This window comes from Globicephala melas, chromosome 1 (assembly GCF_963455315.2).
Source record: "Globicephala melas chromosome 1, mGloMel1.2, whole genome shotgun sequence".
NCBI lineage: Eukaryota > Metazoa > Chordata > Mammalia > Artiodactyla > Delphinidae > Globicephala > Globicephala melas.
The window spans coordinates 112,172,692-112,228,284 of NC_083314.1; the positions used below are offsets into that span (position 1 = coordinate 112,172,692).

The 55,593-nt window shown below is 37.9% G+C and overlaps 1 protein-coding gene across 1 annotated transcript; it reads right to left on the reverse strand.

The window, feature by feature from the left end:
- Positions 1–4,996: 4,996 nt before the first annotated feature.
- Positions 4,997–41,761, reverse strand: CLCA1 (chloride channel accessory 1). Its single transcript, XM_030866124.2, has 14 exons — positions 41,490–41,761; positions 36,864–37,004; positions 36,547–36,694; positions 34,057–34,162; positions 29,884–30,061; positions 19,363–19,581; positions 18,575–18,802; positions 15,135–15,309; positions 13,208–13,314; positions 10,761–10,976; positions 9,939–10,200; positions 8,711–8,881; positions 6,231–6,470; positions 4,997–5,385 (listed from the first exon to the last, which is right to left on the reverse strand). The coding sequence occupies exons 1-14, from the start codon at positions 41,649–41,651 to the stop codon at positions 4,997–4,999; spliced, it is 2,742 nt and encodes a 913-aa protein (XP_030721984.1). The 5' UTR covers positions 41,652–41,761.
- Positions 41,762–55,593: the final 13,832 nt, after the last annotated feature.

Consider the following 55,593-nt stretch of genomic DNA (forward strand, 5'->3'; position numbering starts at 1 on the left):
CATTGAGAGGGGTCTAAGAATTTTAAATTTGAATCTGGCCTTTCAAGTCATAATGAAAGTGTATTTGTCAAGATAGGAGATAAACACATTTAATAGATTGTTAGCCTGATTTATATTTGCATATTTAGAGACTTGGTATGTTGATCTCCATTTATACCTTTGCCTTAGTCTTCTCAAATACTGGGGGGGGGGCTCTGGATGTAAATATGTAAAGCACTTAGTGCCTGACATTTAGTAAAAATCCAGTAAATGGTGGCTATTATCATTATCAGATAATATAGCAAATAATGATGTTAATAATGTAGCACCATTCTCTCCTTGGAAAGGCCCTACTCACCTGTGCCTGCCCTTACAACTCTTCTTCACCACCCAGTAGGTGGGGTGATAGTGGTAGTGTTAGTATTCTGCTTTCCAACCCCTAGATACTAATGCCTTGCTCGAAATAGACTGATTGCCTAGATCTTTAAAGTGCTGCCTCAGGTCCCACAGCCATGCCCTGTGAGTAGGATTAGCTGAGGCCCAGTGCCTACCTGAATCATGCATGAGCTTGTTATGCCCTCTGCAGTTTGAATTGTGCTGTCCATTCTGCAGCTCCTCATATGCTTTTTGTCTTTTTTCCTAATGAATTTGGAATTACTTTGAAATTTAGGAAAATATTTATCTCTGTGATAGTTAAAATAGGCTAAGAAGAACCACCTAAGATTTCCCTTTTTGCACTGGATGCCGGGAACCAGGTAAAATAGATTTTTCTCAATTACTATAACTATGCATTGCTTAGGCTTTCTAATTCAATGAATTTCCTGTCCTCATTATTTAGTTCTTACCTGGATTGTCATCTTTGTTTCTGTGACATTTTATTATAAGCCTCCTTGAACACTGTTTTGTTGATTAATCTTCTCTTTCTTTGTTTTAATGAATCATTCTAACAAACACGCTTTGGAAAGCACGTTATTTGGAAATATTTTGGCATTTCTTCAAAAGTCTAAAATGTAGAATTGTTTCGGGGCAGGTGGAATCCATTGAGGTCATATGTCAGGTAGTTTTTTTTAGGCATAATTTTTAAAAACATAGTGCTTATATTCTCTCTCTCTCTCTCTCTCTCATTCTTTTGCTGGTATTGATATCAACAGGCTATCAATGAGTGAATGAAAAGAATTAGATCCCTAGAATCACCCCAGAGTGCATCTGGCAGTAGATTTTGCCCAACATGTAATATGTAGTAGTATTTGGAGAAACAGAGATTTGATTAAGGTCATTTTGTTTCTTTCCTTTTGCTTGGTTTTCCCTCTTTATTTTGTACTTATTGCCAGACATCATGAAAGTGGAAGCATCACTTCCTCTGGCAGACACTACATGTGAATTAGCTACAAAACCATGGATTCTTAAAATAAATGCTTCCCCTAAAATAGTGCCTACATACTGTGTATGTTAATTGTCTACTTGCTTGTTTACATGCTGACCAGCTATAAAATTCTTGAGAGCAAAAACCGTACCTGGCTTGCTTACCCATTTTATACTTGTCATCTAACGGAGTGCTTAGGATACAACGTGGGTACTTTAAAATATATGTTGAATGGATAAATGACAGTCTCAAGCACACAGACAATATGCTTAATGCAAAGCTAGGGATTTTCAGAGAAGGTGTGATGAGAAGATAATTCAATGAGGGAGTTGAAGGGGTTGTCAAGGGAGGACTTGAAGTGACACACCAAGACATTTAGGGGCTGAATAGAGAAGGAGATTATGGACTAGGTAAAAAGAGGCAATCAAATGATGAGAGGTCATCATAAAATTATAAAGCCAGTTCCATGGGGTAGTAAGTAAACAACTCAGAGGATGTGTGACTAGAATAAGATATGAGATTTTAAGATTTCATAGGTAGAGCTGTTCTAGGCATTACTATGTCTAGATTGTGTCCTTGGAAGTATTAGGTCAAACCATATGGAATTGCCAATATTCTCCCATTTTTTATTTATGATCTAGTCCAGTAGTTTGCTAACATTTAATGGAGATAGGGTGAAGATCAAGGAATTTTGAAGCTAATATATTGATTGACTCATTCATATAGACTCTGATACCAGGCAGAGTGATTTTAGGAGGTAAGGGGGAAAGAGTGTTGTAACTCAACAGTGAAGACAAAGGATGAAGGATGGCATAGATCAATGACGAAGGATGGAGGCTTAAAAAATGATACAATAGGAGTAATGGCCTAGTTTGGAAGTTGCAAAGGGGAGCTTGGAGAATACTTCTCTCAATCAACCCCTGGTACTTGGGTATTGGGAGAAGGAGCATCCTCTTGTAGAGAAAAGGGAGTCCTCCAATAAGAGTTCAGGCTCAGTTAAGTAAAGGAGGCAGAGAAGACATTCACAGAGGAAGCAGGATAAAGCTGTGGTTCCAGAGGAGAAAGTCTAGGAAGGACACAGGCCTTTATTTGAAAATCCTAAGAGAACAATGCCTAGAATATATTCATCACATTTACCCACCTACTTAATTCACTGATCAGAAACTAAAAACAAAACAAAACAAAAAAACTAAGATCATTATAGGGTAATGATGGCATAAAGCAAGATTTTGGTTTATTTTTATCACGTATGACAATCCAGATCCATTTTGCAACAAGCTGCTTTATAATCCAGAACACATAAGAATGTTTTCCTCACTGTTCTCTATTTTGTCTTACCTACATGCTGACATTTACCTCTTTTCCTTGAAGTATCATCATACATTCCTGTGCAGTTCCCCACTGTATCCCAAGGTGCATCCCATTAAATTCACCCAAATGGGAAATTACAGTCTCAACGAGTGACTTCTTAGAAATTTTCCAGGCTAAACTGATGGCAATCATATTCTGTGGGGCTGAATTGGGGGCCTCAGACTCATTTGTCCACATGGGGCAGGTGCATGGCCCTCTAGTCAAGCATATGTCCTAGTTTCATTTTGTAACTTTAAGAGAAAGACTACAAGCTGATCCTCTGTCCATTTGGTTGACAAAGCACCTGGTTGTGTCCTCAATAAACAATACTGAATTTTAGGACGTCACTGTCTTCCTTGCCTCAGAACTCTCTGCTGTTCTATTATAACAAACATACATAAGAAAAACTAGTCTTTCTTAGACTAAAGGACATACAATCCATTCATTTCAAATTTTGTCTTTGGAGCAAACTCAAGATCTATTTGCTAGTTTTGTATTGTTTGGGCCCCTGTATAATAGTCTTTCCTGAACAATGCCAGAGTGTATTGTAACACCACAGTGAAGTGTGATTACAGTGAAAGATGTGATCAGTGCTATATTAAACTTGTTGTGATTATTATATGGGTGTTCCTGAGGCTACTGTCCTTAACACCACAGTACCCTAATTTATTGAGGATCTGTAGATGAAACTTCACATGGGTCTCAACTAGAAAAAGCCATGCTCCTCCTGACCCTATGGTTTGTTTTTCACTTTAGACTCTGTAAATCTTTTTTTTTTTCGGTACACGGGCCTCTCACTGTTGTGGCCTCTCCTGTTGTGGAGCACAGGCTCCGGACATGCAGGCTCAGCGGCCATGGCTCACGGGCCCAGGCGCTCCGCGGCATGTGGGGTCTTCCTGGACCAGGGCACGAACCCGTGTCCCCTGCATCGGCAGGCGGACTCTCAACCACTGCGCCACCAGGGAAGCCCAAGACTCTGTAAATCTTTGATGTGTGACCTGCCGATAGCAATTGAGCAGGACATTATATTTGGCCTTGGATATGCTGAAGCTTCCTCTAGTTTTTATTATATATTTACTTCATTTCTTTATTTTCTTAGTTTTTAAACATGTTTATTGTATGTATCTCTAAGATGCCTCAGATCCTATTTTGAAATCTTTGAATCTTCCTTTAAGGAAAATCTGTAAATAAAGAAATAAATTTGGAGTCTATGTAGAAACAGTCTTCTAGATATTTTGTATTCAATCAGAGAGTCACCCGCACTTTAAACTAATTGTGCTAATGAACTGAGAACTTGAAACAACTTTCACAAGAGTACTTGGCCATGGAGGCACTGGAATGTGTGATTAGTCCTTGATGGGAACTGCCGTACTGCTAAGTCTATTTGTCCTTTTTCCTTTTTCTTCTCCTTCCCCTTTCATCTATCATGACCATAGCCTCTTCCACCTTTATTTAGTCCTTCATGTAGTCTTCAAAACCTCCCTCCTCCTGATACTTCTCAAGCATAGCACTGATTTATCCTCAAATGTTCTTTACGCCTATAAGAAAAAGGCCAAATCTTGCTCATCTTTTTGTACTCAGGGTCTAGCATAAGCCTGGAATATAGTAGTCATCTAATGAACATTTACTGAATGAACCGAATTGCATTACATAAAGTAATGCATATAAGGCATTAGTAGAGCACTTGGCACAAAGTACAAAATAAATGTTTATTTCTCAATCACTTTCCTTCACACCTGGCCTGAACCTACTTTCCTACTTCATGTCCCACCACTGTGGCTTTAGGGATCATCAACTCTTGTAATTGCATGCATATTACATACATTTCTATGCCTATGGAGCCCTTACCATGCTGTTATTTCTTTCTACAATGCAATCTCTTTCTTAAATGCATCATCCTTGCCCAAATCTAGTGAAAAGAAAACATAATTCTGGTGATGTTGGTCCAAATCTCCTCTATAACAAGCCATGCCTTTTATATTTAAATAGTTTGACCTGGTTGGGCCTTTCTGGCATCTTTCACATAGAATTACATGTTCTTTTATAACTGACAAAGCTCCTTAAATCAAACTAAAACATACTTCCATTTATTGATGCAAGCACCCCTACTTTCTACTACTCAAAATCATTAATAAATGAGCAATAATTAAACTTTTGGATTTGACTAAGTAGTTTTTATACATATGTATCTGGTTGTTTAGCATTTTATTTCATTAAATTGCCTCATACAAGAAGTCTAAAATACATTTTATAAATTTTTATGATCAAAAAAAAGATGGATGATTTGTTTATTTGGGGGAAAACTCAGCCCAAGGCTACTGATAGCTGTAATTCCCCTAGCCACTTCCACATAATTTTTAAAATGTGAATGCCAGGAATGGTGCTGTTGGTATTAATATCAGGACAAGGAAGAGAAGGACTAGGTGTCTCTGGAGGAGTCTCTGGGGGAATAAACAAAGATACTTGTGCAATGTTAGAGATTTCTGACTTCAAGTTGACCTTATCAACAGCCTGTACAGCAATGAAGAGATCTGTGCCATTTGTAAAAGTGATGTTTTCTGGTTTAAACACAAAGACTTCCTCTGAGTTGGCCTCCTTTGGGCTGAGGTGAGTGGTGTTCACTTGAAGTGAATCATTGAACTTGTCTCTGAGATCAAGAATATTTGTGCTTATTCCAATGATGTACTTGTGAGCTTAAAAAAGAAAGAAAGAGAGAAAAAGGATGTGACTTGTAATTCTCAAGTCTTAAAGAAGTTTTTAAAAATCTGTTAGAAACAATATCACCATCCCATAAAATACCAATAAATAAATGTAATTGATGGTCCATATTTATAAGCATTAGTATCTTCTTTTACATTCTTATTTTTATATCCCGACAGAGTGATAAATGTAAAACTGGATCAGGCTTGACTTAAATAAAGACTAGGTCAGTATTTCTGGCCATAGCACCTGACTGAGAGAGGAGGTTAATTACCACTTATTATTTTATTATTTGTGCTTCTCAAACTTGACCGTACATACACATCATCCAGGGATCTTAAAATGCAGATTCTGTTTCAGTAGGTCTGGGGTGGGGCCTAAGGTTCCACATTTCTAACAAGCATTCATCTGATGCCCATGCTGCAGTCCACAGACCATACTTTGAGAGGAAAACTCTGGTAGAATCTGAGATTTCTTCCAAAGGACAGCTCTGCTCCATAGATATCTATGATCTTTTCCCCATTCTCTCCAGGGGTCATTACTAAAAATGAGGTTTATTAAAGCAGCAAGCAAGATTGGCAAGATTGCCAAGCAAACGGCTTGCCAAGATTTCAGAAAAAAACTGAGGATTGCCTGTTCCTGGTTGAAACATCTTACACCCCTTTTGGCCAGTTTTTCAGATTCTAAACTTCTCATGTTTAAAAAACTTAAGCTTTCATTTCAGAGGATGTTCAAGATCCCTCCACATGCATCACCACATGCCTGCCTGCCTCACGCCCTCTGCCTCTCTGCTTGGCTGCTAAACTCTTTTACAGGGCCCACACCACACTCTGCTTACCTCTTCCGTGATCATAATCATCCCCAGGAGCCGTCCAAGTCAGATTAATGAGACTGTCCCCTTGGATTTTTGCCTTCAGGTCAGTGATTTTACAAGGCGGGAAGAGATCAGGTATGGGAGCCTTTGGAACATCGGAGGCCACAAATGAACCTCCCGAGGACGTTCTGCTGAAACACACTTGCTTGCCTTGAAGATCATCCTTATTAATTTCAGGTCTTGGTGGATTCCATTTTACTTGACCTGCATTAAAAAATTCCTCAGTGCAAGGTAAACACCACCATGAAATGGCTATACTTCCCTCTGTTTTTTATTGTATTACCCTCTTTCTACCCTTTCCTTCTTTCCTCCCACACACAAAACTTACTTTAACCATTTGTTGTAAAGCTCCCAAATCAGGTTGCATCAGATGGAAAAAAAGCAAAGAGAGAATCACAGTTCTTTGTCTCACATATATTTATTTCCTGGATATTTAGTGGAATAGCTTTCATAATTTATTTTTTGTAAACATACTTGTCCTGGAATTGTTTCTTTTCCCAACTTTTTGCTATCCTACTCTTAACCTGACACAAGGTCAGTTTAAATACTACCTCTGCTTTAAACCTTCTCAGACTTCCTTAAGCAATCTCTTCCACCTGGGTAATACTAGGGGTTTCATTGTCTTTCCTATTTATTTCTTAATCAATTATCTGGGCCTTCAAGAATTGCCTTGATTAATAATTCTGTGCATTTTTCTCTTTTTTCTCCATGTTTGTGTTTTGTCTTTCTTATTAGATTGTAGTTTCTCACAAAATGTTTTATGTTAGGGGTTCTAAAATTGTGTGCTTTTGAAAGACTTGATTTTCTCAATGAATGCATGGAAATCTAATTCATGTAGCAATCCCAATTTGCTTCACATTCTTGTTGAAAGGTTGTATAAACATCATCCTGAAATTCTAAAAATACCCTGGCCTGCTCAATCAGTGGGATTCTCAGACTTTCTTTTCAATAAAAATATTCTGGAATACCTTAACATGGCATTACTCCGGTTTTACTTTCTCATAAACTCTTCTTCTTTAGCCCTTATAATCTTTTGTCTGTAAAGACAGATTGATCTTTATACCCATTAATCTGGTCTTGGGCAAAGATGAAATGAATACTTTAGCAGGTTTAAGATTAATTCAATTCACCAGTAGAGAATGTCTTTCTTGGTATCAAGGCTCATCAAGGTATACGGGGAAGAGCATAGCTTCCCAGTGCCAAGTCAGGTGCTATCACTTTTAGTAATGTGGACCAATAACCTCTCTAGCCTCTGTTTCTCCATCTGTAAAATGGGATAATTAGGAGAATGAGCTATATTAATGTAAGTGTTAACACTGAGCATAATGCTAGATATAGCAACTATACCCGTCTTCTCCTGACTTCTCTCCCTGACTCAACAAAAAGGGCAAATGAGAATAAAATAAGCTGAAATATGTAAAAGAGCTTTGGAAGCAATGGTGTCTTTTAAAGCATTTTTTCCTATTATCACTTTTGCGTGAGGACACACCACATGTCTCAGAATCCTCCCTTTACTGATCACACACTCAAGTAAAGAGGACAGTGTGAAGCTTCTTAGAAGAGCTTTTCTTACTACACACCAGCACTAGGACAAGACCTGTCCAGGACAGAATGCAGATTGATGGAAAACAAGTCCTGAAATCTATCAGGACTCAGTCTTGGACCTGATTCCAGCTCTAGTCCAGGACAAGTGTTCGTAACTAAGATTGGTGTGGGACTGTCTGTTCCTTGGAGCGTAATTTTTCCACTTGCTTACATGTGGGCTCAGTATGCTATCTGTTATTAGGTTCGTCTACTGTTCTCCCTAGTCTGAGCAGAAGAGAGGAGGAAAAGGAGACAGTGGGCTTTTGGTGATACTGATGCAGATAACAAGCCCCAAATTGTTATTTTTTGATTCTGTGGAAATGCCTGTATCAGTAGAAAGAGCTTTATTATGAAATGTGTTAAGATTTATTTAAAATAATAACAAACATTTATTGAACACTTCTTATTTACCAGCAATAGCTTATTAGATGTATTTTCTTGTTTATTCCTCATAACCATCCCATGAGGTAGTTACCATTATTACCTATTTTACAAGTGAGGCAAATGAAGCACAAGAGATGACCAGGGTGGTCAAAATCTACGTTCAGTCTAGTGGTTTTCAACTGGGGGCTATGTTATTACCTAGAGGACAGTGAATGATGTCTGGAGACATTTTTAATTGTCATGACTGTGGGGGCCGCTTCTGGTATCTAGTGAATAGAGGCCGGAAATGCTGCTAAACATCCTACAATGCACAGGACTGCCCTTCACAACAAAGAATTATGTGGCCAAAATGTCAATAGTTACCAAGGTTGAGAAACCCTGATTTAAGTTTGTACCATTCTCTCCACAGGTTTAGTGGTTTTCAATTGATTCCAAGCCTTTTACTCAAGCCAAGGATGTTATTATAGATGACTTACCATTCTCGATCCAGCCAGGTATGTACATGGCTCTAGTTTGCTGGGGTATCCCCTTCTGAGTGGCTGTATCGACACCTCCCAGAGCCCACACTTTTACACTGTATCTACCATTTGTATCGTAAGCTGTAAAATACCTTGAATAGACACCATCATCCTTAGTAGCATCGGCACCTTGACAGGGAAATGAAGGAATTAATGAATATCCTAAAGGTAACTGGGCATTTGTATATTTCCAACTCATACGTGGATTAAATTTTTTTAAAGCAAAGATAATCCAGTGTTATCTCCAAGAGAGTTTAGGATTTGACTATGTTAAGAATGAGGTATACTTCTTTTCCGTGTGTGTGTGTGTGTGTGTGTGTGTGTAATTTCATACGTGTACATCTTGTCTTCCTGAATTGTTGTCTTTTTTTTGAACTCAGAGATCAATCATGTGCCTCTGTTACAACCAACATAGCACAAGGTAACTACTCAGTACGTATCTGTTGAACTGAATTCAATTACTATATGTTACTGGTGAGAAAAAAAAGTTATATGATTTTTTTTTTAATTTATGGCTTTTCACTAGGGTAGATTTAGGTGGGAAATTCATTTACAGAATTTGTTTTAATAAGGTTACTTGTTTCACAGTAGTCAAGTTCCTTCTAAAAATAAATGTAGAATTTTCTTTTTCTCTCCCTGTTTGACTTCTTAAATATAAAAATAATAGGTAGAATTTTCCCTTTGGGTGCAGGATAATATAGAATCTACATAGATATGGGGGTCACATATAACTATACTTTAATCCAACTCTGCTGCTTTTTAAATGTGAAAGCCTGTTTCCTCATCTGTAATGTAGGGATAATATCTCCAAAGTGTGTGGTGAAGATTAAAAAATGAAGATCTATCTATCTACCTATCTATCCATCTGTCTAATCTTCACACAAACTCCTAACACAAAATATCTATTAATTTTCCTTCTTCACTTTTTGGGGGGTGTGGAATACCCACTGACAACTCCCTAGAGTCTGAGACTTCGGGGCTTTACAAAAGCTAAAGGTAGTCCCTTCCTCATGTTTTCCAACAATTTGAAATATAGGAATTGTGGGGTGGCAGAAATCTCCCCCAGCCAGAATCACAGTGCTGGACTTCCTGCTTCTAACTGTCCTCACCACAACATGCCCTCCTGCTGTTCCCTGGTTGCTTCTTGGAAAAGAAAGATATGTTCTTCAAGTTCTTGGGTGGTTACCTGCTCCGTTGTCCAATAATTCCAAAGTAACTGTTTTTCCATCCACTGATTCTATCAGGGCTGTGACCTTGGCCCTGAGAATTGGCAAGCTTCCTTGGTGAATCTTTGCATAAACTACCATAGGGCTAGGGAATTTGCCTGTGTCTTTGTTCATTTTAGAGGTCACTGTAACTGGAGGCAAGGTACCACTTGATGCACGGGAGGTGACAGTCAAAGTCAGGGTTTGTGAGCTTGCTTGTAGGCTGTATTTCCAAATGCCGACCTAGCCAAAAAAAATGGAGACATTTCCACTTAATAGCTTTAAGTGACACAGACCTGACTTCAATGCCACCTATAGGAAGAGCCCATCTAATACAAGTACATTACAAGTATATCTAAGAAGATTTTTGATACTCTCTCAGCCAAGGGAAACTTTGGTATATTTGGACTAAGTACATGGTTCTATTGCCAAGAAAATCCTAGTTGGGAAAAATGAGGTCTGAAAGTTGTGTCCTTATTATAGCCTTGGTTTCTCAAGAGCAGGATCAAATCGACAGATTCCTGAGGTAGAGGAAATAGTTTTCATGATGCCAAAGCTCTAGCTGCTGTGTAATTTGAAGGTTCTCCTTTTAGCACCTGGAGAAAATATCACCAACTTCCTTTTTCTTGACTTGCTGTCATACTGAGTGATTTCCACCGGATGGAGATTTTTCCTTGTTTTCTCTTTCATTCAATACTGGCTCTTTTTTAAGAAACCACCCTCATTTAAAAAGCTACAATTATTCTGTAAAAATTTTATATTATCTTATCAAATTGTGAGAAGGAAAAATGATGAGTCCATACCTTGGCAATGCCTGGGATTTGGAGGTAGGCCATTTTGATGTATGTGTCCACCGAAAAGCCATCTTGCTTCTTTCCACTGGGATCCCAGAGAAGGATTTGGGGAATGTCAGTTGTCCAGGTGATGAGAAACAAAGTGTCTTTCCCCACAGTACTGTCCACAATCACCGTGCCATTCAACCACTGACTGTTCTGGAGGGTTAATCCCTTGCTCTCAAGCTGTTAAGAAAAACAGCTCTTTACTTTCTGGAGAATACAGCTCCCATCACATAGTCTCTTCCATTCTGTCTCCAACTCTCAGTTATCCCATTAAAAAGCCTTCAGTGATGCCTGAGTCCTTGGTTTGATATTTAGGACCTATTATGATCCAATTCTAAATTACTTTTCCAGCCTTAGCTTCCATAATGTTGATTCCTACACCCAAACCAGACCACTTCCCCATATGATCCTCATGAATCCCTGACTCTCTGACTATCATACTCTCTGCTTTTCCTGGAAGTCTGTACATTCATGTCCATTTGTCTAAGCCTTACCTACCCTTCAAAATTCAATTCAAAAGTCACTTTCTCCATGAAGCTTTCTCTGATGTCCATCTCACTTACTGTGGAGAATAATCTCTCCCTCCCTTGATCTCCCATAGACTCTTATTTCTATCAATCCTTTGATCTCCTCACATTGTGTTTTGCTTTATACCTACTGGTGTACACAGCTCATCTCACTACTAGACTATAAACCCTTAAGGAGACTAACTAGGACTTATTTTCCCCACATATGGATTGTTTGAATTGCAATTAACTAATTTGTGGGCCAATTATTACTGCAGTCCTTGTGAAGATAAATGAAATAAATCAATGGCCAAGGCTGATGCGTTGTCTGAAGTAGAATGAAGGAGCTGTGGAGCAGGGGTTGAGGTGGGGTAGGGCTAACCAGACTTTGTAGAAATGTGATTTTTGAGGATTATCTCCTAGATAATTATTTATGGTCCTTAAATTGATATCCATTAGAAGATAGGGTGGCCTGGTAATGGAGCCAGACTTTCTAGTTTTGTATGTAGATTATGATCTGGGATATGAAGAAAGCTAGGGGCCCTTAGATATGATTCTTATGGCAGGTGGGTAAATGAGTCCTACTCATGTCTCTATCTTTCTCCCTTTTTGGTTTCTTAAATATAAAAATAATGGGCAGAAACTGCCTGGCTGTAAACTTGCCCTTTCATCACTTTAATTATTTTTCTAAGACACATTCCTCCCACATCCAAACCGGGCTCTTGGGTTTAATATTCTAAATCTGAACTAGGATAACCCAAATGAGTATAATTGCTGTCTTCTTTGACTGAATAAATGCTACATCGATAGACTAGAAAGGCTATTATTTTGAAATCTGTCATTATTTGGCTTTTTAAATTTTTTTTATTGGAGTATAGTTGATTTACAATGTTGTGTTAGTTTCAGGTGTACAGCAAAGTGAATCAGTTATACATATACATATATCCACTCTTTTTTAGATTCTCTTCCCATATAGGCCATTAAAGAGTACTGAGTAGAGTTCCCTGTGCTATATATTAGGTCATTATTTGGCTTTTATTAGGTCATTATTTGGCTTTTAGGTCATTATTAGGTCATTAATTAGGTCAATAATTAGGTCATTATTTGGCTTTTATTCCTTTAATTTTATTCACAATAAAAGTTACAACTCACACAAGTGTGGTGCTGATTGTTCACTCTCTCTAGTTTAAAGATTCATGTGAATAACTTCTACAACTATTAGAGAAGAGCATTTAAAAATATATTTGTCCTTTTTTTATTGTCCCAAGACTTTTGAAAGAAAATTTGGTTTTCTTGAAATTTTAGAAGCAGAAGGGCCCGTAGAAGTTTTCTGGTTCATCTCTGGCTGAGAAGCTGAAGCTCAGAGAAGTAAAGTTCTTTGCCCATGGTCACAGTTAATGGCAGACCCATGAACAGGATCCAGGTGTCTGGACTGACAACATGGGCTTTTCACAGTACAAATCACTTTCCATTCATTATATGAAAATCTTGGCAAATATCAGGGATTTGAGGTAATGGAAAAATAGACCAAGTAATCCCTGCACATTTGTCCCAGAAAATTTATACTGAGATGATCTACTCTGAAGAAAATTCTGAGCCAATTATATTGCTATGGGTGCTTGTTAACAGATGTTAAAAAAGAATTCCTGGACCCACTATATTTTATGTTGATGGTTTCTAAGAGGAAGTCACTTAGTATTGTTTCCAAACAAGAAACACTAATTGCCTTGTTTAAATGAATAGTGTTGTATTTTAGGAATAATGTCTAATATCAGGCTGAAACGTCTATTTTAATTTTAATTCATTACTAGAAGAATGTAGAACTTAAAACTTTTAACCATTAAACTCCCCATCTTGGCTATGGTTATTTATAAACATGAAAAACCAAGGAGGAAGAACTCTGACCTGGATGGAACGCTGGGAGACAGCTCCGTTTCCTGATGAAAGGGCCCCAAAAGCATCCATGAGGCCATTGTTCTGAACCTGATCTGAAGCATATGTCTGTAAACCTCCTAAAATGCAATCACATTATCAGAAGTTATTTTCTAGAAAGCAAGTATTTGCAACATTTTAGATATTGTTAAGATAACAAAATACATACTATATACTGTGTTATTAAAGTACTAATAGATTAATGTTAAATAGGTGTCCAGATTAACTCAGAAGCTGATACTAACTTTTTAATCCTATTAAATAATAGCTTCAGCAACATAGTCATTTGGCCACTTCAGCTCTCTGCAAAGCAGTCAAGAATCTCCGACAGACCAAAACTAGTAATATAAATCTGGTGTTTTAAAGGTCATGCACTTTCATATGAGTCATTAAGCCTTACTGCAAGTGTACTGATTTATTCTTATTTTAGACATAATCTTAGCAAGCTTGACTTTCAAGTTTTCTCCTAAATCAGAAAAGATGTATATGTTACAACAGTAAGAAATAACAACTGACAGGGGACAGTTATAGAAAAGTATTATGTATAGTAAACAGGAGATGATATACCAGACCATGTAGTCTTGAGCTATTTAGAATAGATGTAACTGAGATAGTTGATGAGAAAGCACTTTAAAACTGTTAATGACATCCAAAATCTAAGAGTATTTTGGTCATCCTACTGGTACTTCACCCAGATCCCCTTTTCTAGGCTACTGCATCTCTCCCCAGCTGCTCTAAGTGTTAGATTAATGGCATATAGCTGCCTCCTATTCAAGAAAATGTCTTTACCTAATGGGGCCACCCTAGCTAAAGACATAACATGCCCCCTTACCCCTGCTCTGCCCTGACAGTCTATAACCACTGACTGATGGACACAGTGGTACAAAAGGTCAGCCTTCTCTTTCAATATTGTACCAAATCTGTGATGCAATTCCAGATCCAGAGACCCCTGTGGCACCAGGCTTCAGCTAGCCTCTAATTTCACATCTGTGCTTAGCTTCTTCCCCTGCCTGATCTTACTCCCTACTCTCCCTTTCTCCTGAGGGCTCTCCCTCTATAAATCACATGCACTTAAATCCTTTTCTCAGGCTCTGCTTCTAGGAAACTCAGCCTAAGACAGGTAGTATTAGGAGCAAAGAGTCCTGTCACTTTATCTGGCTTAGATGGCAACTGAGCATAATAATTGATATCCATAATGCTGGCTCTAAGTTAAAAAAATTTAAAAAAATATTAAAACCTACTCTGCTGAAGAAGCCAGGTTCAGATGGGATATATTTTAACTGTATGTGTATGGAAGGTAGAAGCACAATATATGAATGTTTTACAAAGAAACTGCATTATATTCTATATTTTCAGAGTGACCTTCTGTTTGGTTCAGCAGGCCCTTTGCCCTTCCCCTGCTATTTCTTGTTCAAGCCCCAATTCAGATGTCACCTTCCTGTACACTCCTTCTTCCCCAGATAAAGTCTAGGCTCCCTTCTTTGTACTCATTGTACCCTCTATTACTAATAGAGCACTTGTATCATAGTATTATATAGTTAGTGGCTTGTCGTCTGTGTCCCCTGGTCTCTTGGCCAGCTGCCAACTGGAAGTGAGTGGTTCCTGGCTAACTGATTAGATTCTTTCCAGTCCTTATAAAGTGTCTGGGAAGAGAGTCCCAAGTTCTCCCTAGAGTGCTGTGCTGGTCCCATGTTCTCCAGACTGCCCTAATCCTAGAACCAAGGCTTTAAAATAAATGAGTGGCGTCAGTTCTAAAAGTCATTTGGGGTAAGAGCAGCTAGTTAGTCGATAAGATAACCCCATCTGTCCCTATCCCACCCTTCCCCTACTCCCCAGAGCACTGGAGCTCACAGTCCAGTGGAAGAGAAAATACAGTAGGACTTAGCAAGTCATCCTTCACCTGTCATTTTAGACAGCTCCTCTAGTTCCCGTGCTGCAGACGGCCCTAGGGCAACTGTATGGATGATGACTCCACTTCGCTTCACTTCATTAAAGCATGAGCTTATAGTGCTGTCCTCCCCATCGGTCAGTAACACAATTTCAGATCCATCTGTTGGGTATTTCTTCCTAATCACCTAAGGACATAATTCAGGCATGAGTTGTCATACTCAGGGTAGCCAAAGTGTTTGGGAAAACTGCAGTTAAAGGGAATGAGAAGAGAAATTCCAGAGGGGATAAACAAAAGTGTCTAGGAATGGTCAAATATCTCTCTGTCTTGCAATGATACAAGACCATGGAACTTGACAATGGTCTTTTCTCTTGGTTAGCCTGTTGCAGAGAAGACTCAATAAGGTGGGATGCAGGGCAGTTCCAGGGATGGACAGCACTAAGCAGAAAAGAAGGTTTTTCTAGTTTCTTTCACATGATCTCTCCTTGACAGGCTTTCAGAGGTTCCCAGATGCCTTCAGAAATTACCCTCATTTAATGGGGATAATACTGAGGACTAATATATTACTATAATAATATTAGACTCGGGGCAGATTTTAGCTTGTATGATATTCACCAGTCTTACCATAAGCTGTTTATGGCTGGCCTTGGTTCTGATTGGTCAGTCCCCAGGTCACATGAGTTATTAAACATTTTAATATCCCCTCTGATTAAAGCAAAACATTTTGTTCCTATTAATCCCCAGTTCCTAGTTGTCCTATGACACGTATGTCTCAACTGTTCCTGGGAGACACAGGTTATAGCTTTTTACGTGGTATAGAGAGCATATGCCTTATGCCAATGTTGGATAAGATTATGATAGAAGGAAAATTAGATAAAATAATAATGTTTATGAAGAGGAAGGCAAGAGTTCACTATTCCCTTAAAAAGAGTGGAAGGGAGACCCAGAAGTAGAGGAAACAAGTAATCAAACCTAAGTAACTCCTCTCTCTGGACCAGACTCTCAGGAAGGGAAGGCTCTCTTAAGTAGGTTGAAAGGGAAGATGAGATCAGAGGAGACTTCCACCCCACTTCTTTTAAGAGGGGGCTGCCCCACAAGGGAAGAGAGCAGAACTGTGATTGCTGCCGTGTGAAGAATTCTGGAGCCCAGGAGCCTGTCAGCTGTGGCTGTAGCCTCAGTCTGACCAAGCTGCAGGGCCTGAGAGGCCAGAGAAAGAGCTGAATTTGGATTCCCTTGTCCCATTCCCCATCACTGCTATGTGTCATGGAAAACATGCAGAAGTCTCCATGTGTCCATAGGGGAAATGGATGGCAGCTGACTTGAGAGTTGGCAGGCAAGAAGACAGTTTATCTTGCCATAGAGGCTGAGGGGTGTACAGCCTCCCAAGGGCTGGATGCAGGACATGGGGGTGCTCAGGGATCTGCTCCAACAGTGAGAGCCAGAGTGTGGTGAGTCAGCTGGGGAAGACCAATGGGCCGTGATCAAGCTAAGAAAACAAGCAAAGCCCAGTGGCCACAGCTCAACTGATACCACTGACAGACCTGACCAGGGTCCTGCCCCAGGGACTAGTGGGGAAATTGAGACAGTGCAGGATCCAAGGCCCTTTACCTCGTCACCCTGAAGCCACACACAATCTCCTCCCACCCCATACCCGGGCTCTGCTGGGCATGAGGAGCATCTAATTTCCAATTGTGTTCCTCACATACTCTCTCACACCATCGGAGTGGAAAATACAGAACCAGAAGTTCCCTCTTCACCACCAGGCCATCTGGCATTAGTCATTTCCCCTCAGGTTTTGTATAGCAGGAGTTTAGTACAACATGTCAGTTTCCCTCCCTTACTTGCTCCTTTAATCAAAGCATGGGTGAGTGGCAGAAGCAAGAGAACCCAAGTGCACACAGGCGTCTGGAGAAGGGTTTTGCAGCTGGCTGCGTACACAATAAAAACCACTTTTAGGGAACTGACCTTCAGAGTGGAATAAAAGGGCCAGAGGGACAGACTGCGTAAGCGAATGGTTGAGTCCGCTGTCAACATGAAACAGTGTGAGCTGAAAACTAAATGTTCCTGCTGCTGCTTGGAAATCGGGAACAGCCCCATTGATGTGTTATGCCCCAAGCAGACAGAGGGCAGAGTTTCCCAAGACACTGCCTAGATTCTGAGACCTTAGACCAGCCAGCTTCCTTCAGCCTCTTATTCTTTATTTCATGGACCTAAATAGCCTCTAAATAAATATAGAATATTCTATTCTATATTTGGAGCGTTTAAGCATCAGGCGTAATCAAATAACTCAATTTAATTTTTTTTTATTGAGAACCTCCTATAGAAAAGATATTGTGCCAGCAGCCTGGGAAGTTAAAAGATAATTCCTATCTCTGAAGAAGTTTTGTTTGAGCAAAGAACATGACAGGAAATAAGACAGAAGAGTCAAAAGTCATAAGAGATGTTTAAGAAAAAATAGAAAAATGTTCATAGGATTCAGAAGGAGAAACTCTATACAGTTGAAACGATCAGGAAAGATGTCAAGAAGTAGTAGTGTCTATGATGATGTGTGAAGAGTGAGTGTGATTTGAGGTACAAAGGAGGGAGGAGAAATTACTCTAGATGGGGAGCTGGCCCGGCAAAGGTGTGGAAGCTGACTGGCAAGGGCAGGGGATCTAATTTGCTTAAACATAGAATACCTGGGAGAGACTCCTGAGTACTTGAGCCTGGAAAGGTAGGTAGGGGCTATATTATAAAAGAACTTAAATATTAGTTAGAGAAATTTTACTTAGTTTTGTTGAAAATGGGGAGAGATTGATGTCCAAGTAGAGGGATGACATGATTGGATGATCAGATGGGATCTTTGGATACACCCCCAATACAATTAGAGTTACAGTTCCTAAGCCCTCCTATTTCAATAAATAAACCTCTTTTATTTCCCAAAAAGGAGGTCCTATATACCCAGAAGTTTGGAATGTTAATCTACCTCTATATTTAACCATAACTCAGAGTTCACTTTTTTCTTCATAGAAGATAACCTCTTAGATCCCTGTGTACCTTTCTTCATAGCAGTCATTAGTGTATGATTATACACTTATTTATGTGACTGTGTAGTTAATGAACCTCCCCCCACTAAGATTATAAGCTCCACGACAACAGGTGTGGTATGTTTGGCCCTCGTGGTATTCTTAATGCATATCACAGTGCCCGACATGTAGAAGTAACACCACCAATCTTTCAAATACATGCAGAAAAGCATGAATGCACAGATGCAGAAAAACACAAAAGCATGAATGAATTAGTTAACAATAGCTTTGGGGGCCTATGTTGTTGCATCATTTGAACCATTGCTCTGCAATTGGTTGTCTAATTCAACTAGACACTAGACATGCATGGAAACACTGGAAAGGGGAATTTCTTAGGAGACATAAATTGTAAACATTGGCAAACTATGATAGGGCAACTTGTCTCACAGTAAATGCTGATTGAATCCCAGAGCAGATGGACGTTCCTCCTGATGCCACTGTGGGTAAGCTTCTGGCAAGTGTGTCTCTTTCAGTGGCACTGTTTATCTGTACAAGTTCACTTTTTACATAGGCAGCACTGTCAAATGTCACCATCCCAACCCAGGACTCCTGCTCAACCGTCTGCAGAAGGAAAAGTTTGCCTGCTTGATTCAGTCGTTTAAGGCGGTCACCAGTCTGAATGGAGAAACAGAAGAAAAGCAGTCAGTTTGGGTTTAGATGGGCAGACTAAAAACAGAACAGGCTAGAGGGAATTTGGAAATGGCTGCCTCAATGTAGAGTAAATGACAGTAAGCTTACTCAAGGCATATCCTTCTATGGAGGAACATTTCTCCTTTATATTTAGTAGTATCTTTGGATAGGATTATTTTGTATAAATAGCCCTAAAAGATAAAGCCGGATTTGGCTTTAGTTTAATCATTAGTTCAATACTCTAGTAATAGTTCTATAAACATACATACAGTCCGTGAAACATAAAAAATGTTAATTCTATATAATTCATCAGATCTTTGCTCACAAATTGAAAGCTAATTTAATTTGGCAAATGAGACATTTGATGCTGAATTTTTGTTGAATAAAGTTGAGGTGGTGGGCAATTCTGATGGAAATGTTATTCCTGTAACTCTTCTGACCCTTGGGGTTGTGTTTATTCCCAGCCAGCTCCAAGTTGTGGTCCAGATCATATCATATACAAATTTGAGACTACCATCCAGAAGACCAAGACTCAATCAACGTACCGTCATGCTTCCAGACTTATCAAGGACTAAACACACAATTCTTTGTCTGATCTGCAACAATGAGAAGGTGGGCTTCGGTGGCTGTGTTGTCATAGGAGTGGTTTTCTTAAAGTCCTCCGAACCTTGGATCACTTCCCATGTGCTTCGGAGATTGCATTTTTTGTTTTGCTCGTTTGGGGCTTCTTTATTGTGGTTTTTTTCTGTACAGAATTCAACCACCTGAAATTGTCAATAAAATGATATAGATAACAGTAAACTACTTGTTAAAATATTTAATAATTTGATTAAAATATTTTAAATGCAGATTTACATTTATGTGCCCTCCTCCCCAGACTGCCTTGTAACCCCATAACCTTGGCTCAATCCCACAGTCACTGCAGAGCACTGCTGGGGAAAATCATAGAGATAATTCAGAGTTTCTATCTCAAAACAAGTCTTTGACCTCAGTGGACTTTTAGTGCTCCTCAGCAATCATCTATTTACCTGCTGTTGGCTTCCCTCCTACTTCTCAAATTTGCCATTTCAAGCAATTGCCACTATCTTTAAGCCACCTACATCTCAACATTTCTCTCCTGGTACCATTTTCTCTCTCCATCCTTTTACTTCCTGCTCACTTCCTTACTTCCCACTGACTTACAAACACCTTGCGTTCTAACTTTCAACACCCAACATTCCAGCTCTCTCCAAAATCCACTTGGATGTCCCATAGGATCCTTAAACTTCAGGTTTTCGTAATTGAACTCATCACCTTTCCTCTGACTCTGCTCCTCCCCATCACCAAGTATTTCCTAACTTGGTGTCACCACTATCTATTCAGTCACCTAAATAGGAAACTGAGAGTTTTCCTACCTTCTTCCCTCTATGAAATAAGAAGATCAATACAATTCTCTCTCTCTCTCCAGTTCATCATCTTTTCTCCTTTACCAATGGAATCTCCATCATTCAAGCCCTCATCGTCCCTCCCTCAGACTATCTGACCTTTCCATCTTGCTCCCTCTTTAATTGGTCCACTCCACAGCTGCCAGGTACATATTCCTTCTTATTCCTGTACTTAAGGTCCTTCTGTGGCTCATCATTATTCACACACTACAATCCAGACTACTTCACATAGCTAATAGCAATCTCCATGATTTGGATTTTCACTTCACTCACGATCTTTGCTCTGGCCACGCATTCCAAGTCTCTAATTTCCCCCACTGTAGCCTATAAGTGCTCAAACTTGCCAGACTGTTTTATATCTCTGTGTCTTTGCTCATGATTCCCACTTTGTCAAGGAGTTCTTCCTCTGTCTTCTGCATTGTGAACTCTACCTTCATGTTTCAGCCAAAAGGTTATTTTCAAAATGTTCTCCCATTTCATACCCTTCCCCTAAAGAATTTCCACTCAACCTTGTGGGCTCACAGTACCCTATAAGAAATTTCAATAAGGCTCCTTTAACATTGTAGTGCACTTATTGGGATGAAAATCCATCTATGACAGAACCCTGTCTCATTAAATTTGCTTCCTCAAAACTTAGCCCTATGTCTGATACACAAAAAAAGCTCAATATGTTTGTTGTTTTTTTAGTAACCTTTACCAATCTGTATGTCAGTGTTTTTTAAATCTAGAAAATGGCAGTAGTTGTTATGCAAGAATTATATGAGAACGTATGCAATAAGGATAATACTAACTAAATGATAGTGTCTTCCCCTTTTTTAAGTTTATATCCCTAGCATTTGGGAGATTTAAAAAAGAGGCACAGTATACAAAGAAGGTATAACCTAGTTTCTCCGCTCAGTGATTTTACAGTATTATCATTCAATTAAAAATCCTAAATATCTGGGAGTCAAGTAATTCAGAAAGTAATCATTAGCTGTAAAACAGTTATTTTTCTCTTTATTTGCATTTTTCAGATTGTTTTGGTAGTGTTTCCATATTATCATTATAGCTACTTTTTAGGAAGGGAACCTGGAAAACTTTTGTGTAAACCCCGAGCAGAGGCTCCCAAACCTGACTGTGCATCAAATTTAACTGTGGTTAATTTAAAACAATCTCAGAGAGACCTTCAAGATGGCGGAGGATTAAGACGTGGAGATCACCTTCCTCCCCACAAATACATCAGAAATACATCTACATGTGGAACAACTCCTACAGAACACCTACTGAACGCTGGCAGAAGACAGACTTCCCAAAAGGCAAGAAACTCCTCACGTACCTGGGTAGGGCAAAACAAACAAACAAACAAACAAAAAACCCAGAGATAACAGAATAGGGACAGGACCTACACCTCTGGGAGGGAGCTGTGAAGGAGGAAAATTTTCCACACACCAGGAAGCCCCTAGTGAGCAGAGACTGCGGGTGGCGGAGGGGGAAGCTTCAGTGCTACGGAGGAGAGTGCAGCAACAGGGGTGAGGAGGGCAAAGCACAGAGGATCGGTGCCAACCAGCACTCACCAGCCCGAGAGGCTTGTCTGGTCACCCGCCAGGGCAGGTGAGGGCTGGAAGCTGAGGCTCCAGCTTCAGCTAACCAGGAGGGAATCCAGGAAAAACTTTGGACCTGCCTAAGAGGCAAGAGACCATTGTTTCAGGGTGTGCAAGGAGAGGGGATTCAGAGCACCACCTAAACGAGCTCCAGAGACGGGCTCAAGCCACGGCTATCAGCGCGGACCCCAGAGACAGACATGAAATGCTAAGGCTGCTGCTACAGACATCAAGAAGCCTGTGTGCAAGCACAGGTCACTATCCACACCTCCCCTCCCGGGAGGCTGTGCAGCCTACCACTGCCAGGGTCCTATGATCCAGGGACAACTTCCCCAGGAGAACACATGGCGTGCCTCAGGCTGTTGCAACATCATGCTGGCCTCTGCCGCAGCAGTCTTGCGCTGCATTCCGTACCCGTCCCCCCTACCCACCCGCCCCGCCTGAGTGAGCCAGAGCCCCCTAATCAGCCACTACTTTAACCCTCTCCTGTCCGGGTGAAGAACAGATGTCCTCAGCGACCTACACACAGAGGCAGGGCCAAAACCAAAGCTGAACCCCAGGAGCTCTGCAAACAAAGAAGAGAAAGGGAAAATTATCCCAGCAGCCTCAGGAGCAGCGGATTAAATCTCCACAATCAACTTGATGTACCCTGCATCTCTGGAGTAACTGAATAAACAACAAATCATTCCAAAATTGAGGCAGTGGACTTTGGGAGCAACTGTAGACTTGGGGTTTGCTTCTGCATCTAATTTGTTTCTGGTTTTATGTTTATCTTAGTTTAGTATTTATAGTTTATTATCATTGGTAGGTTTGTTTGATTGCTCTCTTCCTTTTTTTTAATATATATAGATATTTTCTTTTTCTCTTTTGCTGAGTGTGTATGTTTATGCTTCTTTCTGTGATTTTGTCTGTATAGCTTTGCTTTTACCATTTGTTCTAGGGTTCTCTCTGTCTATTTTTTGTTTGTTTGTTTTTGTATAGTTTTTAGCACTTGTTGTCATTGATGGATTTGTTTTTTGGTTTGGTGGCTCTCTTCTTTCATTCTTTTTTTACATTTTTTAATTTCTTTATTTTTCATAATTTTTTATTTTAATAACTTTATTTTACTTATTTCTCTTTTTTTCTCCCTTTTCTTCTGAGCCATGTGGCTCACAGGGGCTTGGTGCTCTGGCTGGGTGTCAGGCATGTGTCTGTGAGGTGGCAGAGCCGAATTCAGAACATTTGTCCACCAGAGACCTCCTGGCTCCATGTAACATCAAACTGCAAAAGCACTCCCAGAGATCTCCATCTCAATGCTAAGACCCAGCTCCACTCAACGACCAGCAAACTACAGTGCTGGACACCCTATGCCAAACAACTAGCAAGACAGGAACACACCCCCACCCATTAGCAGACAGGCTGCCTAAAATTATAATAAGGTCACAGACACCCCAAAACACACCACAGGATGTGGTCCGACCCACCAGCAAGACAAGATCCAGCCTTATCCACCAGAACACAGGCACTAGTCCCCTCCACCAGGAAGCGTATACAGCCCACTGAACCAACCTTAGCCACTGGGGGGCAAACACCAAAAACACCAGGAACTACGAACCTACAGACTGAAGAACGGAGAACCCAAACACAGTAAGTTAAGCAAAATGAGAAGACAAAAAAACACACAGCAGATGAAGGAGCAAGGTAAAAATTCACAAGACCAAACAAATGAAGAGGAAATAGGCAGTCTGCCTGAAAAGAATTCAGAGTAATGATAGTAAAGATGATCCAAAATCTTGGAAACAGAATGGAGAAAATACAAGAAACATTTAACAAGGACCTAGAAGAACTAAACAGCAAACAAACAATGATGAACAACACAATAAATGAAATTAAAAATTCTCTAGAAGGAATCAATAGCAGAATAACTGAGACAGAGGAACAGATAAGTGACCTGGAAGATAAAATAGAATAAAGAAAGAACAGAGCAGAAAAAAGAAAAAAGAATGAAAAGAACTGAGGACAGTCTGAGAGACCTCTGGCACAACATTAAACACACCAACATTCAAATTATAGGGGTCCCAGAAGAGGAAGAGGAAAAGAAAGGGACTGAGAAAATATTTGAAGAGATTATAGTTGAAAACTTCCCTAATATGGGAAAGGAAATAGTCAATCAAGTCCAGGAAATGCAGAAATTCCATACAGGATAAATCCAAGGAGAAACACACCAAGACACATATTAATCAAACTACAAAAAATTAAATACAAAGAAAACATATCAAAAGTAGCAAGGGAAAAACAACGAATAACATACAAGGGAATCCCCATAAGGTTAACAGCTGATCTTTACCAGAAACTTCAAGCCAGAAAGGAGTGGCAGGACCTATTTAAAGTGATGAAATGGAAAATCCTACAACCAAGATTACTCTATCCAGCAAGGATCTCATTCAGATTTGATGGAGAAATTTAATCTTTACAGACAAGCAAAAGGTAAGAGAATTCAGCACCACCAAATGAGCATTACAACAAATGCTAAAGGAACTTCTCTAGGCAGGAAACACAAGAGAAGAAAAAGACCCACAAAAACAATTAAGAAAATGGTAATAGGAACACACATATCAATAATTACCTTGAATGTAAATGGATTAAATAGTCCAACCAAAAGACATAGACTGGCTGAATGGATACAAAAACAAGACCTGCATATATGCTGTCTACAAGAGACCCACTTCAGACCTAGGTCCACATACAGACTGAAACTGAGGGGATGGAAAAAGATATTCCATGCAAATGGAAATCAAAAGAAAGCTGGAATAGCAATTCTCACATCAGACAACACAGACCTTAAAATAAAGACTATCACAAGAGACAAAGAAAGACACTACATAATGATCAAGGGATCAATCCAAGGAGAAGATATAACAATTGTAAATATTTATGCACCCAACATAGGAACACCTCAATACATAAGGCAAATGCTAACAGCCATAAAAGGGAAATTGACAGTAACAAAATCATGGTAGGGGACTTTAATACCCCACTTTCGCCAATGGACAGATCATCCAAAATGAAAATAAATAAGGAAACACAATCTTTAAATGATACATTAAACAAGGTGGACCTAATTGATATTTATAGGATATACCATCCAAAAACAACAGAATACACTTTCTTCTCTTGTGCTTATGGAATATTCTCTAGGGTAGATCATACCTTGGGTCACAAATTAAGCCTTGGCAAATTTAAGAATATTAAAATTGTATCAAGTATCTTTTCCAACCACAACACTATAAGACTAGATATCGATTGCAGGAAAAAAATCTGTAAAAAATGCAAACACATGGAGGCTAAACAATACACTACTAAATAACCAAGAGATCACTGAGGAAATCAAACAGGAAATCAAAAAATACCTAGAAACAAGGGATAATGAAAACACGACAACCCAAAACCTGTGGGACGCAGCAAAAGCAGTTCTAAGAGGGAAGTTTATAGCAGTACACTCGTACGTCAAGAAACAAGAACCATCTCAAATAAACAACCTAACCTTACACCTAAAGCAATTAGAGAAAGAAGAACAAAAGAAACCCCAAGTTAGCAGAAGGAAAGAAATCATAAAGATCATGTCAGAAATAAATGAAAAAGAAATGAAGTAAACGATAGCAAAGATCAGTAAAACTATAAGCTGGTTCTTCGAGAAGATAAACAAAATTGATTAACCATTAGCTAGACTCATCAAGAAAAAAAGGCAGAAGACTCAAATTAATAGAATTAGAAGTGAAAAAGGAAAAGTAACAACTGACACTGCAGAAATACGAAGGATCATGAGAGATTACTACAAGCAAATATATGCCAATAAAATGGACAACCTGTAAGAAATGGACAAATTATTAGAAAAACACAACCTTCTGAGACTGAACCAGGAAGAAACAGAAATATAAACAGTCCAATCACAAGCACTGAAATTGAAACTGTGATTAAAATCTTCCAACAAACAAAAGCCCAGGAACAGATGGCTTCACAGGCAAATTCTATCAAACATTTAGAGAAGAGCTAACACCTATCCTTCTCAAACTCTTCTAAAATATAGCAGAGGGAGGAACACTCCCAAACTCATTCTACGAGGCCACCATCACCCTGATACCAAAACCAGACAATGATGTCACAAAAGAAGAGAACTACAGGCCAATATCACCGATGAACATAGGTGCAAAAATCCTCAACAAAATACTAGCAAACAGAATCCAACAGCACATTAAAAGGATCATACACCATGATCAAGTGGGGTTTATCCCAGGAATGCAGGGATTCCTCAATATATGCAAATCAATCAATGTGATAAACCATATTAAAAAATTGAAGGAGAAAAACCATGTGTTCATCTCAATAGATGCAGAAAAAGCTTTCGACAAAATTCAACACCCATTTATGGTAAAAACCCTCCAGAAAGTAGGCATAGAGGGAATTTACCTCAACATAATAAAGGCCATATATGATAAACCCACAGCCAATATCGTTCTCAATGGTGAAAATCTGAAACAATTTCCTCAGGAAAGATCAGGAACAAGACAAGGGTGTCCACTCTCACCACTATTATTCAACATAATTTTGGAAGTTTTAGCCCCGGCAATGAGAGAAGAAAAAGAAATAAAAGGAATCCAAATCAGAAAAGAAGAAGTAAAGCTCTCACTGTTTGCAGATGACATGATACTATACATAGAGAATCCTAAAGATGCTACCAGAAAACTACTAGTGCTAATCAATGAATTTGGTAAAGTAGCAGGATACAAAACTAATGCACAGAAATCTCTTGCATTTCTATACACTAATGATGAAAAATCTGAAAGAGAAATTAACAAAACAGTCCCATTTACCATTGCAACAAAAAGAATAAAATACCTAGGAATAAACCTTCCTAAGGAAACAAAAGACCTGTATGCAGAAAACTATAAGACACTGATGAAAGAAATTAAAATGATACAAACAGCTGGAGAGATATACCATGTTCTTGGATTGGAAGAATCAACATTGTGAAAGTGACTCTACTACCCAAAGCAATCTACAGATTCAGTGCAATCCCTATCAAATTACCAATGACATTTTTCACAGAATTAGAACAAAAAATTTTACAATTTGTATGGAAACACAAAAGACCTCGAATAGCCAAAGCAATCTTGAGAACGAAAAATGGACCTGGAGGAATCAGGCTCCCGGACTTCAGACTATACTACAAAGCTACAGTAATCATGATACTATGGTACTGGCACAAAAACAGAAATATAGCTCAATGGAACAGGATAGAAAGCCCAGAGATAAACCCACACACACATGGTCACCTTATTTTTGACAAAGGAGGCAAGAAGATACAATGGAGAAAAGACAGCCTCTTCAATAAGTGGTGCTGGGAAAACTGGACAGGTACATGTAAAAGAATGAAATTAGAACACTCCCTAAGACCATACACAAAAATAAACTCAAAATGGATTAAAGACCTCAATATAAGGCCAGACACTATCAAACTCTTAGAGGAAAACATAGGCAGAACACTCTATGATATAAATCACAGCAAGATCCTTTTTGACCCACCTCCTAGAGAAATGGAAATAAAAACAAAAATAAACAAATGGGACCTAATGAAACTTCAACGTTTTTGCACAGCAAAGGAAACCATAAATAAGACGAATAGACAACCCTCAGAATGGGAGAAAATATTTGCAAATGAAGCAGCTGACAAAGGATTAATCTCCAAAATTTACAAGCAGCTCATGCAGCTCAAAATCAAAAAACGAAACAATCCAATCCAAAACTGGGCAGAAGACCTAAATAAACATTTCTCCAAAGAAGATATACAGATTTCCAACAAACACATGAAAGAACGCTCAACATCACTAATTATTAGAGAAATGCAAATCAAAACTACAATGAGGTTATCACGTCACACCAGTCAGAATGGCCATCATCAAAAAGTCTACAAATAATAAATGCTGGAGAGGGTGTGGAGAAAAGGGAACCTCTTGCACTGTTGGTGGGAATGTAAATTGATACAGCCACTATGAAGAACAGTATGGAGGTTCCTTAAAAATCTAAAAAATGAACTACCATACGACCCAGCAATCCCACTACTGGGCATATACCCTGAGAAAACTGTAATTCAAAAAGAGTCATGTACCACAATGTTCACTGAAGCTCTATTTACAATAGCCGGGTCATGGAAGCAACCTAAGTGTCCATCGACAGATGAATGGATAAAGAACATGTGGCACATATATACAATGGAATATTACTCAGCCATAAAAAGAACCGAAATTGAGTTATTTGTAGTGAGGTGGATGGACCTAGAGTCTATCATACAGAGTGAGGTAAGTCAGAAAGAGAAAAACAAATACTGTATGCTAACGCATATATATGGAATAAAAAAAAAAATGTTCTGAAGAACCTAGGGGCAGGACAGGAATAAAGATGCAGGTGTAGAGAATGGACTTGAGGACATGGGGAGGGGAAAGGGTCAGTTGGGACGAAGTGGGAGAGTGGCATGGACATATATATACTATCAAATCTAAAATAGATAGCTATGGGAAGCAGCCGCATAGCATAGCGAGATCAGCTTGGTGCTTTGTGACCACCTAGAGGGATGGGATAGGGAGGGTGGGAGGGAGATGTAAGAGGGCGGAGATATGGGGTTATATGTATATGTATAGTTGACTCACTTTTCACTTTGTTATAAAGCAGAAACTAACACACCACCGTAAAGCAGTTATACTCCAATAAAGATGTTAAAAAATAAATCTGGTCCCCCTGTTGGAAGTTTCTGAATTATCTTGGAAATAGACTGCAAAGCCAGACTGAAGGTTGGCCCTAGTGAACCATGATGTATCATATTTTTTAAACTTATGCTATATTGTTATAGACAGACTCTTGCAAGTTACTTCACTCTTACTCCGAAAGGAAAACATAATTTTATGAAAGAGACTGGAAGATAAGAGGTGCTCCCCACTAAAATAATTTAACTGATGCATTTATCTTAGTTTGTGCAAATTTGCTGATATATATGTTTGACATTAATAAAGGTAATTTGTCAAGTTTATTTTATAACCAGTTGGTCATTTAAAAAATCATTGAGAAATGCAGTCTCCAACTTACAATGGTTCAACTTATGATTTTTTGACTTTATTGTGGTGCAAAAGCAATACACATTCAATAGAAACCATACCTCGAATTTTGAATTTTGATCTTTTCCTGGGCTAGTGGTATGCAGTGTGATACTCTGGTGATGCTGGCTATCGGCAACGAGCCGAACATAGCTTCTAGTCAACCACAGGATCATGAGGGTAAATAACCAATATACTCACAACCATTCTGTTTTCCACTTCTGTACAGTATTTAATAAATTACATGACATATTCAACATTTTATTATACAGTAGACTCTGTGTTAGATGATTTTGCCCAGCTAAAAACTAATGTAAGTGTTCTGAGCACGTGTAAGGCAGGCTAGGCTAAGCTATGATGTTCCGTAGGTGAGGTATAGTAAATGAATTTTCAACTTGAGATATTTTCAACTTACAATGGGCTGGAGGAAGATCTGTATTTTAAAACTACTTAAAGCTATTAAAACTATGTACAAATTCCTTAAAGGCACCAACACTCTCATAAAGATAGAAAATTTTAGTTAACAACCAAAAGCAAATATGCAGGCCGAAAAGAGATCTCTGAAAGTTAAATTAAAGGCTACTGATCATGTTCTTATTACTAATAAAAAGAAGTGCCTGTTCCCCCTGGATAAATTTCTTGTTTAACTAATTCTTGTGCTTGTCTGCCTTTAAGGATATTTGAAGTAGTTCTAAGCCCTTAAACTAAAAGCTAGTGGGAGGGAGATGATGGAGGAGCAAAAAATGGACCTAAGGAAGGGGTCTGAGGAAGATAGGACTTTATCCCTGATTTTGTTCTCCTGGCTTGTCCCACAGAGATCAGCTGCTCACTGATGACTTCCTAACATTTGACCTTTTCTTGCAGCATCTGGGATAAAAACCTCACTAAATTCATAAGTGTCAAGAAAAAAAGAAAAACAAAAGGAGCAAGGCACTTACAGAACGAATACTTTGTGAATACATTATGGAAGCCTTCTCAGTCTGAAATTCATTAGGTATGAACTCACATCCTTTTTCGTACAGTCCTGTTACTCTGTCGGATTTGCATGATTGGGTGACACAGCTTCCTCCTTGACACTTCTGTAGTACATTTTTACCAGTAATAGTTGACGGACATCTGAAAATATATTAAGGTTAGATGTTTAGGTGTAGGTGATATAATTTAGAAGTGTTGGACTCTGTGGTCAGGTTCTACAGATGGCTTTGTCTACGATTTCCTTTCATAATTCAAGAAATAAATACATCCCCTTAAATAGCAAAATTATTAAATTCTCATTAGAGTAATTTCTGTTTGCCAGAAAGTATCTGAGGGGTTCCCAAGATGATATCAGAATGTGTTTCTATGCAGCAGAAAACTAAGCTTACAGCTATTGTTAACAATTAATAAAGACCAAAGTCCTAAGGCACTTCCTAATCTAGTCCCTCATCCCTGGAAAATCAGGAGCCCTCTTTTGTTTACCTTAAAAATTTTGCTGAAATTTTTTGTTTGTTTTTATGTAACTAGTTTACATCATACAGTTTTTGCATAGTTCTTGTGTGTTCATAGGTATATTAGATTTTTCTTTACACACTTATGACTTTTGTCACTATTATAAATGGAGTACTTTTCACCCACATCTTATTTTATGAGTATATAAATAATATATGAACACTATAGGAAATTTTGAAAATAGCAAAAAAGTATAAAGAAGAAAAAAAAATCATGTCCCACTGTCAGAGATAAACTACTGCTAGCATATTGAAGCATTTCCTTCTCTATGTATAAGCATAACATTCTACGTATAGCTTTGCTTCTTGATCTTAAAAAACTTAGTATTTTAGTACATTTAAATTGTGTTGTTATAATTCACATTATTCTTTCAAAATGTGATTTTAATAATTTCATATTTTGATACTACAACATGAATTTAGCCTAATTTACTTCATTTTGTTTCCCCCCAAAAATTTTTCAGTGCTAAAAGTAAAACTTCCATGAATAAATAAAATGTCACATAAAATTTTGACTCTGTTTCCAAGTTTGCTGCATGACTGACTCCCAGAATAAATGCTCAGACCCAGAAGTTTGAACATTTTAAAGCCTGTTGATAGAGCTCATTCTATCATTTCCTTTAAAATGGATTGTTAAACATGAAATTACTGGAGCAAGAAATAGAAAAAATTTTAGAGATTTGATATGTGTCACCAAATTGCTTTCCAGAAAAGTTATGCTGGTTTATTCCTCTAATAACCATCTATGGGAGCACTCATCCCACTGACAGTCACTTACTAGGCAATAAACGATTCTCATCTTTGTCAAATTTGCACCTCTTTGATTACTAGTAAGTCTGAACAGTTTTACATTTTTACTGGCCATTTTTATTTCTTCCTTTGTAAATTATTCTTCTCCTGCGTCTATTTTTCTATTAGGTGTTATTGTTTTCCTACTGGTTTTCAAAAGTTCTTTATGTGTTATAATACTAAGTTTTTAAAAGCCTGTTTTTTTAAATTTTTGCAAATATATTTTTCTGTTTCTTATTTTTTAATTTAGTTTATGTTTGACTTATATGCAACAAAATTTTTAATTTATATGTAGCCAAATTTATTATTCTTTTAGTTATGTCTTTTTCCAATTCTTGAATGTATAGAAAGACCTTCACCATAGAGAAGTTTGATATGTATTAATGTTCTTCTAGTTTTCATTATGGTTTTATTTTTTATATTTAATGAGTCTATCCAATTGAAAGAGAGTCTGTTAATTTTTTCCCCCCACGTAGTTAAAAATTGTCCTGACATCTTAAGAAATATTGTCTTTCCTTGTAGATTTATAATTCTAGCTGTATTAATTAGTAAATTATTGTGTAAGTGTCTGTCAGTTCACATTGTTTTAATTAACTTAGCTTTATTGTATATTTAAAATTCAATGAGAAAAATTTCCTTTATACCTATTCTTTTTCAAAAATGTTCTCGGGTACTATCTACTGAATAAACTCTGGGACTTTAAAATGAGGTAAAAATAGAAGTACTTTTGATTAGAGTTTTATAAAACCTATATATTAATTGGGGTTGGATTTACATATTCCATGAATTGAAAATCTCTCATTTAATCTTGATTTTCTTTTAAATTCTTTAGAAGGATTTTATGCTATGGTTTTCTTCAAATATAACTTTCACATTTCTTAGAGTTTTCTTCAAATATCTCTGGTTACCTTATTGACTTCCCTTATCAATTTTAATTTCTATTTTTTCCCTGAGGCTTTCTAAGTAGACCACATATCGTCTGCCTAGAAGCAATTTTCTCTCTCCCTTTCTAGTAGCCCCCCCTCTTTTAACCTCCCCAACATGTTATTGCATTGGCTACAACTTTCTAAACAAGATTAGATAACTGCTAACAGTGCCCACTCTTATCTCATTCCTGGGAATGTCTAATGATTCCCTATTAAATATGAGGTAGGCAGTTGGCTTTCAATTGATGTTCTGCATCATATTAAGGAAGCCTTCTACTGTAGGCAGTACTGTCATTTTTGTAATTGTTTCCAGGCCTTAAGAGTAATTTAAAAAAATTGGTAGATAAGCAATAAATGCTATTTGTATGTTATAATAAGATTTATTGTTAAGAGGACATGGTAATCATGTCAGTTTTGCAAATGTTATCTGTGGAAGGATGAACATGCTGTATATGTGGATATTTCTGGAATATCCCTAGGAAGGAATAGGTACTAGTCAGCTTTTCTCTCAAGGGGATATACAGTGTCTGTCTGGAAGCTTAGCAAGAAGTGGGAAAGGCAGATGTCAGGGCTGAATGGCATCCGTGGGCTGCGATTTGAGAGGTCCATCCAACATATGATCACCTCAGGGGAGTGGCCATGGGGAGTGGTCTCTGAGGTGCGGAGGGAACAAGCCAATCAGATAGACTGTGTACGGCTCTGGGAGGCACTTAGTGTCTTTTTATACCTAAAGTGACATAAGAGTGAGGGAAAATGTCATGGTAGTCGACCAAGCTGACAGAGTTTGAATGTAATAAAGAAAGGGGAAAATGGAGAGCAGTAATGCTCCTGTGGGAGAAAGGGGAAGCCAAGGCTGAGCTCTGAGCCCAGTGCAGCTTCCCTTGGAAACTGTGCTGAATAAAGACAGTAACCAAACCAAAGCTGAGTGCGTCTCCTTAAACAGCCATCAGGGGAGTCGAACTGGAAGCAAGAGTGAAGAGGCGTGTTGTGCCAGCTCTAGTCTTTAAAAAGAGGTGGTTGTTTTTAACTGAGGCATAAATGTGCAAGCTTATCAAATTCCTTTTCAGAATCTGTTGGAATAATCATTTAATTTTCTTCTTTTACTTGATATACTATATTAATTACTTACCTAATATCATAGCATTTTCAGACTTCTGGAAGACATCCTTCTTGACCTTAGTGTGTTTGTTATTCCCTTAATTATGCCAGGTGTAACTTACTATCCTTTTATTTAAAACCTTTTTAGAAAGCTGTATCTACAGAATTCTTTTTCATGCCATCTGTCAGGTTTTAGTATCTGAATTATGCTAGCTCTCTAAAATAAATTGGGAAGTTCCCTTTTACATTTGTACTAAAGCAGTTTGTTCCCTGAAACTTTTGATTGCAAGAACTCACCTGTAAAATCACAGCAGCAGAGGTACTTTCTAAGTGTTCAGTTTGCTTCCTATTGACACCATACAAGGTTTTATTCAAATTGGGAGAAGTTTTCTGTTTTGTTTTAATACTTGGACTGTCTTCCAGCTAAATTCCACAGTCTCTCACAGGCCCATTCAAACTGACATAGTTCACACAGATAGTATTCTACCCTCAAGGCACTGAAGCTTTGTTCATGTCACTGATTGTGATACAGGAAGATGGAGATACTGAACATAACCTGTGGATTTCTTCTAGTTGTACACACACACACAAAGAGGCAAATGATTTGTAGCTGCAGAGTAGAGAATTCAACTAATTAAGACACTTGTAAAGTGAACAAAAGTAGTAGTTTTATGGGAATCTGAAAAAGACGGCACTAAGAGTGAGAGATAGAAAATAAGACAAAAGACTGACATTTTTAAAGTAATCAATTCAAGACAAAATTGTTTGCAATTTAAAATAGTTTGTGAAAAGTTAATCAAAATATACATACATTACTGGTTTTTTTCTTTTATTGGATAAGTAGAATTTCTGGTCATTATCGTACTCGTTAAATACTCCCCATCGTAGATGAGCCCATTCATGGACAAATACCCTTCCTGTGAAAAAGTATTTTAAACACCTGATTACAATAAGAATGGTAAAATTACCCTCTTAAACTAAGAGAAAGTAATTCTTCTGAATGCTATTATGCTTTGCTATGTTTTTTTTTTTTGATTAAAGTTTCGATTTCCTTAGAAGGAACAATCTGATACGACAATTGCACATTTCTGTAAAATATGACTGTTTATTTTGGATTATCAAGTGTCAATTAGGCACCTAGTAAGTGCAAGGCAGCTATTCATACAATGATAAAACAATTGCCCTGTCCTCACATAGCTCATGGTCTAGCAGATGACACACATCATTTTAGATAACTATAATCCTTAGGGGTGCAAGTGTAATGATGGAGGTCAGCACAGGCTGACCTATAGGGCAGCCAGGGCAGCACCCCCAATAGGTCCTTCTCCCTAATGACTCATATGTGGACAAACCTCAAGCCCGGCCTACTCCACATCTGCCTTTTTCTTCTTTGACCTATTCTCATCTTTCCAGTCTCATTGCCAGTTACTTCTGAACTACTGCAACACTCACTCAACTGGCCTCCATGTCCCCAGTCTTCAATGACTCGGCTATGGTGCTCAGGGTTAAGTCCAACTTTTCAATATGCCTACAAGGTCCCTGATGATTCAGGCCCTATTCCTCTCTGCAGCCATATTTCTTGCTCTTCTCCACCCACTTCCAAAACTCCATAATGACAATGGATTCTTGAACTCCTTTTACTTTCTAGCCGCGTCATGCTCTTGCTCGTCTCTGGTCGTTTTTACATATTTTTCCTTGGTTTGGAATACTCTCTCCCTATCTCTGACTGAATAACTCCTACTCTTCTTTCAAAATTAGGCTTATATCCACCTAGAAGCCTTCTCTGACATCCTCAAACTGGTCCAGGTACCCCTTCTTATCACTTTCATTATATTCCATTATGGCATTTATCATGTTATATTGTCATTGCTTCTTACTTGCCAGTCTCTCACTACAGACTCTTGTCTCCATGAGAACAGGTACCATGACTTCTTCACTGACATGTCTGGGCACATACTGTCTAGAACTTAATAGATACTTAGTATTTGTTAAATTTGGATGAATGTTAGTGACTTATGTACAGCTCAGTTTTTCTGGAATGTAAATTCCCAGGTAGGCTGAATTTGGAAGGTTAAGTGAGGAGGTGCATGTTAAGTAACCCTAGTATCTCACATTAAGGATTTTAGATTGTTCTCAGTGCTAGGGAACAACTGATGGCCTCTTAAAGGGAAGGGAAGATTGTGAAGTAGCAGGCGTGGAGTCACAGTACAGAAAGGAGAGAGTATAAAGGAATGACATTGTATATGGTGACCTTGATGGCTGGAGTGGGCCCAGGAGCGGGTTGGAGCAGCTAAGCAAATCAGTTCAACACATATTTATTGAGCTATACATTGGCAATTTTCTGTTCATGTTATGGGGGTGTTGTAAAAGAACAACAAAGAGGTGTGTTTGTTGGACACTTCTTTCTGAGAAGGTCTGTAAAAGTGCTCTAGGGTATTTGGGAGTGGGGCATGCAGGCACCAAGTGCTATTTTGTTTGCTTGTTTGTTTTCTCTGCCTTGCCTATTTAAATGAAGAAAATCAAATTTGTTCTAATCTTTTCAAAATGGTAAAGAAACCTAGTACAAGTTATTAGTTAACCTAATTAGTTAATACTAATCACACTTGATTATACTTGGAAAGTACATATTATATATACTCCATTGCTGGTTTCTTTTAATCTTTTCTCCAAAGATTGCTCTATTTGGTTCATATGGGAATGCTAAATGATATTTTGTGAAGGAAAATTTGGTTTTTTCTTTAGTCACATATTTTTGAGAGCTGAACAGCAAGGATATTCTGTCTGATACTCAAAGTGAGGTCCAAGGTCAGGCAGTATCAGCATCACCTGGGAGCTTGTTAAAATGCAGATTCTTGGGTCCTACCCCACACCTACTGAATCAGAATCATTTTAACAATCCGTTTATAGAATGAACGCACATTGAAGTCTGAAAACGTTATGCATGTCTGCCATCTGGTAGCCACTACCTGAATTGCAGGCAGGAGGTTTAATTTGTTCAGGTGTCTCCCCACAGAGCTATAGAAACCCAACATTGCATATTAAACTATTTTAGAGTTATTATCTGATACTAATATGAAAATTAAAAATATTATATTTACACACATATATATGCAGAATATGAAGAAAATAAATTTCTAACTGAGAAATGAACTATTTGGAATCTGTTTTACATGAAAGAAACATACTATAATAGTCTATTTTATGTTCTTACTCAGAAAGATAATGCTATTGTTGATCCATTTGCAACGTAAAATTATTAAGTTATGAGAAATATAACAGAATATTTCATCTCTACCCATACCTTGTGGTCCATATTGAAGCAACTTTTTTCCTGCTAGGAACCCAGGAGTCAGATAAATTTTATTACCCTTTTCTCCACAGCCTCCCATATGCTCAGTATAGGGTCCATCGTTACCTGTTGGATTAGGTTCAGCAACCAGAACATCAGCCTGAAATTTAAGAAAAAGTTTCGTCATTACAAAATTTCAGCAAATGAATTGACCTTACTTCACACCAGCATGTTCTGAAACAATTTTATTCGATTCTAGAATATTTTGAAGAAAAAAATCTGAGTCACAAAAGAAAACCAAATTTGAAAAAAGAACTTGATATTCTCACATTTTTGTAGGTCTCAAGTTTGGGTTTCACATATTCAGGTTTTGTGTTCCAATTTTGAGGAATCAAAATGGCAACATTTTTGAAATAGAATCTTTTTTCTGTAGCTTCAAACAGATATGGAGATGCCTCGGTCACCATATCCTGGTCGGGGGAGGGGGGAACAGAAACAAGAGCATTTAATGACAGAAAAAAAGATGAAATTACCAATTATTCAAATTTACATCTGTATCTCACATTTCCAAAAACTAGCTATTTATCAAGCTTGGAAGAGGAGATTATTTTGTTAATAATAATAGCTAGCCTTTTTTGAGATTTTTTACCACATGCTCTGTGTCACAGTGTAATGGTTGACAGTGAAGACTCCAGAAGCAGACACTAATCCCAGCTGCACCACTTATGGTGGGACATCAGAAATTTCCTTGAAGGAGTTCCCTGGCAGTCCAGTGGTTAGGACTTGGCGCTTTCACAGCTGGGGCCTGGGTTCAATCCCTGGTTGGGAAACTAGAATCCCACAAGCCTCATGGCGTGGCCAAAAAAAAAAGAAAGAAAAGAAATTTCCTTCAGCCCTCCTGAGCCTCAGTTTCCCCATTTATAAAATGGAAAATATTACAGTGACCAGCTCATAAGGTTGTTGTGAGGATCAAATGAAGTCAAGAAAGCATTTGGAACCATGTCTACTTAGCACAAGTGCTTATCAAATATTAGCTCTTAGTTTCATTTTATATGATCCTTTGAGGATCAGTGAACCTTTAAGGGAGAAACTGAGAACTAGAGAGTATTATAGTCTCAATATCTCACACCAAGTAGTAGTGGAGAGAAACTCAAATTAAAATGAATACAACTTCAACACCTGCTGACTCCTGTAATAATTTGGGGGCTAACTAAATGTTATGATAGTATCTGTTTTTAGTATAGCACTAAGTGTTAGATATAAGGAAGTGGCATAAGTATATAATCTCTTTTCAAATTATGCCTAAATTTATTTCTCTAAAACAAAAGAGCTGTAGCATTAAATTATAAATGCCTCTGCAGATTCCCTGAGATGCATCAGGATAAGATAGTATTGATAGAAAGGGTATTACAAGATATTTATTATAGAAAGGGAAATTGAGTCTATTAGGGCTGAAAATCACTGAGAAACACAAAAGTGAGTGTAGACAGAGGGAAGAAGAGGACTGACGACTGAGCTCCAGGAGCCCCAGTATTCAGAAGTGGGAAGAGGAAGAGCCAGCAAAGGAAACTGAGAAGGAGCAGCTGGTGCACGGGAAGGAAATCAGAAGGCATAGGGTGAGAGTGTTTCAGGAAGGAGAGAGTGATCATCCGAGTTGAATGCTGCTGAGCAGTCAAGGAAGATGAGGACTCAGAACTGAGCAATGAATTTGGCAACCTGAGTAAACCATTTTGTGCAATGGCGACAACAGCTCCATATGAGTGAATTCAAGAGGGTGGGAGGTGAGGAGGCAGAGGCAGTGAAAACAGACAGCGGGTCAAGAAGTTTTCCTACAAATTAAAAGGGAATTGAGAAATGCAGCAGTAGATGAAGGAAGACTGCAGGGCAAGGGAGTTTGTTTGCTTTTTTAATGGGAACTATTATATGTGTATGCTAATGGAAAAAAAAAAACCGATAATGCAAGAGAAAAAAGGGATCATTGCTGGAGGAAAGTCCTTGCTGGAATAGACCAGAGTGACTAGGCTCCAATGTCTAGGAGGTTGGCCTTAGGAGCAGAAACAGTTCATCACTGTATGGGGAAATAGTACTTGGGTACTGATGCAGGGGTGAATCCTGCTCTGTTACTTGCTAATGGGTTAAACTTGCGGAATTTATTTTGTCTCCCTGAGCTTCAGTTTCCAACCTTTCACATGGTGATAATAATGGTTGCCTTGCTAGTTTTATAAAAGCTCTCCAAATGATTTGCATCTCCTTCCAAAAAAAGCCAGATTTTAAACAATTGCTAGGAGAATTTAACATTTTATAATTTTTTAAAATAAAAATACTGAGCCAATATCACCAGAAAGCTGAAAAGTAGGTATAAAACTTCCTATGTTAGAGTATTATATTACAATTTGACTTGTGAAATGTAAATTTTCAGTGTCTCCTAGGAAGACGACTAAGCAGCATGAAATGTCTTCTATGTTTTAACAGAAACATTAATAATGAATCTTTGCTTTGGCATCTGTTCCATATTTTGAGAAAGTGACCTCATATCCAAAAAGACACTTAATCTTTTGAGGTTTGAAGAATGTTGAGGATGAAGTTTATAGGATGGGCTGGTAATTCCTTAAGGATAGGGATAGTATATTGTTCACCACTGGATTCCTGGTACCTGACATAATGTAAATGCTCTGTAAATATTTGTTGGACTAAGGAACAAATGAATGAGTGAAGAGGTTATAATGAGGGGCAAACTCTCCAGGAGCACCAAGACCAAAGATGCCTGGGCTCCCATACATTGAGGAGGCCCCAAACGGCTCCTGTTGTTTATCTTTCTTGTGTGGTGTGTGTGTGTGTGTGTGAGAGAGAGAGAGAGAGAGCGCTTCTCCCTGATTCTCACTCCCTCATCTTATGACCTGTGCTCCCACTGCTTATGCAATACTGATGAGAGTGTAGTCTCCCTGGATGGAACTGCTGCAGCGCCACCTGCCGGTATTGCAGGTGGAGAGACGCTCGGACTGCCCTGCTGAAGCAAGTACAATATTTAAGAGCTTACTTAGAGGCTTCTGCTCACACAGGGACACCCGGGGGAGAGTCTCCCCAGAAAGCAGAGACTGAGGGATGACCAGGAAAGTGGCAAAACCCACAGTGAGGTCCCTCGACTGCAGGTCTGGAACATCAAATAGGAACTCACTTTTATTAACTACTCATTTAGGGACTCTGAGCACACTATTGCCCTTAAAAGTGCTCCTGTGACAAAGAAACGTGGAAACCAACCTCTCTCATACCCAACTCACTTAGGGCTCATAACAAAAAACCAATTTAATAATTGTAAGGAGAAGTATATTTCTCAGGAGGAACCCCCCAAAGAGAGTGAGGTGAAAGTCCTTTTGCTTTTGCTCTAAAGCACCATACAAATACAAATTACCACTGTCCTTAGAGATGCTAATGTGCTCCTTCCCACATGTCCCTGAGCACCACTGACTGTCCAGCCGGAGACAGAAACATACTGGTCACATTTTCCTCCAACACTTTCCTGGTCTCTTGCTCCAAGTGGCTATTTCATTTTTTTCTGATGCTGTTCCTAAGTTTAGAAGCAATCAAAGACTCACCCAAGTTTTCTGATTGTTAAGAAATTTCAGAAGGCATGAATTTCCCTTTCACTGATGGCAGTAATATCTGATGGTCTTCTGGTTTAAGCAGGTGAACTTCCTCTCCCCCTCAACTGCTGTACTTCTCCAGCCCCAAACTCCTCTTCGTGGTAGAGATGGTTCTCTCCCCAAACTCCATCTTTCTGGGTTTGCTCCTGTTCAGAGCAAGGAACCTTTCAAGGAGACCCTTGGGGCCCTTGCCCTATTAACTTCTGAGCTCACACTCAGGAACTTTGCCCAGAAACAAGTCTCAGTCCCTTTGGCTTGGTGAGGAATGATGAGCTCTTTCTATCTAGGATTAAAAGTAGACCTGGGGACTGATGATTTGCCTACCATTTATTGAGCTCTTACTGTGTACCAGGCACTCTGCATGCATTTTTAAAGTTTTTCTAAGTTTTTTTTTTAAAGTTTTTCTAAGTTTTTGAGATAATTTTAGACTTAACAGATAACATGCAAAAAATGTACAGAGTTCCCATATACATTTCACCTAGCTTCCCTTTTATGCATGCATTGTTAATCCTCACAAAGCCCTGTGAGAAAGATACTTATTATTATCCCCATTTTATAGACCAGTACTTCTGTTCATTATGCAGCACCACCTCTGTGTGTGCTACAGCCGCTTTCCAGGGTGGTCTTTTATAAGACATTTCCCTCATATTCTTTGCTGTTTGCTGTTGTACAAAACCTCTCTAATCCCTCTATCTTAAAACAGTTAGGTGCCTCTGCCTGGACAGGAAGAGTCCTCTTCCCTAATTTTTCCTTCCCCTACAGAAAAAGCAACAAGTGAAGTGAGGCTGCTCAGCAGCCCCAAGAGGACACTTTGCATTGGGGCTGGGAAAATGCAGGGTTTCCTCACACTGTAAGGGTCGGGCTTGTTCTTAAGTTAGCGATTTGCATCTTGGACTCCTATATTAGAATTGCAGAGAAGCAGGTTACAATTAGGAGGATAAAAGGAGACTCTGATATGAGCCAGTGGTAAAATCAGGCAAAGGAACTGCCCTCTGCGCATCTCACAATATCTGCCAAATGTAGTTGGCTCTGCCTTGGTTGCAGAACTAAATAATTTTCAATGAAATCATTTATTAAGTGCCAACAATATATCAAGCTCTGAATTATGTGCATTGCATTTATTATCTCATCTCTCGGAAGAATCATAATGGTTGTGTTATTATTTCCATTTTATAGTTGAAGAAATGAAGACACAGGTATAAAAAAAAACTTGCCAGTGTCACGCAGCTGGAATTAGAGAACTCACGTTTCCTCTATCACAATATTATGCTTAATTTTTCAAAAAAGCATGGATAATTACCATTTACGACTTACCTTTATTTGTTGAATGAGTGTTTCATCTTCTGGCACATTAGGGTCAACTGCAATGACAATGCCTTCATAGCCATTATTATTCAGCTGAATGAGTGAATCACTCAGGGCCCCTTCCAGAAGGTGAAGGACCAAGATGAAAACCGAATTCTTAAATGACCCCATTGCTGTACATCTGCCTTTGGGTTCTCTCTTTGGAAAATGTTAGTTATGGAGGCATCTTTCTTTACCCCTATATATATGGATATGTAAACGCACAGTTTTCCAAGTTATCAGAGGTGGTTTATCACAGGACTTTAACCCCTTGACCCCAAATTGTTTCACAATTGGATTTGTCACCACTAGGAGGAATGCTAACTATAGCTATCATTATGATAACTATAATTTCATCTCAAATTTTGTGTACTTTTAAATATTTTATTTTGAAAGGAATATTAGCCTTGCCTTCACCTTTGCCATTTCCTGGGAACAAGGGTGGGGAGCCACGTCTGGTTGCCTGGAAGGACTCACAGCTGACAAGCAGCTTTGCCATTGAAAGATGTTTACTTCTTACAAATGTTTGTCCAGCCAGGGACACTGACCCACCCAAATCCACCCTCTAACCCCTGCCTGCCCAGTGGAGGCCTGACTGTTCTGCGTATTCAGTACGCATTCATTAAGTATAAACTGTATATCCAGTTATCCCTCATGGTGGTCTTTATTTTTATCGTCTTCGATCTTTCTGTAACCTCAGCACCTCTCGTTACTCCCTTAGACAATCTACTTGCACCAAAACATTAGCAAGCCACATTAGATATTATTGAATATTCTATAATGAAAAGATAAAATTTATATCTCACTGTGCAAGGGAAACTCCCTCAAGTTTCCTCATCAAACCTCTATTTCACTATTCCGTAGCTTCTACTGCCCAGTAAAATTCAAATTAACATTCAATTATTTTACTGAAATTAAATGTCTCTCAGAACATGAATAGTGGACTGCCAGCTACTGCATAGATTATTTTAAGTTTGCCAAATCTCAGTTGAAAACTCAAATTGGTCTACCAATTCAAATTGGTCCTATATTCAAATTAGTTGAAATATCCCTTCATCTCATAACGTCATTTGATCTTCACACAGTGATAAGCATCAATTTCATCTTGTCTGTCTTTGACACTCACTCATAAAAATTAAATTGGTACTTGTTGCTAATAATTAGTACTTATTGCTTAAGTATGTAATCTTTTTTTTTTTTTTTTGCGGTACGTGGGCCTCTCACTGTTGTGGTCTCTTCCGCCGCGGAGCACAGGCTCCGGACGCGCAGGCTCAGCGGCCATGGCTCACGGGCCCAGCCGTTCCGCGGCACGTGGGATCCTCCCGGACCGGGGCACGAACCCGTGTCCCCTGCATCGGCAGGCGGACCCTCAACCACTGCGCCACCAGGGAAGCCCAAGTATGTAATCTTTAATCAATCAAAAGTGAAGCATTGGAATAGAGTGGAAGTACTCAATGATAAAATAGTTGTCCAGATAATCTAAATATACTTTTATATAAAAATAATTTATTCAATTCTTATTGAATAAATGTATGCATTTATTATACATATGTCATAAAATATTTTACATTTTAAAATATCTCATACCCCGCCCCCCACTATACGTGTATCTCCTGGGTTCCCTAGAAAAGAGAGTCTAAGACAAGCTTATGTGAAAATGATTTGCAAGCTTAATCCCAGAACAGTGAGAGTGAGAAAAAGGGGAAATGATTCAGGGAAGCCTGGGAAACAGTGAAAGGTGCTTACTAAGCTGGCTCTGGAATAGTAAACAGACCCAGCAGGCCACCCTGCAGGTGCACCTGCCCTGCTTTCTGGGATGTCTCCTAATGGGCTATAGGAGGAAGGAAAAGTGTTTGGCCCCTTCTCATCTCCTACAGGTGATCACCCTTCTGGCTGTGTCACCCAGCCCATTCAGCAGCTGCTTGGAAAGAAAATCCTATGCCCTGTGGTGTATAAAGAGCCAAAGATTCCAGGTGGTGCCTGTTGACCTCTGGTAGTAGAACCACTTGGGCCTACAAGGAGTAGGTAGTGACTGAGGAGGAGTAAGTGCCCATTGGGTCAGGCGGACAGGTGGGGCCAAACAACCCTAAGGAGCTTCAATAAGATGAGTCCAATACAATTTACTTCTTGAACTGCTCAGATCCACTCACGTCCTTTCATTCTATCTAGCTCCAATATTATAAGTTAAGGCTGGAATTGGGGGCAGGGGCACAAGCTGTCTCACTTTTTCCCTGAGAGAGGGTACAAGCCCTCTCATAGAATCATTCATAGAATCTCCTTCGAAGTGCTGGCCAATTGCAATCTCCTAAAATACCCAAAGCGACAGAGTTATTGAAATAAATCACAGTGCCTGCTGCTATAGCTGGTCTCAAGGCCATTATAGATATGTATTATCTCCTTCCTTCATCACCAATTTCCCTCATTTTTAGCCAGCATTTTGACTGATCTGTGTTTGTTTGGTTTTTTTCCTGTTGGTATAACCCAGCCTTTCCTTACTGAGGGGTCTGAGCCTTTAGTTGCCTTGCCCTTGCCGGGCTGTGGCTGGTGCAGGTGCCTATGACAGGGGTCACCGGTATGACAGATCCAGATTAGGTGCCTCCTCATATTTTGTGTGGCCTTCCCTGCTGGCTGGGCCTTGGCTGCTCCCTCAATGGAGAGTCCTTGCTGCTGCCTCGGTTGCCTCATCTCCTAACACCACTGGCTCTTTGCTTCCCCAGGGAGAGGGCGGAGTTTAGCATGGCCTCCACTGGACAGGGTGTGGTGGCAGCCCCACTCTCTCTGGTGCCCAAGTTCAGCCTAAACAGATTCACAGAGGCTTTGGCTCACATAAAGCATCACCCCATGGCACCTGGGATCGGACTTTGTCAGAGGCAGTGCAGATGGGCCAAATGACACAAACCAGAGGTGCAGGGAGTTAGCACCCTGAGAGACAAACTTTCACCAAAGTTTATATTTCCAAATCCCAGAAGTCTTTGTTGTATACCCTTCTAGTCAAAAACCTCCGAATGGTAATTGCGATACTGACCTCCAACGCCACGCTGATTAATTTTACCTGTTTGTGTACTTTATATAAACAGAAATATAAGTATGCCCTCTTGTGTTTGGCTACTTTCACGTAACATTTTCTGCGTGAAATTCAGCCATGTTGTGTGTAGCAGTAATATGTTCTTTTTCCATTGTATTTCTTTGTAAAAATATACCACAATTTACTTACTGCTTTTGATGAACATTTGGATTATTTCCTGTTTGGGGCTATTTTAAATAACACTGCCATAGACATAAGCATTGACTTCAGTTGGGTACATACCAAGAGTGGAATTGCTGGGTCACAGGGTATATGTATGTCTAGCCATTGTCGATCGGCCAAATACTTTTCAAAATTGTTGTATTGATCCACATTTCTACCAGTACAGGGTACTGCTGCTCTTTACAATTTTGTCCACTCTGCGTGGGGTATAATCATATAGTACTGTGATTTTAATTTGCATTTTCCCTGATAACCAATTTTGTTATACACCTTTTCATATAATTACTGGTCATTTGGATATCCTCTGTTATGAAGTGCCTTTCCAAGTCTTTTTGCCCAATTTTTAATCAGGTTAGTATTTTCCTTGTTGATCTAGAGGAATTCTTTATATGTTCTGGGTATTGAGTTCTTTATTGGATGTATGTATTGCAAATATCTTTTCCCAGTAGGTGGCTTGCCTTAATGGGTCTCTTGGATGAACAGAGGTTCTTAACTTTAATGGAATTCAATTTAATTTTTCATTTTATGGGTATTGTTTTTGGGGTCATATTTAAGACAACTTCCCCAAGTTCATGAAGATGTTATACAATATTCTATTCTAGAGCTTTATTGTCTTATCTTTCACAATTAGGTTTGTGATGTATCTCAAATTATTTTTGTGTGTATAGTGTGAGGTAAAATTCAAGATTTTTGTTTTGTTTTCCTCTCTGGATAGCAATACATGCAGATCATTTATTGAAAGGACCATCATTCCCCCCCACTGAATTGCAGTTGTGCTTTTGTTGTGAATGAGTTGACTGCAAGTGTGCAGGTCTGTTTCTGGACTCTATTCTGTTCTATTGGTCTATATGACAAGGCTTACCTCAATACCATATTGTCTTAGTTACTACTGGTTTGTAAGTCTTGATATCTGGTAATATAAACACTCCATATTTGTTTTTCTTATTTCAAGATTATTTTGGCTATTTTTGGTCCTTTGCATTTAAATATAAAATTTAGGATCATCTTGGAAATTCTACCAGAAAAAAACTCCTGGATTTGACTGGATCACATTAAATTTATATGCTCATTGTAATACATTAGCTAAATGACACACCCATCAGTGCCATGACAGTTCTGAGGTCAACCATAAAAGGCCAAAAAGTGGGCGGTGGCGCAGTTCCTGGAAATCTCTACCCCTTCTCCAAAATAGTTGGAATAATCCTCCACTCATTAGCCTATGCAATTACCCAGCCCGTAAAAACTAACCACCTCATACTTCGGGGCCTCTCGCCTTCTGAGATGGCCCACACTCTGTCGGTAGAGTGTATTTATTTCTCCCAAGGTCATTCTTGCCTTTTTGAGATGGACTGCATTCTATGGAATGTGTATCTCTCTAAGTAAGTCCACTTCTTACCTAAAAAAAAAAAAAAAATTATACATCAGTTTGGAAAGAATTGACTTGTTTATAATATTGAGTCTTTCAATCCATGGACCTGGCATATCTCTTCATTTTAAGTTTATTTACTTGATCTCAACCATGTTTTATAATTTTAAGGGTAAAAGTCTTTTGCACCTTTCATTAAATTTATTTCCGTGGTTTTTAAAAGTTTGGGGGGTGCTATTATAAATGGTATTTTTATAAAATTTCATTTTCTGATTGTTTATTGCTGGTATATAGAAATATATTAGATTTTTTTGTACTGACCTTTCATCCATGGAGCTTGCTAAATTCATTATTTCAGGTAGTTTGTAGATTCTTTTGGATTTTGTGTTTATAATTATGTCATCTGTGAATAATAACATGTTTACTTCTTCCTTTCCAATCTTATATCTTTTATTTTGTTTCCTTCTCTTATTACACTAGCTAGGACCCCCCAGTACAACGTTGAATACAGGTGGAAAGAATGGGTATCTTTTTTCTTGTTCCCAATCCCAAGTGAAAAAGCATCCTATATTTGGCCATTAAGTATGATATTATCTAGAGATATTTTGTAGATATCTTTATCAGACTAAGAAAGTCTCCTTGTATTCCTAGTTTGCTAAGAGTTTTCTTTTTAAAAATCATAAATAGGTTTTAAATTTTATCAAGTGCTTTTTATGCATCTATTGAGATTACCATGTGATTTTTTTCTTTATTCTGTTAATATGGGAAATTACACTGGTTGAGTTTTCAATGTTAAATCCCTCTTACATTCCTAGAATAAATTCTTGAATTTATTTATTTATGGGCTATATAAAAAGAAGTGTGTTGCTTAATTTCCAGACACTTGGGGAGTCTCTAGTTAATCTATTATAGATTTCTAGTTTAATTCCACTAGAGTCAGAAAGAATACCCTAAGATTTAAATCATTTGAAATTGGTTGAGTCTTATTTTTTGCCTCAGCTTATGGTCTATTTTGGTAAAACGTTCCATGTGCTTTCAAGAAAAATATTTATTCTGTAGTTGTTGGGTTACAGTGTTTTATATATGTTAGGCCAAGTTAGTTAATCATGTTATTCAAATTGTCTCTTTTCTTACCAATTTCTTGGCTGCTTGTTCTTTTAGTTGCTGAGAGAGGTGTGTTAAAATCTCCAATTATAATTGTGAATTTGTCTATTTCTTTTTCCTTTATTCAGTTCTATCAACTTCTGCTTTATATATTTTAAAGCTATGTTCTTGGTGCAGGCAAATTTAGGATTGTTATATAATTATCATCACAAAATTTTTTTTCTATCTCTAATAATACCTCTTGCATCAAATCTACTTTCATTGATATTAGCTATGGTATACTGGTATTTTGAATATTGAAAAATTAAAAAAAAACCTAATATAACACAGTTAGCACAATGCCTGGCACATGGAATTTATTCAATAAAGTATCTTATCTTTACACTTCTTCTTCACTCCCACTTGCCCAAACCTTAGTCTTGAAGGGAAAAATTGGAGAGGAGCCAACAAGATGGAGAAAGCCAGGGCTTTGCATTAGATGGCCTCAAGTAAGAATGACCAAGGTGTATTTGTAGGATATTGATGTTTAAGAGGTAGTTTTAAGCTCTCTGCCATGTAATACTTCAATATGACTCCTGTTTCCACCCCCTAGTTCATTACCTACTTTAGTAATGGTAATAAGGAAACAGGTAGTCATACATTTTTGATGACATAAAAATTGGTATAAATGCTTTGGAAGGAACTATGTATCAAAATTTAAGTGTGTGTATCTTTCAACATAGCAACTCCATGCTAGGAATTTACCCTGCAGATAGATTCACACAGGTACACTAGATTATATATACAAAGAACAACTCACACAGGTGCATAAGAGTATATGTACAAGGGTAATATAATTTGTCCCTCAAAACATACTTTATAATAACAAGAAGTAGAACTACCTAAATGTCCATTAATAAAGGAATAATTAAGCTTATTTGTTTAACATCTATTTTGTTTATCACTTCTTACTTAAACATCTGTAGTTTTAATAATAGCATGAATTACTTTTGTAATTGAAATAAATTTATACATAAAACTAAAATATTGGACTAAAGACTATCATTTAGAAATCCTAACATGTCAGCATTGGAGTGGTAGTTCTGTCTTTTCTACTCTTAATTTCTACTCTTAATTTCTAATTTTCTTTACTCTTGCATTTCACACTCTTCTTTTTCTTTTATCTTCTTCATGCTCTTGCTTCTTCTTTCCTATACTGGTGTGATGTAAGGTTATACCAATTTTTTAAATGTTCCTTTTGGATGTTTACTAAGTTATATTGCTTCCGTTTCATAAGCCAAGGATATCTTTCTATCGAAAGCAATTGCCCACTGTACTGAATAGCTTCCTCCTTCTTGTGCCCTCGAGACAAGTGTTCCCAGAAAGCAGCTTTTCAATAAGACTTAGCAGCAGGTAGCCTAGAGGAAGTGGGAGATAAAATTGGCCACCATCTGGGTCATTCTCCACCCATCCAGGCTATCATCTTGCTGATAAGAGCTGTGTAGTCTAAGTGCAGGAGGGATTTATGGAAGGATGCATTTCTTTTGACCTTTAGGGACAAGCTCTAATTACCTCCATGCATATGAGCTTCTGTTTCTGTGCCTTTGAGTACTTGTCTCTCTATCATCATGTACTCTATAATTGTATCCCTAACTTTCATATCTTATTTTGTCTCTCTCTTTGTGCCTGAGCTGTGCATTTTCTACTTCCTATGGTAAATGCAAACTAAATCAGATTCTCATTTCTTCAGAGCCCACTATTCATCTCACTTCCCCTCTGCTTCTATTCCCTGTTTCCCTGTATTTTACATTCACAGATCATAACACAGATCTTAACACATAATGCAGCATCCTCCCAACTTTATATCCATTCCCTTTCTTTATTTTTCATCAGTTAGATTTTCTACCAGCCTTATGAATTCAATCCTCTAACATAGACCATCTTCACTTTATTTAAACTATTTTTTTCTATTCTTTTTGTCTTCTCTACTTCATTTAAATCTGGTTCAGTTTTGTTCCCCCTTTCCCCTTCACTAAGGCCACTTTTCTTGTATTCAGGTGTCAAATGTCTTTATGAATGATGCCTTTCTCTTCCTCCCTATAAGGCAAGGTTTCTCAATCTTGGCACTATTGACATTTTTGGCTAATTCTTTGTTGTGGGGGCTGTCTGGTGCCAGGTAGGATGTTTAGCAGCATCCCTGGCCTCTACCCACTAGATCATACCCCAAACTATGATAATCAAAGTAGTCAGCTGACATTGCCAAATGTCACCTGAGAGAGTAAAATTACTCCTGGTCTAGAACCATTGCTTGCTAAAAGGGAAAGATACAATAAATTCATTCATAGTGTTTCTTTTGATGGAACATGTAAATGCAATAAAATGAACAGATCAATTGCAAATAGGTAAATGAATTTTGACAAAGGTATACATACCCAGTCAACCACTATTGCAATCAGTCCCTATAGCATTTTCATTGCTCCAGAAAGCTTTCCAGTGAATGCTCACACGTTTGCTCTGAGACAACCACTATTATGATTTCTATATCCAGAGATTAGTATTGTTCTTGAACTTTTAATAAATGGAATCATACAGTCTGTGCTCTTTTGAGTCTGACTTCTTTAGCTCAACATAATGCTTTTGGGATTTCAGGTATGCTGTTGCATGTATCAGTTGTTCATTTCTTTTTGTTGCTGAGTGGTGTGCCATTGTGGATTCATACAAATAACAAAATTTTGTTTTATCCATTCTTTTAATAGAAACTTTTGTTTTTTTACAGCTTGGGGCTATTTTGAATAAAGTGGCTATAAAAATTCTTGAGCAAGCCTTTTGATGGACATATCTTTTCATCTCTCTTGAAGTGGAATACCTGGGTCATGGTTTAGATATATGCATAACTTTTAAGAAACTGCCAGGCAGTATTCCAAAGTTGTTGCACACTCACCAGTATAAAAAAATTACAGTTGCTTCACATCCTTGTCAACATTTCTTAGTGCCAATATTTATAATTTAGTTGTTCTAGTGGGAATGAAGATGTATTTCATTTATAGGTATCATTTTCAATTTGTTGATAACTGATGGTGTTGATTGCTTTTTTATAAATTGAAGTATAGTTGATTTACAATATTAGTTTCAGGTGTTGATTGCCTTTGTATGTGCTTATTGGCTATTTATATATTCTCTCTTGTCAAGTGTCTAAGTCCTTTGCCCATTTTTATTGGGTTCTTTGTCTTTTTATTACTGATTTATAACATTTTTATATGTTCTGAATATAACTTCTTTGTTAGATATATTTGTTGTGAATATTTTCTTCCACTGTAGCTAAACTTTTTATTATTAATGGTGCCCTTTGATTAGCACAGATATTTAGTTTTGATGCAGTCCAACTTATTATTTTGTCTTATGCTTAGTGTTTTCTCTGTTCTAAGAAATCTTTCTACACTTACTTGTAAATATATTTTCTCATATTTTTTCTAGAAGTTAATATCTTAACTCATATTTATATCTATGATCCATCATGAATTTATATTTTTACAAGGTAGGAGTAAAATTGCTTTCCCAAACATATGTCTAGTTGTCCCAACATCATTTATTATAAAAAAACTCTTCTTTACCCATTGACTTGCCTCTACCCATTGATTTGCACATGTCTTTATGGAAAATCTATTGACCATATGTGTGTCAGTCTATTTCTGGACTCTGCATACTGCGATGTGTTTTATGCCTAGCATAAACATGAGCACTTAAAAATGATATGTATTCTGCACTAGTTGCTTGTAGTATTTTTAAACGTCAAGGTCAAATTGGTTGATAATGTTGTTCACATATTCTCCATTCTTACTGAATTTTTCTGTCTAGTTACTCTACGATTGACAGTGGGAGATTTAAATCTCCAAGTTTGCTTGTTGATTTGTCTATTTCTCCCTTAATTCTGGCAGTTTTTGTTTCTGGTATTTTGAAGCTCTATTAATAGCTACATGCACATTTAGGATTGCTATATCTTCTTAATGAAATTTTTTATTATGTTGAAATGATTCCTCTTTTTCTCTCCTTTTTTGAGGTCTATTCTGTCCTATAATAATATACTAACACCAGCTTTTTTTATGCTTGGTGTTTGCATGATATACCACTTTCCTTTTTCCCACTTTCAATTTCTATGTATTTATATTTAAAGTTCATCTGTTGTAAATTCCATATAGTTGGATCTTGCTTTATTATCAAGTCTGAAAATCTCTTTTTAGTTGAAGAGTTTAGTCCATTTATATTTAATATAATTATTAATTTAGCTGCTTTAAGTCTACCATCTTGCTATATGCTTTTTGTATTCCCCTCTGTTCTTTGTTCCTCGCTCTTTCCTTATCTTCTTTTGTATTAATTGGGTAGTCTTAATGTTCCATTTTATCACATTTATTAGCCTTTTACATATACCCTTCCCTGTTACTAATAGGTGCCAAAAGGGGTTATAATATGCATCCTTAATTTATGTCTACCTCGAATTAATATCGTATGTATGATGTAAGTACCTTTAAACAGGATAATTCCATTTGTCACCTTTCTTCCCATTCTGCTCTTGTCATATCTCTTACTTCTTTATGTTATTTATACCATAATACATTGTTTTTATTTTTGCTTTAAATAATTTATCATCTTTTAAAGGCATTAAGTAAAGAAAACCAATAATGTATTATATTTACCTACATATTTATCATTTCCAGTGATCTTCCTTTCATGCTGTAGATCTGTATTTATACCAGACATCATTTTCCTTCAGCTTAAAGACATTTCTTTGGTACTTCTTGCTGGTGAAAATTATTTCAGCTTTTATTTATCTGCCTACATTTTTAAAGATATCTTTGCTCAATATAGAGTTCTGTGTTGGTTTCTTTTAGCACTCTAAGATGTCATTTTACTGTTTTCTGGCCTCAATTGTTTCTGATGAGTAGTTAGTCATCTTTCCTATGGTATACCTAGGTGTTATTTTCTTTGTATAGATCCTATTTTAGGTTCACTGAGCATTTTAGACCTGTGGGTTGGTAGTTTAAATCAAATTTGGAAAAATTTCATCCAATATTTCTTTGAATATTTTTATGCCTTATCGTCCTTCCCTCTACTTCTGGGAATCATTTACATGTAATATCACACATGTCATTTGGGCTTTTTCTTTTCTTTTAATGAAATGCTTCAGTTTAGATGCTTTCTATTTTCACATCTTCAAGTCATATGATCCTTTCTTCTGTAGTACCAGTCTGTTGTTGTTAATCCATTACAAATTTTTTTACATACATTGTATTTTTCAATTTTTAGGATTCTCACTTGCTTCATTTTAAAGACTTTCATATCTTTCCTGAACTTCTTCCTCTATTCATCACTTATATTTATCTTTTCCTGTAATTTCTTTATCTTATTTATAATGTTATTGTAAACTAATTATCTGCTAATTCCAAATATGGATCATTTTTGGATCATCTTTTATTGACAGATTTTTATTCTTATTAATTATGGGACACATTTCCTGCTTGTCAGCATGTCTATTAGTGTTCTATTATATAGTGGATGATATGTTGTAGAGGCTTTGTATTATGTTATCTTTCTCTGAGTTATGTTCTAGCAATAGCTTAATTATTGGTGAATATAATCTTGATTCTCTAGAGACTTGGTTTTAGACTTTTTCAGAACAGATCTATTTCAGTTTTGCCCTTGGTTCTAGGGCATAACACTTAGTCTGTGGGTATGATACTTACCCCTAATCTGGAGTTTCAATGGAAACACAAACACCCCTCTAACTTGGGCGAGGTTGTATTTTGGTGCAACCAATTTTAATCTTTGATTTAGAAAATGAAATCACAATACCAATAGATATGTAACAAAATGTTCACAGGAGAATTATTCATCATATTCCAAATTGGCTATTACTCAAAAGCCTATCAATAATAGAAAGGATGAATATATTGGTATAGCCAAGCAATGGAATATTATACAGCAATAAAAAATAATATCTACTGGTATACAAAATGTGGATGAATATCATTAATGTAATGTTGAATGAAAGGAGCCAGACACAAAAGAATACATACCAAATGATTGAATTTATCTGAAGTTCAAAACAGGCAAAAACTAAGCCATGGTGCTAGACAGTCATTCTTTGGTAAACATTGGGGAGGAGGTAGTTGCAGGAAGAGGTTAAGATATAAGTTTCTGAGATTCTGGCAATATTCTATTTCTTGATTTTGGTGTAATTACCAGAGAATATTCACTTGTGATAATTTATTGATCTGTACACTTAGAGTTTGTGCATGTCTGTATATATATTATACTTCAATAAAAAACTTTAAAACCAAAAAAAAAAAACTTGGGTGAAGTTGAACCTTAAATTTTCTCTCCTCAGGACTGGGCAGTTGCTGAACTCTCTGTTCAGCTCTTTTAGGTGCTAAGCTCTTATTTTCCATTAAATTCCTTTGCAGTTTAGGACTCATCCAAGGATTGAGAGGATGCAGATTTGGGAACTTCTCTCTTGTAGTTACTTCCTTCCTCGGATTTCCTCCCTCAATATTCCACTGCTTTAGCAACCCAGAACTCTTACTTCTGGCTTTTCAACCCAGTAAGACAGCTGCTTTCTGCTTGAGCTCTTTCCAGATGCTCTGAGCAAACTGGGAATGCCTTCTGGGGGAAAAGCTGGTTAAATGTGGATCTCACCTAGATTGCTTTCCTTTTTTCAAGGATCATAACTCCTCCAGGTTCTAACTGCTTTTCTTGGTGTCCAGTGCCTTCAAAGAGCTGTGTTTTATATTTTTTCCAGAGTTATTACTGTTATCAGCAAGAAGATTAGTTTGATATGAGCAACTCTGCCATTGATTTATCACATTGTTTTAAATAAATGATATAGTTAGGGACCAACTCTTCCAAAATAATTACATTATAGCAGAAGGCAAAGCCTAAAGCAAATAAAATAATTTTGGGTAGGCTTTCTAGTACTAACATGCAGGTGCAAACATACTTTTGGAGCAGTCAGCATTGCACACATAAACAGCAATCTGCTCAGTGAATTCATCTCCTAAAAATCTTCTCTCTCCCACTGAGATTTAACTTTCTTTTACCATCCATAAAAAGAATAGGGTAAAAATGGAAGGGATATTGTCCTCAATTTTCAGAACAAATTTCTATATACTGATAACAACAACCATCCTGGCATGTGAAGATAATAATACTACTTGCCTGTGTCACTTTCAATCCCTAGACTTCTCTTTCCTCTACCAGATAACTGAGCATCTTTCTCATATTTTTTCCTCCTCTTGCAATCTTGGATCAAATCTTCAGTGACGTCACTATTCATGTGGTATTCCACTAGTGACCAGTGCTTCACAGTTCCTCGTTCTCTTTGACCCAACTCTTGTCTATTTCTATTCCTTATCATTTGTTCAGGATCAATGTCACCTCCTTTCCAGTGGCTCTGTTCTATTGATGATTTCTGGGGTCTCGAAATCAGTTATCTTCCCACATTTACCACATATTTCTTGTTGTCTAATGCTTCAATCCCTCACAATCACTGAAGCTTGTTTACCCTATTCACTTGTTGAGATCACCCTTTCAACTCTGCTATAATATATTTTAGTTTATCACTTTAACATCCTTAATCTCAGTCTTACCTCTTCCAATTTACTGATTTCTGGACTTAAAGCCATTTGTTCATTTCTATACTGACAAAATTGGAGGAAAAGAAAAAAAAAAGCCCTGTTCCTTCAGCCTAGACCTGTTCTCCTGCTTATTAACCTTGAAGATTTAAATATTTCTAGGCATAATCCCTGGCATCTTTCCACACCTTCTTAAATAGACAGAAGTGAAGGAGCATTATGACAACCTGACTCTACTCCTATATACTCTGCCTTTAGCCAGCACAACGCTTTAGATTACTCCGTTAATTCTCCATTTTCCTGTCTATAAAATGAGGAAAACATCTGAAGACTTAAAGCCCACCACACCCCATCTCAGTATTTTACCAGCCCATTGAAGCTACAGAGAAGCAGATCCCACGCTACCAGGCTCAGTGGCAAAAGAGGGAGGAGGGACTGACTGCTAAGTGGGGACTTGAAGTTCCAATCTGTGAAAATTTAGGCACTACCAGACTCAGCATGTTACAGGCCAGACCTGGGATGTAGTATGAACAGCAAGGAGGCAGCCTAGGTAGAGGTATTTGCTGGTCATTTTACTCCCCAGCACTGCTCTGAGTCTCTTCCTCAAGGTTTCATGCCCTCTTTTCATTCTTGTTCCAACTCCCCACAATTCCCTCCCCACCCCCCAAAACTTAATCTAATTGTCATTCTTAGTTGGTCCTAGTTATAAAGCAGTTCTATTCCACATTGTTGTTTGTATTTACCCAATAAAGT

What these genes read in the sequence shown, in the direction of transcription:
- CLCA1 (XM_030866124.2), bottom strand. Translation starts at nt 41,651, where the DNA reads ATGGGGTCATTTAAGAATTCGGTTTTCATCTTGGTCCTTCACCTTCTG. An exon ending in TCTCCCAGCGTTCCATCCAG is followed by an intron (nt 10,977 to 13,207) that starts GTCAGAGTTCTT and finishes TTTTCTTAACAG; the next exon opens with CTTGAGAGCAAGGGATTAAC. An exon ending in ATTATTGGACAACGGAGCAG is followed by an intron (nt 8,882 to 9,938) that starts GTAACCACCCAA and finishes TTCCCTGTCAAG; the next exon opens with GTGCCGATGCTACTAAGGAT.